The following is a 72089-nucleotide window of genomic DNA, read 5'->3' on the forward strand; positions in this document are numbered from 1 at the left end:
TTGTATGCTCACTATTATTTTTTTTTTGTCATTTGATATATTATTCTTTATTTTTACTATTTTATTTTTCTTAAATCATGTGGGGATTGTTGTAAAAAATTGTGATTTAAGAATTAAATATTGTGTTAAAATATTATCTAAATAAGTTTTAATTATTTGACCAAGTAATAAATTTAAATATTTTGAATGAGTATATAACATCACAATTATGACGTTGTAATCTTGGTCGTTGCTTATTTTCTCTTTAAATGACATGAGTAAGTATGTGCTTTAAGAGCTTGGTTAATATGGTAATTATGATGGATATCAAATGCTTGGTTAGCCGTTTTGGTGGATTCCTAGCAACGGAAATAAGTATGCTTTTTATCTTCAACTAGTCTTGTTACCCGTGAAATTCACGGGACTAGCTATATTGTCATGTTGGTGGTGTTATGCAAGCCCGGATTTGTGATGTACTGGGCCCTAAGGAAAAAAAGGGCTCGTATGAAAAAAATAATAATTTATTAATCAATAAGTATATTGTCATAATATATCGCCAAAATATATATATATATATATATATATATATCATTGAGTCCTCCTCTTTCCGGACAAGACATACAAAGAGACCTGCCAATATTTAAATAATTGGGGAACCTTTGAGAGATATTTAAAATGAATTTATTTTACTTGTATCACCCATCTCTCTATTTTTTTTTAGTTATTTACTAGAGCAATTATGATCTGGAAGTTGATCCAGGGCAAGTGTTCGGATCTATTATGACATAGATGTTTGGCGCCCAACGGACCTTTTTGGGGGTTTAAGATTCTAATTCTAAATCCCTTTTGAATTAAGCTAAAAACTTTTTTGTTGTGCAACTTAGACGATTCCTATCGCAATTCTAAAATATTATATCGAGATCCTAAATATTTTACTATACAATATCCATCCAATATATATATTTATTTATTGTTATATATATATATGACCACAATTTACTAAACTTTTGTCACGGTTTATTAGTATTTTGTCACGATTATTGCTACGTTTGTTTGTGTTTTGCAACGATTATTGTTATTATTGTTTCCTATTTGTTTCTTTTTTTATTATGCTTTGATCCCTCCGTCTCGGTCATTTTTCTACCTTTTATTGTTATTTCATTAAAAACAATTGATCTACGTAATTAATTCAACCTAAAAGAATATTTTCAAAATAGAAATTTCTATATTTTTATTCGCGAACTATAATTCAAGATAGATTTAATGATTAACATTCTTCCACTACAGTGCATTTTTTGTTTAATATATTTTTTTCTCTTTTTTTAATACAATTTTTATTAAATATCCTTTCAATACAATTTTTTTTATTGTACGATAATTTGATATTAGAAAACTTCTTTTTATTACACTATATTTTTCTAACAATTGCATGCGGTCAAATATGGGTACATACTCCAAAAAAACTCTTTGACATATAATATGAAATGTATCTAATTTAATTAAATTGGGAAGTTTATAATAAAAAGTGGGAGTTGAATATATAAACAATTTAAAATTAGGGTGATGTAATTTTTATTTTCGTTTGACTTATTCTAAGAATTAACGTCGTAATTTAATGTTGAGTTTGGATATTGATTTTGAATTTTTTTTATTTATATCAACGATTAAAACACCAAAGTTAGTTGTTTAATTTGCTATTATTAATTTGCATTTAACATTTAGAAAAATTCATTAGTTTCTCATAGCGTAAAATTAAATTAATGTGATTTTTTTCTTTATCTTATTCTAATGATAAACGTAGAAAAATAAAATTTAGTATGTAGCTTAATTTTTGATTGTTGTTTAATTTATTTTAAAATTAAATAGGTCAAAGTTTAATATTTATTATACTATTTATTTGCATTCAATGTTAACAAATTTATTTTTCTTTTCATTTTTCTTTTCAAAATAATAAATGGTGATGTGGCTTGATAAATTGCTCTTAAATTGTTGAATGGTGAAATATGATGGTTTGGATAGTCTTTTTATTATATTTATAGATTATAGATATTTGACATAAATATAAATATAAATATGAGTGAGTTGGCTAAGACTAGTATGAGATTATTCTGTCTTTGGCTCAAATATACGAATACAACTTTTGTTTAGCAATCTACAACGCAAATATTATTGAGTTATACACTATCATATTTTATAATCTTCTAAGCTATTTTTTACTTTAAAGTATTATTGAGCATTGGGCGATCGTCGGTTCGGGGATTCCTCTTGCTGGTACCGAAGGAGTCTAACGGGTTGTCGTATCTTGGGAGAGGAACGCATTATTTTGGTAACCAGTGCAGTGGAGGCGTTATCTCTCTTAGGAAAGCGCCTAGCGTGCTTCGACCCAGGCCACATTCTCTTAACTCTCTCTTTTATATTATATAATTTCTTGTATATCGTTTTATCGTATTCGCTATTTTACCGTTACTATTAAACATTTACCTATAATTCTTGTATTGTTATTATTGTTGTTTTTATAATTGTGATATTAACCCGTATTTTCTAACAACTTGTTTTAGAAGTTTACCAGTATTGAAGAAATCCATTACTGCATTGATAATATCTTGCCCCACCACTTCACAAGAGTCCTTATAAAATTGACTTGAGAATCCATCTGGTCCAGGATATTTAGTGGCAGGAATGGAGAAAATACTATTTTTAATTTAATTACTAGTAACAGGCTTGAGTAAGAGGTGCTGGTGTTGTCTAGTGATCATGGTACCAGTTCTGACTGTTTGAAAATGTACAGGATCAGTATCCTTACAAGTACTGTTGAACCATATAGATATATATGTTTGTGTTTTGATGATGTCAAGAGTGCTTTATTCTATATACTTGTTGCGCGTAATTGTTTGTTTAGTCTTTTAGATTGGACTTACTAATCGCAAGCATTAAGGAATTGTGATGGAAGTAAAATGCGTTTATATCATGATCAAGCCCTCAATCACGGATCAAGGTATTGCAAGATAATGGAAGAATTATTCAAGCATTCATGAGAAGATGAAGCTCATTTAAAGATTGATCAAGCTTGAATGATGAAGTAGCCTACACTCGAAGATCTCCTAAGAAGATTAGAATAGTGTAGGTGATTATCTCGTAATGGTAACGTTAGAGTGCGCTTCTTAAATTGGTAAAGTTATAGCTTCACAGCCATAACATTACTTATATAAGAGCTCGATGTTATAGCTCTTATACTATAACATTGAGATGTGAAGTTTATATTATACACGACAAAATTGTTTTTAAATTATTTTTAGAAAACTGTTTTTGTTCTTTTAAATGTTTTAGTAGAAGTATTTATTTTACGAGGGAGCTTATATTCATATTGAGTGTGGTTTTATTTTAAGCTTATTGTCCCGTGCTTGTAGAATGACGTCTTTGGTTGAATCCTCCTTGCGGTCTCCTGAAACGATGAACAAACTGAGGGCTCGGCTTTGGGCCGAGCGAACTCACTCCGACGCTCAAGTCAGTAACTTAGAGAGGTAAGTTGTTGTTACTTGGCAAAGTATGTATTGTAGAGAGATAAGGAAGATATTACCAGGTGAATAGTGATTCTTAGGTTAACTTGTGGATCCCCTACTCATTGAGAGTAGAGGAGTATTTATAGACTTTCACCTTTTGTCACGTAGTGGCCAAGTGTCCAAGTGGCTAGCAGGTGGAAAGACTGATCTACCCCTCGGCCGAGGGACTCATGGCAGGCCGGCGGCCCCTGTTGACTCACCGCCGAGGGGTCTTGGATATGAGTTCGCGGATATGTGCCCCGGCTGGCTAGTTGCCCCGGCCAGGACCCATCTGTCAGGCCGACAGGCCTCGTCGGTTAGGCTGTCTAAGCCGTTGACTTGCTGTGGATATCTTTGACCTTGCTCAATATGTTGACTGGTCAGCGGGTGCAGAATATGCCCCATCAATTTTCCCCCAGCGTAGTCTATGCCGTGGTATGGGCTCCGATGTATGTTGAGCGTATATTCTGCGCAAGATGAAATTTCTGCCCCGGCTTCTTCTGCCTAGGCGTGGCCCTGCTTAGGCCGTACCATATCCCCCCTCCACATGGTTGTGTAATGGACATCCGATGTGGAAAAGGCAATGACGCTGGCTGAGACCGGGGTGGAGAGTGCCGGTTGTTTCTGATTGCCCCCTGGCCGGTACTTTCTGGCTCGGTTGATCATGTGGCCGGCGGGGAAACGGATACTTAGGAATCTGTTGAGGAAGATGAACAGGCAGAGAGATATGGAGGGGCGTGTTGAAGACGCTTGGTCACTGTTGCATTGATTGACATTCAACTGTTGCAACGATTGACATTCCGTGGTTGCATGCTCGACACGTGTCTGTTTGTTGATTGGCTGACGTTTCATGGGTTGTGCCCTGATTGGTCCCTCTTCATGGGCTTTCCTCTATAAATAGGGCAGTTAATCCCTGAAATTGGGCACCAATTTCATTTCCTCAAAAATTTTCTTCTCTAGACTTTCAAGGGCTTTTCTCTTCTACTTTTCAGTGTAACTACTCCTTTGGTACTTTTCTTCAAGGTAAACCAACAAATTTTTCTTTTTTAACTTGTGAGTTTTGTGTAAACATGTCTTCTCGCGATGCCGGAACTAGCAAACCGACGCCGGGGGGTTCTCCATCGCGTCTTGATGAGGGGGAGATGCTAGACGCCATCCCGCTAAGGTCTGGGGGCCCTAGGTCTCCTTCTCCTGAAGTTGATCCTCAAATTTTGGAGGAATGGGAGGATGATGATGATGTTGATGATGACGGAGACGGAGACGATTTCGGTGATGATGCCGAAAGGGCTCATCCTAATGAGGGGAGGCAGTACGTCATGGATCACGGCGACCCCTGTAAGGTCGGCCCTGACCGTACTTGGACCCATAAGTTTGCCCGTTGTTCCGGCGAGACGTTTTTCGAGGGCCATTTCTACTTTGGCAGGGGATACAAAATTGTTATCCCGGAGGGGGGTCAGGCCATCTGTTGCCCTCCACCGGGTTGCACCGGCATGTATATCCGGCACCTGGAGTACGGGCTCCAGTTTCCGCTGAATGATTACGTTATGGCCATCATTAGGGCCATGAACGTCGCTGTGGGCCAGCTGCACCCTTTGGCTATCAGGACCATAGTCGGCTTTGTCTGGCTCTGTCTCTTTAAGGGGGAAGTCCCAACGGTTAACCTATTCCGTCGGCTTCACCACCTTCGACCGTCATTTTCTGGTCGCGTCGGATGGTACAGCGTGCAAATGGAGCCGGGTTACGTCTCCGTTGACAAGCTGTCTTCTTGCAAAGACTGGAAAGATCGGTGGGTGTATATTGAGGTGCCGGATGACTATCCGCTGCCCCGGTCCTTCCAAAGACCAAGTTAATTTGCGGTGCGAGACTAAAGCGGAGCACGACGGATGGGTCACCGGAAAAAGCTTAAGATGGACGCCTTGACAAGGTCCCTCTTGCGAGGATGAGAAGGCGCGATGAGGCTTTTCGAGGCGGACAAGAGTGGGGTGCCGAAAAGATGGATTCCTCCAACGCAGATCATTCTTCAGGATGAGCTGCTCTGCCATGTCGGCCTCATACCGGCCCTAGCACAGGGTGAGTGGGGTCGGTGTGAGGCCCATCACTGCTCTCAAAGTTTTTGTCCGTTTTGAATTTTGGTTCATTCCTTGCTTAACTCTCACTTTGCTTCTTTTGCAGATCATTTTGGCGCGGACCTGTCCGAGGATATTCTTAAGAGGATGGGGCTGCACAAGGACAAGACCGTTGCTAACTTGCACCCCAAGGCTCTGGCCCGTGATCACAGGACGTCGCCGAACGATCTGATGGATCAGCAGCTAAAAGGCCTGAATGTGGAGGCGGCCCAGGCGAGGGTTGCTAGTAACATGCCGCGCTGAACGCGGAAAACAAAATCTTCGGCGGTGACGGCATCGACATCCGCTCCACCTTCCATCCCTCCAGCCTAGAAGGAGACGGTGGAGATCGTTGACATTACTGATGGGGGGGACTCCGATGCGGAGGGATCTCCCCTTATCCCTAAAAGGAAAGAGCCAACCCCTGCTGCTGATACTTCTGCTGCTACTGCTGCAACTGCTGCCGGCGAGGAGATGCGTCCTCCGAGCAAGAAGGCCAAGCATGGTACGGATACATCCTGTGGGTCAGGCTTAGCCGGTTAATTGGGCGTTCCTGATGACAGACTTTCCGATACGTCCTTGTATACTGACACGGATGTTTTAATTGATTTTTTGTAGATCAACCACCGGCAGCCGCCGTTCTCACTGTGCGGCACTTGGAGAAGCAGCCTGAGAAGGCGGGTGATAGAAACGTCACCGTCGTTCCCACACCTCAGAAGGTTTCCCCCATCGAACTCGTGGCAGAGGGGAGGAGAATAGGCAAGTGGCTGGCGAAATGGACTCAGCTAGCCGGCTCCCACATTATGGAGCAAGAGAGGACAATGGCTGAGGCTGCCCCACAGCTCGATCGGCTAAGGTTGGAACTCGACGCGGCGAACAAGGAGGCTAAGAGGGCCAAGGCTGAGGCTGAAGAGGCAGTCCGTGCAGAGAGAAAACTCAGGGAGGACGCTAAAAAGGAAGTCCTTGCTGAGAGAGCCAAGGCCGAGGTCATGCGGCGATCGAAGGCGCTAAGGCTGCGGGAGATGCGTGACCTCGTTCGAAGCACGCCGACCTTTACCTTACGCAGAGGAACGAATTTAGGGACTGTTCCAGTGCCAGGGGAAGGTGGTCCGGAACAAGGATGCTATCATCGCCCAAAGGGAGGAGGACATTGAGAGACTCCAAACCGTTCTTCTCCCTAACATGTGCGCCCAATACCGGGACCTGGCTGAAGAAGCTGCCAGGGAAGTGATTGAGGAGCTCTTCCCTCTCGATGGCTCCTTTCCATGGGACAAATTCGACGAGCTGTTTGATGACAAGCTCGAAGCTAAGGAGGAAGCCGCGAAGGAAAAGGCCAAGGAGGAGGCAAGGGTGAAGAAGGAGGAAGAGGCTGCCGCGGAGAAGGCGGCCCTTGCTGAGGAGGCTAAAGCGGCCAAGGAGGAAGCCGAGAGGATGAGGGCAGCTGAGGCTGCTGAGGAGGCTGAGACTGCTGAGACAGCTTCTGGGTCGCCTATTAAGGATGATACTGCTAACGCTGCTGATGGTAAGCAGCAACAGGCATAGGGAGGCGGACGGTCGTCGCCAGGCTCACCCGGCGTCTCGGACAGCTATAGTTGTTCGGGGGCCAACTATTAAGCCTTTCCTCCCTGCCGTCTTTTGGCGCTTAAATGATGTGTCTGTAACCTTTTGCCTTTCTTTCCCTTGTATTTTGTACAACTTTGGTAGGTTGTGTTTTGGGCTTATCCTTATGGGGACGGCCGTCGTCTGTATTTCTTGTAATCTGTTGAACATTTTTAATAAGAGGTCGTTTCTTTTGCCTCCGGCTTGGCCGAGGTTTTTACCCCATTTTTCTGAGTTTTCTTGCGCTAGTAGTTGAGCATCTTAACTGTAAACGTTTTCACTTTGCCTCTGGCTTGGCCGAGGTCTTTTCTCGTCTTCGTCTGAGTTGTCTTCTTACGTTATTAATTGAGCGCCTCTTTTTTTTTCGCCTCGGCCTGGCCGAGGCAGTCTAGAGTGCGTATCTCAACTGTGTTTAACGTTCCCAAGATACGTTGACCGTTTTTGCGAGTATCAGCTGTGCTGGTAATGACTGCCGTGGCGTCTACCTCTTGGAGTGACTGCTGCGACGTCTACCTCTTGGGGTGACTGCCGTAGCGTCTACTACTTGGGGTGACTGCGACGGTACCTGCTTCTTGATGATGATTGCCGTGGCGTCTACCACTTGGAGTGACTGCTGCGACGTCTACCTCTTGGGGTGACTGCCGTAGCGTCTACTACTTGGGGTGACTGCGACGGTACCTGCTTCTTGATGATGACTGTCGTGGCGTCTACCACTTTGAGTGAGTGCTGCGACGTCTACCTCTTGGGGTGACTGCCGTAGCGTCTGCTACTTGGGGTGACTGCGACGGTACCTGCTTCTTGGTGATGACTGTCGTGGCGTCTACCACTTGGAGTGACTGCTGCGACGTCTACCTCTTGGGGTGACTGCCGTAGCGTCTACTACTTGGGGTGACTGCGACGGTACCTGCTTCTTGATGATGACTGCCGTGGCGTCTACCACTTGGAGTGACTGCTGCGACGTCTACCTCTTGGGGTGACTGCCGTAGCGTCTACTACTTGGGGTGACTGCGACGGTGCATGCTTCTTGATGATGACTGCCGCTCTTGTCGGTGTGACAGTGTGAGCCGGTGTCTGTTTCTGATAGTGACTATGGGGGGAAATGAACACATTCATGGAAAACTTGGATGATTCTTCATTAGATATAAACATGCGTTGGGGTGCCCACAGCTGTCTTGGGCACCTCCGCCGCTATACAAAATTTTTCCCGAGATTGTGAGTGCCCTAATGGCTCATCAAAAGTGCACCCTCCATGTCTGTCAGCCGGTGTGTCGGCGAGGGATCGTCGGACCTGGGAATGTACTGTATCTGGAAGGACTCCAATTCGGCGGTGTTGGCTTTTACCCTTTCCAGGTATCTTACTATCCCGTCGTCTCGAGCCTCACACTTTCCTCTGATTTGGCTGGCTATCAGCAGTGAGCATGTCTTCACCACGACGTGCTCCGCCCCGGCAGCCCTAGCTAACTCGACTCCATTTATCACCGCCTCGTATTCGGATTCGTTGTTTGAGGTCGAGTGGGTAAGTTTCATGGCGTGCTCAAACACGTCCCCGTTTGGGCTGGTGATAAAAATGGTAGCCCCTGAGCTGTTCGCCATGGGGGACCCGTCAGTGGTTATTTCCCATACGCCGGGACGCGGCTCTTCTTGGCCGGTCGGGGTTCCTTCAACCATGCCGACGTCGGCATTCATCGGGTCACCCTCCTGCTGCAAGGATGGGCTCTTCCCCTTCCCTGACCTCCTTGCCACTTTGAGGGACTGCATGTTGCACCCCCTGGCGGATATCTGGGTGTTAACCACCTCGTCCTTCTCGTCTTTGGAGACGAGCTTATGCGCTTCCCCCCGGTCCGAGACATACATCAGTGTCAGGGCCCTGATTGACATTACTGCATCAGCCTCGCTCAGAGTGACGCGGCCTATGAGGACGTTGTAGGCGGACGAGCCGTCAATGACTACGAACTCAGATAGGACATTCTTCGCCACATTCCCCTCGCCGAACATCACTGGCAGTCTGATCGATCCCAGGGGTACTAGGCCGGCCCCGGAAAAGCTGTACAACGGATTGGTGCAGGGGCTCAAGTCTTCAACCTTCAGTCCAAGGTTGAGAAAGCACTCCCTGAACATGATGTTCGTGTAGGCGCCTGTGTCAATCAGGCACCTCTTGACCAGGTGGTTGGATATGTCCAAGTGGACTACAAGTGGGTCGCTGTGAGGGGCGATGACTCCCTCGTAGTCCTTCTTCCCAATTGTCATGTCGGGGATGTTGGAAGCGGGGACCGCTGTTTTGGGCACAAAGTTGATGGCCTGATACAGCTCGTTCAGGTGCCGTTTGTGCCCATGAGCGGACCCACCATTCTCGTTGCCCCCGATGACAACATGGATCACTCCTATCCGTTCAAAGACGGATTTCTTATTTGAACCGCCGGCCTCAGTCTTTTGGCCTTTGGCAACATACTTGCCGAGGCTCCTCTTCCGGATTAGCTCTTCAATTGCATTCTTCAGATGCCGGCAGTTGTCTGTAAGGTGACCGGTGTGGCCGTGGTATTCACAGTACTGGCTCGTGTCACCGTCTCCCTTCGGCTTGGGGGGCCTTTCCCATTTCTGGCCCTCGCCCTTGCTCGGGCGAAGACCTCGGCGGCGGATACAACCGGGGTGTGATCACCATGTACCGCCTCGGTGGTACGTTCCCGAACTCCCCGGCGCCCGCCGAGCTCGCGCTACGGCGGATCTATCAGACCGTGACCTATTATTGTCACGACGTCTTTCATCCGGGTTGTCCTCCCGGTGGCGCTTCTTCTCTGAGTGCCCAGCCTCGCTGTGGCCCACCCAGGTCTTGTGATAGTCCTCTACCTTGATGGCTTAGTCGGCCATCCTCCTGGCGGCGTCTAAGCCCAGGCCTCCGGATTTGATGAGCTCGTTTTTCAAGTCTCCCCTTGGGAGGCCTTTCATCAGCGCGAAGGCCGCCAGCTCGGGATTAATCTCTCGAATCTGCTGAACCTTGGCATCGAACCTCTTCACATAGCTTCGTAGAGACTCGCCCCCCTCCTGCCTGATGGTTAGGAGGTCCGATGTCTCCACGGCCCTCCTCTTATTGCAAGAGTACTGGGCTAGGAAGGCGTCCCTTAGGTCGGCGTAACAGTATACCGAGCCGTCGGGCAGCCCTTTGTACCAACTCTGAGCCATCCCATGCAAGGTCGTTGGGAAGACTCGGCACCAGACTTCATCGGGTTGTTCCCACACCGACATGTACGACTCAAAGGCCTCGGCATGGTCGGTGGGGTCGCTATCCCCTTTGTATGTGAACGCCGGCAATTTTAGTTTGGTTGGCATGACGGTGTCAAGGACATAGGCGCTGAGGGGCTGTCTGACCACGTGTCGAGTGATACGCGGCGATCGGCTCCTCGCATTCCTAGTCCGGCTCCTCTCTTCGTACTGGGTGGGGCTTCTCCTCCGACTATGGTAAGTCGGGCTTCTTCTCCGACTCTGGCGAGTCGGACTTCTTTCACTCCTCTGAGGCAGGCCTCGTCGGTGTCGCGGCGACGCTGTCCTCCCGCGGGTGCGGGAAGGACTTAGGTCTACCACTGGCACTCTGGGCTCCTCCGGCATCTTGACGGGGCCAGCTTCTTCCAGTGCTCCATTCAAGTCTCTTGGAGTCACATTCTGGGCCCTGGTCTCCTGGACGGTTTCCGCCGCTCTTGTCGGTGTGACAGTGTGAGCCGACGTACTACCAATTAGGTCCACGAGTAGCTTCAGTTTCGCTGCATCGACCACATGCCCCATGATGGTGACCTGGTTGGCGGGCAGCGGCGTATCTAGTATTATTGGCATCCCGTACTCCGGTTGAATTACCCGGCCGGTGGAGGGCTGCGCAACTCCAGAACTGTGGACGGTATTATCTTGGCAGAACTCGGTTTCGTCAGTTACGAATACCTCTTGTTGTTTTGACATCTTCTTAGCTTTTTGGGTGGGTTTTTGTTTTTTTTTTTTTTGTTTTTTTTGTTTGGGAATGAATGTGACTAGCTTCTAGTATCTATCCCCACAGACGGCGCCAATTGTTCCGGGTGTAATTCCAGAGCAGTTATAAGTTACCACCCGTGCTTGTAGAATGACGTCTTTGGTTGAATCCTCCTTGCGGTCTCCTGAAACGATGAACAAACTGAGGGCTCGGCTTTGGGCCGAGCGAACTCACTCCGACGCTCAAGTCAGTAACTTAGAGAGGTAAGTTGTTGTTACTTGGCAAAGTATGTATTGTAGAGAGATAAAGAAGATATTACCAGGTGAATAGTGATTCTTAGGTTAACTTGTGGATCCCCTACTCAATGAGAGTAGAGGAGTATTTATAGACTTTCACCTTTTGTCACGTAGTGGCCAAGTGGCCAAGTGGCTAGCAGGTGGAAAGACTGATCTACCCCTCGGCCGAGGGACTCATGGCAGGCCGGCGGCCCCTGTTGACTCACCGCCGAGGGGTCTTGGATATGAGTTCGCGGATATGCGCCCCGGCTGGCTAGTTGCCCCGGCCAGGACCCATCTGTCAGGCCGACAGGCCTCGTCGGTTAGGCTGTCTAAGCCGTTGACTTGCTGTGGATATCTTTGACCTTGCTCAATATGTTGACTGGTCAGCGGGTGCAGAATATGCCCCATCACTTATAATTAGTAATTTTGTTGAATCAACTTATGAGTTGAGTCATATTACTAATTAGGGTTTCTAATGCTATCCACTCTAAAACCCTAAATCTAACCTAGTGCCATGCTAGGGTTTTCACGAAAACCAAGGCATATGAGCCGTGTGGTTCTCGTGTAAGCCCAGTAATATAATTTGATTATTGTAAAGATTTTATTCTCTAGAATTATCTTAACATATCTTTTATATTTGGTATGTTATGGTTATATATGATAAGATACTTTTGTTATGGAAAAATCTTATCATATCTTAAGATTTAAGGAAAAGATAATAGGAGAATAATTTATAAATTATCTTTTGGTTATTCTCTATTATTTCCTAAAGATTTTAAGGAAAGAAATAATAAGATATGATTTGTTTACATATCTTATATTTCGGCTATATAGGGTTTAAGGAAAATATATTAAGTATATATTTGATTAGATTATCTTATATTTATCTATATCTTTTCTAAGAGATTGCTTAAATAAAATAAGGAAAGTTGTTATGATTTTTCCTTATTGTTTCGGCATATCTAGGGAATTAAGGCAAGAATATTAGGTGAATATATGATAATATAATCTATTAACAACTTATATCTTTTCCTAAGATTTTATGGATAAAAATAATAAGATATGATTCTATTTCCATATCTTATTATTTTCGGCCAAATTAGGGTTTCAAGGAGACCGAACCCTTGCTCCTCTTCTACTATAAATACTTTACACTTTGCAACATTGAAAGTAAGACCCTTGAGCATAACTTTCATATATTTTCAAAAAACAAAAACCGTGTTTTAGAGCAAAAACCGTGTTTTAGAGCAAAAACCGTTTTGATATTTTTTGAAAAAGGTCGTGTGATTTATAAACTTGTGCATTCGTTCTTATTGTTATCGTTACAAGATAATAGTGCTTTAATTGAATTCTTACTCATTCATTAACGTGAACAAATTAGTAGAATCATTAAGTGCTTTCTTATAAACGTAAGTTAGTCACTCGAGTACTTAATGGTACTCATTGAGTTACAACTAGAGTTAATTGTACGAGTTGGGTTAGTAAATTTGTAATCCGTAGAAAGGTACTAAATTTATTAATTGAGAATAGTGGACGTAGTTTTCGATTTGTGAAACTGAACCACTTCAAAAACCGTGTGTGTCACTCTCTTTTGTTCGTTTGTTTACTTTGTTCTTACTTGATCATTAGTTAATTAGTTAAAGTTTAATCAATAAACTTGAAGTAATTAATTATATTCACACAATCGAAAAAGTTTAAAAAATTTTAAATCCTCAATTCACCCCGCCCCCCCCCCCCCCCCCCTCCCCTTTTGAGTATTTTGGATCGATAGACTCTTCAATTGGTATCAGAGCCTCGTGCTCTTGATTGCCTAACCACAAAGAGGCTGATCTATCTTTTTCTTATTTATTTTATCGTTTTATATTCCGCTGCCTATCACGTGATAAATGGATTCAAAATACCTCAAGTGTCTCGTCTTTGATGGGAAGAATTATGGGTTATGGAAAAACATGATGACTCACTATGTGAAAGGTCATGATTGGGAGTGTTGGAGGATTATCCAAAACGGACCAAACAAAATTCTAGTTGCATCCGCTGAAGGCACTACCTATGAGAAGAAGGAAGGCGACTATGTCGAGGCCGACTACAAGAAAGTCGAAAAGAACTCTAAAGCAATAAGTCTATTGCAAAACACCATGACCTCTACAGAGTTTGATCGGTTTTCTTCGTGTTCAACGGCCAAGGAGATATGGGATGGGCTTGAACTAGCTTATGAAGGTACTTCCATTGTTCGGAAGCACCGAATAGATCTGCTAATGCAGAAATATGAGCTATTCAATATGGAGCCTAATGATGTTGGAGTTAGTGTCCTCCACAATAGTGCGTTAACATAATAAATCTCATTAATGGAATATCATCAGATATTTAATTATTTGATCCTCGTCAGTTGATTAACGTAAATCGATAACGGTTGGCTGACTAGAGTTTGACGTTATTGTCGTGAGACGGCGGTGATCAACTGACCCCTTTCGGTCACACCTAAAGGAACGAACCCCAATTGATAACTAATTAACTGTATGAGATACAATTTGTTTAGTCCCTTGATTTATAGACTAAGAGGTTAGTCGATTATTTTTAGAGAGATTTCGAGTTGCGAACTCGAGGAGCGGCAGTTATTATTTAATTATGCGATAATTAAATAATAAGTTTTGGGAAACGGGTTTTAGTTAATTAACTGTTAATTTACTAAAATTGTACTAATTGATTAATGTGATTAATATTAGTACGTAAATAATATGTGTAGTGGTACACGTATATTTACGGAGTGAATTGGACGAATTAATTATGGAAGTATTTAAACATGATACGATGTTTAAAATAAAAATTACACGGATTTGTGCGACAAATATAAAAACCAACATGGACCCGTATATGGTCAAGTGGACCATGTAAAATAAGTGTAGTGGATGATTACTCACATAATCATTTTACCTTATTTTGTATACTACCATAATATATATCTTATACTAGATTTTGCATGTGATGTAAGATAAAATTATAAGACAAAAATTATCCACTTGAGCACTCCACTCACCCGCCACTTTTGCCCTATATACTCCATCATTTGTTCACATTTTTACACTACCTCACTTCTTTACTCTACCATTTTGCATGTGAACTATTCTCCTCCATCTCTCTAAAATAATAATCATCTCTACTAAGTTGTTAGTATACAAAATAATATTACTAAGATTAGTTAGTAATATTTCTAATAATAATCAAGGGTACAATATTAATAAGTTCTAGTTCTATACTTATTAATATTTTTGGGTTAGTTCTTGGGTGCAACTTGAAGGAGACTTTCTAGTTGAAGGTTTTTCAAGGAGGATCATCCATATCATTTTAGCTCAAGAACAAACTAGTAAGGAGAACTAGTTTGTGCCCTTTTTTTACCACAAATACAATGTAAGGAAATTGTTTTCCTTATACTTTATTTTTATGCTTTCATATTAGCATGCATATTACATAGATCACCTAAATAACAATTTATGAGATAAATTTATTTTATTATAGAGTTTAATATGGATCTATGATCTTTCAAGTGGTATCAGAGCTTAGACTTGTAATTTGCATGTTGATTTTAAGCATTTTAATGAATTATGAGATAATTAGTAAAAACTCAAAAATTGTGTTAGAAGAGGTTTTAGCACGAATTTTTTGGGACATGCATATCTACTGATCTCAAAAGGTTTGTGGAATTATTTGGTGATTTTTGAAGTTATTTTGCTATTTTTAATGATTTTTGGTAGATTTTAGTGAAAAATTGACTAAAATTAGTTAAATATTGATTCGGTGTATAGATTTTTTATGGTAGTTAATGCATGTTTTCTACTGTTTGTATACAAAAAGTTGAAGGTTGGTTCCGATTTTTGCATGTTTATTGATTTTTTGAGTAAAAAGTCGATAAAAGTCAAATTAATTAATCATAATTTCGAAATTTTTGATTCTAACCATGATAAATTTATGTACACTTAAGAATATTATTTAAATGTCAAAAGTGATTTTGCATGTGTATTTTCACTTTGTTTTGATGTTTATTGGTTTTTGTGGTTAAAAACCGATAAATATCGATCTTTTTCTTCACAAAATTTATCCGGACTTTTTTGGGCATTTTTCTGACCTTTTGGTGTTCTTGGGAGTGTTCCAGAATACTAAAAATTTTTGTTTCAATTTTTGGGTAATGTTTCAATTATTTTGGATTTTTACTTAAATATTATGATTTTACCGATTAAATTAGCAAAATATCACCAAATCAAACTAATTATTTATCATAAAATTAGTGAGGACTAATTTTGAGGTTAAAAACAGTTTGGACAATTAGTTTGGACTTAAATGAGATTTAAGAGTTAATTATTGATTTTTACATGTTAAAAATCGATTAAATCCACAAAAACCGAGATGGATACCAACGATTGATAGATAGGGCGATTTTGGCATCATATTTACAGCATTTTAAGCATATTTATTTAAGTTGAATGAATGATTGTCATTTATTTAAAGTATTTATCTTTTTGTACCTAGTATGGCCTAGTTAATTTTAATCGTTATTACCCGAAATGAATGGGAATATCGATTTGTTTGTAATTAAATACGATCTCGTATCGTCGGTTTGTAATTAATTAATAGTTTTATTTATTTTATTAATTAATGTATAATAGGAATAGCTATGTAATTCATTTGTAATAGTTATTTTACCGGCGTTTCCAAAAGACGGATTACAACGAGACGGAGTCTATTTTTGGAAGGTGTTCCAAATCCCACAAGGAAGAGCCACTTATGGAATGAAGAGGCAAGGGACCAAGGAGTTGGTTTCCGAAATGTAATAGACTAGTTTTTATTAACTAGGTGGCCATACTAGGATTTATTCATATGCTTACATGTTTGCTTGTTTTATTTCGCGCATGCCAAAATCGTCATTCACATCCATTTTCTTTTCGCGATTGTCAATTCACGTCATTTACATTCACCGAATTAATTCACTTATAAGGAATTTATGACTAAATTGACAAGATCTCTCACATAACTAAAATTGAGATTAGCCTTACCAATTAGTAACACCTATGAATCTCTTGTTCATTAGAGCCACGCTCGCCCAAGCGGGGTGTTCTCTTTTTACCTTGGGTAAGTAGGGTGGTAAGCGGTTATCACACGCCAAAATTGGTTGGACTCAACGGGATATAAGACGGTCTTGTGTTCCGGGGCTAGTAGATGAATTTGAGGAAATTCGTCGACCAAAAGTTCTAGAGGTAGAATTAGTCAACGTGACTTACCAAATTTACGCAATTATGGGATGTTTCGCCCAAGCGATGGTCATTTTTGTTTAATATTTGGGTCTTGAAATCATTTATATAATTTAGTGGGAGGTCATTATATAAATGCTAAAACTTGCTAAACATGTTTTTACAAGTAATTTTTTTAAAACAATGAATGTTAATTTTTCCTTTTTGTTGTAGCATTTTTAATTCGCAATGGCAACTTCATCAACTCCATCGACTACTTCACTAGGCAAAAAATTCATGGCTAAGGTCCGTAATGGACAAATGTATTTTAAAAGATGACGGTAGTAACTTTCTTGAATGGGAATCCAACATCAAAAGTGCCGCGTTGTCCGACAATGTGCTCACTTACTTGACCGATGCTCCTCCAATCTAGCCCGGTGCAAGAGCTTCATCGGCGGTGCGGACCGCCTATGATGACTATGTGAGGATGTTGAATGATATCAATAATGTGTTGATATGGTCAATATCGCCAAAGCTCAAGCTATCATGCATTTCTTTAAATGCTTACGAGATATTCACTCGTATGATCACTATGTTTTCACAAACACAAAAAGTCCATCAATACGATGCGGCGGCACGCTTCTTTGAAGCTAAGCTTGAGAAGGGCCAAAAGGTTGGTCCCCATGTACTTAAAATGGTCGAATATGTTGACATCCTAGAGCGTCTAGGATGTAAGATTCCTAAAACTCTTGTGGTGGATCGAATCCTTCACTCACTCCCCACCAAGTTTTCCCACTTTAGGGTAAACTACAACATGAATGACATGGATAAGAGTTACCATGAAATTCATGCACTCCTCTCCCAAGCGGAGAGGGATATGGAGGCTAGTGGGAGTGAAAAGGGAGATGTTTTAACCATGAAGTTAAAGAACATGTCTCTTGGAGTCAAGAAAGGAAAAGGGAAAGAAAAGTCCCAATTCAAGAAATCGTCAAAGAAAAATTACAAGGGAAAGGAGAAGGCCGTTGAGAATGGCAATCCCAAGGCAAAAAGTGTCAAGCTCTCCGAGGCCGAATGTTTCCATTGTAATGGGAAGGGGCATTATAGGAGGAATTGTCCCAAATACTTGGAGGATCTCAAGGAAGGGCGTGTGACGCCTATTGGTATGATTTCCTCTCTCTATGTGATGGACGTTAATTATGCTTGTACTTCCACTTGGGTACTTGATACCGGATGTGGCTCTCACCTTTGTAACCATTTGCAGGGTATAAGGGACGTGCAAGCACTAGCAAAAGGTTATGTGGATCTCCGCATGGGCAATGGAGCTAGAGTAGCCGCTGTTGCCGTAGGGACCTATGTGCTCACTTTAGCTAGTGGTTTAGAGTTGTATTTAAATAAGTGTTATTTTGTACCAACTTTAACTAAGAACATCATCTCCATTTCCGCGTTAGACGCGGAAGGCTTTTATTTTATGATTAAGGACATGTGGTTTATGGCAAGGCCATTTCAATTGGAGGCATTTATGTTTTAAATGATGTTAATGACGTTTATCATATGGAAACGAAAAAGCTCAAAAAGGGTGATCCCAACGAATCTTACCTTTGGCATTGTCGTTTAGGCCACATAAACGAAAGACGCATTAAGAGACTTGCTTCATCAAAAGTGATCAAACCATTTGATTTCGAATCTTATGGTACATGCGAGTCTTGCCTTCTTGGCAAGATGACTCATGCACCTTTTGCGGGAAAAGGGACACGAGCTAGTGAGGTTTCGGCTCTCATACACACGGATGTGTGTGGACCATTAACCATCACCGCTAGAGCAGGTTTTCACTACTTCATTACTTTACTGATGACTTAAGTAGATATGGGTATATCTACTTAATGAAGAACAAGAGTGAAGCCTTTGACAAGTTCAAAGAGTTTCAAAAAGAAGTAGAGAACCAATTGGATAAAAAGATAAAGACTCTACGGTCCGACCGTGGTGGTGAGTATCTAAATATTGAATTTGATTCACACCTAAAAGATTGTGGTATAGTATCACAATGGACTCCTCCTGGCACACCGCAATTAAATGGTGTGGCCGAAAGGAGAAACCGAACTTTACTTGATATGGTTCGGTCCATGATGAGTCTAACTGAGCTTCCTAGTTCATTTTGGGGATTTACCCTCTTGTCTGCAGTATTTTCACTAAATCGAAGCCTGACTAAAGCGGCCGATAAGACTCCATATGAGATATGGACAGGGAAAGTCCCTCATTTGTCATTCATGCGTATTTGGGGTTGCGAAGCATACGTTAAGATCAAGTCTGACAATAAGCTTGCATCGAGGTCTGACAAATGTCTTTTTGTAGGATATCCAAGGGAAACACGTGGCTATTACTTCTACAATAAAAACGAGAACAAAGTGTTTGTGGCTCGTGATGCTGTCTTTCTAGAAAAGGAGTTTATTTCTAGGAGACAGAGTGGGAGAAAATTTGAACTTGAAGAAGTTCGAGAGCCACAAACCGAGAATGAGGTAGAGGAGAACGTGGAGGAAAGCATTCCCTCTTCCTCTAAAACGGTAATTGTTCCTAGAAAGTCAAGTAGGATTTCTAATCCACCTGACCGTTACCTTGGTAACATCGAAGAGGATGGTGTTTTGTTACTTTTTGAAAGTGATGAACCCACTACCTACACATCGGCTATGTCTAGTCCCGACTCCTCGCTTTGGCTAGAAGCCATGCGGTCCGAAATGGATTCCATGTACGAGAACCAAGTATGGGACTTGGTGGATTTACCTGAGGGAGTGCGACCTCTTCAGTGTAAATGGATATATAAAATTAAACTCGGCGTGGATAAACATGTGGATGTTTACAAAGCTAGATTGGTGGCCAAAGGTTTCACCCAAGTTCATGGTTTACACTATGACGAAACCTTCGCTCCAGTCGCTATGCTTAGGACCATTAGGATAATCTTAGCGGTTGCCGCATTTCATGATTATGAGATTTGGCAAATGGATGTCAAAACCGCCTTCTTGAATGGGATTCAAGAAGAAGAGGTGTACATGATACAACCCGAAGGTTTTGTGGATACATCTAACCCTAAGAAGGTGTGTAAGCTCAAGAAGTCCATTTATGGTCTTAAGCAAGCATCTAGGAGTTGGAATCATCGCTTTGATCATGTTATTAAACAATACGGTTTCACTAGAAGTGTGGAAGAACCGTGTTTATACATGAAGTTTAGTGGGAGTAAAGTTGCATTCCTTAGCTTGTCCTATATGTGGATGACATATTGCTCATTGGGAATGACATTTCATCGCTCACTTCCGTTAAGGAGTGGCTAGGGAAACACTTCCAAATGAAGGACTTGGGAGAGGCACAACGAATCTTAGGTATCGGGATCTTTAGGGATAGGTCCAAAAGGATACTAGCATTGAGTCAAGAAGCTTATATTGACAAAGTTCTTGACCGGTTCAATATGAAAGACTCCAAGAGAGGATTTCTGCCTATGGGCCAAGGGATTACTTTGAGCAAGTCACAGTCTCCCTCTACCCCTAAGGAAATTGAACACATGAAGACCGTCCCTTATGCTTCCGCTGTTGGGTCTATCATGTATGCTATGATTTGCACTCGCCCCGATGTTGCGTATGCCTTGAGCATGACAAGTCGGTATCAAGCCAAGCCTGGTGAGAGTCGCTGGATAGCCGTAAAGAACATCCTTAAGTACTTGAGAAGGACTAAGGATTTGTTCTCAGTGTTTGGAGGAGAAACTGAGTTGTGTGTAAGAGGTTACACGGACGCAAGTTTCCAAACCGATCGGGATGACATGAAATCCCAATCCGGCTATGTGTTTATGCTAAATGGAGGAGTTGTTTGCTGGAAGATCTTCAAGTAAAGTATTACTGCGGATTCTACAACAGAGGCTGAGTACCTTGCAGCGTCTGAGGCTGCGAAGGAAGCTGTTTGGATTAGGCAATTCATGGAGGGGCTAGGACTAGTCCATTCCGCCGAAGATCCTATCACTCTATATTGTGATAACAGTGGAGCTATTTTTTAAGCCAAAGAGCCTAAGTCTAGTAACAAATCTAGACACATTGAAAGGAAATACCATGTAATTAGAGATTATGTGGAAAGGAAGGAAATTGACATTTGTAAGGTTGGGACAGATGACAATATTGCTGATCCTTTAACCAAGCCTTTATCAAAGACTAAGCATGATGGTCATGTCGTCGCTATGGGATTGAGATGAGTACCACATTTTCTTTAGATTATGGATATGTAATAATTGGATAGTGTATCTTTTATTATATATATGATAATCACATTCATTATTTTCGTATTCATTCTTTTGTGAATTTTTATTTAGTGTGACTAAATTTTAATACCTTGTTTATCTGAATAAGTTGTGGAGACAATGTTGAACACTATTCAAGTGAATAAGATGAACATTGTATTTTGTCCCTAGTCACTTAATGAGGTGACGTCTCGGAGTGACTAGATTGTAAGTCGATTGATGATTGTTCAACACCATAAGGTCATATGTGATGACTGGTCGATTACATAGGCAGAGTGTGTAACACTTTGCCGGACAGTGACCATTTAGAGAGTCCCTAAGTTCTATTACAGATGCCTGGTCGTGGCGGGGATCTCTAAGATGTTCTAATGAGTCGATTCTTTTGACTGGAGACTATTATCTGAGCAGGTGCAGTTTCCGAGTGACTTTGGTTTTTGTCCTAGGTCGTGCCATGAAAGGAGGCCAAAAGGGCATTTACTAGGTCATGGTGAGCTGTATTGTGCAAAAGGATAGATAGGGCATACAGGAATTGTCCACCCACGTTTGGTAACTATATCTCAAGGCCACTCGACGAGTTAATGACTACAAATACGTGGCCACGCTCGGAAGTAATCTCTGAGAGATTTTTCTGGTAAGGTAGTCACACTCCCGATCGAGAAAACCACTCGCGATGTGTTCATGTGCAACTGCGACCTGAAAGACACCTTGCATTGAGTGGCAGATTAAAACGGACAAGAGAATTGGTAGCGCACACCTTGTGTCGGACAAGTGGGAGATTGTTGGAGTTAGTGTCCTCCACAATAGTGCGTTAACATAATAAATCTCATTAATGGAATATCATCAGATATTTAATTATTTGATCGTCGTCAGTTGATTAACGTAAATCGATAACGGTTGGCTGACTAGAGTTTGACGTTATTGTCGTGAGACGGCAGTGATCAACTGACCCCTTTCGGTCACACCTAAAGGAACGAACCCCAATTGATAACTAATTAATTGTATGAGATACAATTTGTTTAGTCCCTTGATTTATAGACTAAGAGGTTAGTCGATTATTTTTAGAGAGATTTCAAGTTGCGAACTCGAGGAGCGGCAGTTATTATTTAATTATGCGATAATTAAATAATAAGTTTTGGGAAACGAGTTTTAGTTAATTAACTGTTAATTTACTAAAATTGTACTAATTGATTAATGTGATTAATATTAGTACGTAAATAATATATGTAGTGGTACACGTATATTTACGCAGTGAATTGGACGAATTAATTATGGAAGTATTTAAACATGATACGATGTTTGAAATGAAAATTACACGGATTTGTGCGACAAATATAAAAACCAACATGGACCCGTATATGGTCAAGTGGACCGTGTAAAATAAGTGTAGTGGATGATTACTCACATAATCATTTTACCTTATTTTGTATACTACCATAATATATATCTTATACTAGGTTTTGCATGTGATGTAAGATAAAATTATAAGACAAAAATTGTCCACTTGAGCACTCCACCCACCCGCCACTTTTGCCCTATATACTCCATCATTTGTTCACATTTTTACACTACCTCACTTCTTTACTCTACCATTTTGCATGTGAACTATTCTCCTCCATCTCTCTAAAATAATAATCATCTCTACTAAGTTGTTAGTATACAAAATAATATTACTAAGATTAGTTAGTAATATTTCTAATAATAATCAACTAATCAAGGGTACAATATTAATAAGTTCTAGTTTTATACTTATTAATATTTTTGGGTTAGTTCTTGGGTGCAACTTGAAGGAAACTTTCTAGTTGAAGGTTTTTCAAGGAGGATCATGAAGGAAATGTAGATCCATATACATTAAAACATAGTCTTATATATGTCTAATTAATTTGTCATAAATTAAAACGGATCTTATGCATGCAAACAATAAAATGAATAGAGGAGAAATCATGTCCTTACATATTGAATTTGGGTTATTTGGGCACAAAAGAGATCACCTTTCTCTTTTGTTCTTGAGCTTATTCCAATGGAAGAACAAAGATCTAAGAGTAAGATCTCTCCCTAAATATAATACCCAAGGCTCCTCTTAATTAAATTAATATTACAAATACTAGTTATAATATTAATCTATGAGAAAATTGAACCAAAAATATTGTTAACACTTTGAATATTTTCGGTTTTGATGAGAGATAAAGAGAGGATTTTATTTCTCTAGAAAACTTATATTTTGGATGATGGATTAGAATGAATAATAATCTACAATCTTTTGTATATTATGGGTAAAATAATTAGAAAAACAATGATGAATTGTTCTTCTCTAAACCGTGTAAAAGGGAGAAGAAAAGGGGAGCCAATGCATGGATTTATTTGTCTTCACAATGCTCCATAGGCTTGCATGGCTAAAAAGCAAAACAATCATTATGTTTAGCTACCAATTAAACAATTAATTAGCTTAAACCTCTCCTAAATTTCGGTCCATTTGGTAATATGGAATCCATATTATTTTTGTCAATTGTCAACTTGTCTTATGTCACATGTCATATGTGACATAAATTGTTATGTATTTTTAACATATTAAAAATCAACGTATTAATAAAAATACGTCACATACAAAATCGACTTAGTAATCTCATAATTACTTGTACCAAAATATTTTACCATTTATAAATCACAACGGATTGTATTTATAATAATTCATTCAAATTTAATTGTTACATTAAACAATTTATTTCATCCGAGTAATGACACAATTCAATTACTCAGACCGTATCTCATTTAATCACATTTCAATATGATACGTAAATTTCACTTCCAAAATCGTCCGTCAATTTTCAAGTAATTTAATTAACTCGTAACATTATACGATTAATTAAATAATCAATTAAGAGGGTTGCCCTTTAGGTATGACCTAGGGGGTCAACTGATCACCACCGTCACACGACAGTAATGTCAAACTCTAGTAAGCCAATCATTACCGATATATGTTGACCAGTTGACAATAAAATTACTTCCCAATTGTATTCATTTTAATGAGACTTAAACATGTGATCATCATGATCAACAGTCGTGATCGCATTATTGTCGGAGGACACATATTCCAACAATCTCCCACTTGTCCTCGACAAGTGTGCGTCACCAATTCTCTTGTCCTATTACTATCTCCCACTCAATGCAAGGTGTCTTTCAGGTCGTACTTGCAGGTGATCATATCGAGAGTGGTTTCCTCGATCTGGAGAATAACTGATTGACCGGATTTATCCACACTGGATACCTTCCGAGCGTGGCCACGCATTTCCAGTTCATTACTCCTCGAGTGGCCCTGAGATATTGTTATAACCCTGACTAGGGGTGGACAATTCCTATTGCACTCATTCCCTTCGACTAGCCACAGCCATCATAACCCAAAATATGCCCATTTGACCCCATTTACGAAGGTCGTAGTAACACAAATCAAAGTTAATCTGAAACTGTGCCATCTTAGGCGAATAGTCTTTAGTCAAAAGAATCGACTCATTTGAATACTATAGTAGCTCTCGCCACGACCAGGCTATATAAATTTGCCAGAACTCTATAAGCGGTCATTAGGCCCGACAAAAAGTTCCTAACAGTCTGCCTATGTGATCGACTAGTCATCTCACATGACTGTATGGCACTTGAACTTGCCATCAATCGCCTCACACTCTAGTCACTTCGAGACGTCACCTCATATAAGTAACTATGGGCAAAACAATGTTAATCCATGTTCACTTTAACGGGGTTCAATTGTCTCTACAACCCGTTTGGATATAACAATGTACCAAGTGAGTTAATTATAACTCATACGACAAATGTCGACATCACACTTGGGTAGTCAATATCATATTACAACCTTGTGATGTTTATCATAAGTGTAAACACTTATTGATTGCAATGGAAGTTTAACATCCCATGTGTCCATGTGTTCAAACTTCTTGCACTTGCAATTTCCTTCACATTCATGTTCTCTCTCATAGCATGAATCTTACCAAGTACACATTAAGGTTCTTGACCTTGGTTTTGGTTCTTTAACTTGAAAGAACTTTCTTATCGATCATCTCATAATGAACGAATTTGTGATGAATAATACAACTTGTACTGATCAAGTATTCCATCCACACACAATGCACTAGGTATATGTTTTGTAGGATCTTGTAACAATTGACAAGATTATTAGCTTAGTACTTCTCACAAGTGCTAGCTTTATTAGGAAAGATTGTTTTGAATAACCTCTTATTTAACCAAGTATCTTTCCAAAACTTCTCATTTCTCTTTCTGGGCTTGAAAGATTTGGGATTCTCATAAATCCTCATATGTGCTCGGATTTTCTACAATATGTGCAAACTCTTGACACACAATAGAACATCCGTCAATTACTGAAATCGCTCATCAGATTCTACTCGAGAATTCATGACGTTTCTATTATGGCTCACCAAGTCAATCATCATGCTCTTATGCATATGATTCATAATTGGACATGTACATGATTATTCTAATGGCGGAAACATTAGTTACTAATAATCATGAGATCAACCGTTCATAGGTTCAATGAACTACCATGACTGCTAATGGTAATCCCATTTTCATTCATACGAATAACCTACGCGTATGTTGATGTGATGTGTATTTCTTAATACTAATCCAACATCCCATGATGTAATTGGATTCATCATTGTCCATTTTCATCCAGAATTGAAAACTCAAAAGCTTCTTTATGAAAGAAGATATTAGCTCGTCATTCTTTAATGAGTAATGAGTTTTATACATTCAAGGATGATAGCTCCCACTAAATTCTATGTCTTCACATGAGAATTTCCTAACTCCCACTCAATTCTACATATTTCGAGATGACTTCTTAATCGAATTTTGTCAAGAATATAAATATAAATTGCTTTGCCAAGTTACTAGGATAAAACCATATATGTTCCCATCATATCCTTTCAAAAATGCCTATTTTGAAGTGGTCTCATCTCAACCTTACGGAAAGAGATTTTAAATCTCTAACACACTCATGTCATAATGATGTGTAGCAATGTCATTATTCAAATACAAATAATATTTAGAATAGGTCCTTCGGAATACCCTTTCGGAAGGAGGTTTAACCATTTCATAGCGAGGTTAAACAATGACATTTGCGTGGTTAAAACGTTGGCTATTGAAGATATCGGAATATCAATCTTTGCAACTTGATCATAACTAGTATGTTTCTATGATTCATTTAGACTCTTAAGTAAAACTCATGATTGAAACTATTGGTCAAATGATTCATAACCTTAGTCAAAAGCTTGTTAAGACTTTACATTAGTCATTATTCTTCCAAAACTTCTTTTGGTCTCCTCGTGTAGTTATCTTGAGAATAAACTCTTATGATTATTCCACTTGGTCTCTTAAGTCATTTAGAACTATCTTGAGACTATAGATCTCATCTATTTGGTATACTATGTAAATAGATATACCTTCATTCAAATCATTCTTTCTTGCGTAGATCTTCATTTACACAAGTACACAATTATATCTTGCCTTGTGTGTTGTGTCCTCATTTCTCTCCCACTCTATCTTTAGAATGAAAACACTAATCATTCAAAGATAGCATATGAGACACAAATTAATGATGTTGAAGTATAAGGAGGATTACCTCATAGGTTGACTAATTGTTATTGATTTCAAATGTGTACTTGGTGGTTGACATACCTTTAAGAGAGTTCATAGACTCAAAATCACTTCATTAATGATCATACACAAGCCTTAAGCATGTGGACATATAATGAAACCCGTCATTATAATTGTCTATTAGATCACTTTTAGTGAATGATCTTATGTTTCAAAACGCAAGCATTTAAAGATGAAATTTTAGAACATAAAGGATAAATGATAAAACGGGTGACTTGGGTTGCAAACCAAGTCACTATCATCCAAAATACAAACCATTATCCAAAATACCTTTCCATGTCGAACACGGAAACTTAAAGTTCTAAAATTCAAAACATAACTTAAAATAAGACAATGAAAAACAAAGCTCCATAAAAGCTATCCTTAGCTTCTTCATGGTTTCTTATGCTTGCTTTTCTTTTCCTTTGTCTTTGCTTGGTGGAGGCCCTATTTACAATAAAAAGGGAGATACATTATCACAACTTTGCATCACATTACCATAGTTGTATTAGAAACATAAAAGAAGGTTAGTCATTTACCTACTGGAGTGATCTTTCCAGCTTTGATATCACCAAGGTATTTGGAACAATTCCTCTTCCAATGTCCCATGCCATTACAATAATGGCATTTGTCAAGAGGACCCTTCTTGACTTTGGAGGTGCTAGCTTCACAAGACTTAGCTTTGGTGAATGTGGGAGCTTGCTTTTTACCCTTTCTCCCATTCTTCTTGAACTTCCCCTTACTCTTTGTGCTTATGTTAAGCACATCCTTGGGAGGGTTCACATTTAACCCCATGTCCCTCTCGGCTTGCACAAGTAACTTGTGCAACTCCTCAAGAGACACATCCTTGTCTTGCATATTGAAATTCACCCGGAATTGCACATATGCCTTAACCTTAGACAAGGAGTGTAGAATCCTATCTACGATGAGTTCTTTGGGGATTTCAACCTTTTGAATCTTCAAGGTCTCGACAAGCTCCATGAGTTTGAGCACATGAGGGCTAACCTTTTGGCCCTCTTTGAAGTCGAGATCAAAGAATGCCGCGGCCGCCTCATATTGGACGATCCGCGGGGTTTGTGAAAACATGGTCACAAGTTTGGAGTAAATCTCATTAGCATTGCCCATTTTGAAGGCTCTCCTTTGGAGCTCCGCCTCCATCGCAAATATTAATACATTTTTCATTGCGGCGGACTCCTTTTGGTAAGCCTCATAGGCTTCCCTAGTGGCCGCGGTGGACCTAGTGGTGGGCTCGGGTGGAGAGGCCTCGGTAAGGTAACGAAGCTTGTCGTCACCTTCGGCGGCTAATTTGAGTTGGGCATCCCACTCGGAGAAATTTGACCCATTCTTTTCAAGTTTACATCGATCCATAAAGGATCGGAGCCATGATGAAGTAGCGAGTGGTGTAGCATTAGGAGTTGGTGTTGCCATTTGTTATGAATAAGAAGTGGTCTACAAAACAAAATAAGGAGTAAAACAAATGTCGTTTTAATTATACTCGTAAAAATGTATGATTTAAACAAGTTATAAGCATTTTTCTAGTGACCTCTACCCAACTAGATAAATGATTCCAAGACCCAAATTCATATCGATTTAGGCACGGTGGGGCCGATACATCCTTCATCAATATAACTCGGTGGATTAACGTTTAATCGATTCTACTTTTAGAACTCTTGGTCGATAATATTACATTAACATTTATCTATAGCCCAAAACACATCAACAAGGGCACGGTGGGGCCGATACATCCCTTATCAAATACTTTTGTTGAGTTCAATCCAAATTTCGAATAAATGTGTCCATGATCCAAACCCACATTAACTTGGGCACGGTGGGGCCGATACATCCCTCATCAACATGAATTCGGTGGATTAACATTCATCACCCACTTCCCCTACGTAACAAGGTTTGTACCCCGGTGTGGCCGAGTGCACTCCCTCACGAAATAGGTTTTCATGGTTTCTACTATTTGGTAAGGCTATGTCTCAATTGATAGTTTTAGCGAGAGGTCATGTCAATTTATTATCTATCACGTTTTAAGTGAACTAAAGCGGTGAACTACGATAATTCTAATTGACACGGTCGATAAACTCGATAAAAGACAATGCATGTTTAGTTATGGCGATTTAGCGATGCATGTGACATAAAATAAAATGCAAGCATAAATATAAATAAATCCTAGTATGGCCTTTCCTAAAATAGAAAAACTATTAATCTATTACATATTCGGAAACCAACTCCATTGGTCCCTTGAACTTCGGTTGTGTCACACATCTCGAGGTAACACCGTCTTTATGTATCGCCATTCTTGAAGAAATCCGTCTTTAGGAACTCCGGAATGAATAAAATTACATAATAAATTACATAATTTCCTATTATACATTTGTAACTAAAATAAAATAAATCTATTAAATATTACAAAACGGTGATACGAGATCACAATAAAAATTACAACCGAATCGATATTCCCATACATTTCGGGAAATACCAATTAAAATCTAAGGCCATACTAAGTAAAATTACATAATTCAAAATTACATAAATTAAAATTATGACAATCATAAATAAAATGCAGCATTATAATATGTATGAACATGCTCAATTTTTATGCTAAATCGCCTTTAAATTTGCCAATATCGTATATTACTCGGTTTTTACGGATTTGCGTGATTTCAACATTTTATAATCACAAATATGCATAAACTCATATTTATGCACTAGTTAATTACCCTAACCACTTAGGACTCAAAATATAGTCTTCACTAGTAATTTGACCATAATTAACTTTTATTTATAAAATTGTTCATAAGTGGACCAAAAATTACAAAAATTAGCCATTAAACTTCAAATAAATCACAAAATTTCAAATAAATTCAAAATTTGAAATTTAAAATTCATGAACATTCTGGAAAAATCCATGACACTCATAATGTTCAAAATCTTAGGTTAAAAAAAAAAAATTCGAAAATTTTCCGGAAAAACAATGTTGCGGTTTATCGATATATAATAAAATAATCATAAAAACATGGAAAAATTATTTTCATTAACTTTTCAATTTTAGATCTGAAAAATATAATAAAATGCAACATTAGACGTTTTTCCTTAGTCATAGATTATGTTATATTAATTTTCAACTAATAATGTCACTATTTATGCCATTTTTCTTCAAAAATTCATAAATCATGCTAAAAGACTTCTTTATAGCCAATTATTTTACACACATCTTGTAAAATTGCATGTGACAACATATAAATTTTCTATGACCAGATTCGAAATTTAACTCATATTAACCTATTTTTCTCTTAAATCCGAATTTAATAATGAAAAATTCATTTTTCGAGCATAACAAGTGCAAAAATTATGAAAATTTACAGGTTATCTCAAAATAATATATGTAACAACATATCCAAAAACCAAGTGAAAATTCGAAGTATAGCTAATTTTCGACCAAAAATGACATTTTTACTCATAAAATCACATTTAAATGTCATTATTATTGAATATGAACAATAAAAATCCGAAAAATTAACCAAAAAATCCTAAAACACTTTAGGACCAGAAATATTAACATGCATGTAATTATTTCGTGATATCTCATAATAACACAAATTTTACAAGTTTTATTTTGTTATTCATATAACTCGGAAAAACTTTTAACCAATTTGCATGCAAACAACCGTGGCTCATGATACCGATTGAAGGAAATGTAGATCCATATACATTAAAACATAGTCTTATATATGTCTAATTAATTTGTCATAAATTAAAACGGATCTTATGCATGCAAACAATAAAATGAATAGAGGAGAAATCATGTCCTTACATATTGAATTTGGGTTATTTGGGCACAAAAGAGATCACCTTTCTCTTTTGTTCTTGAGCTTATTCCAATGGAAGAACAAAGATCTAAGAGTAAGATCTCTCCCTAAATATAATACCCAAGGCTCCTCTTAATTAAATTAATATTACAAATACTAGTTATAATATTAATCTATGAGAAAATTGAACCAAAAATATTGTTAACACTTTGAATATTTTCGGTTTTGATGAGAGATAAAGAGAGGATTTTATTTCTCTAGAAAACTTATATTTTGGATGATGGATTAGAATGAATAATAATCTACAATCTTTTGTATATTATGGGTAAAATAATTAGAAAAACAATGATGAATTGTTCTTCTCTAAACCGTGTAAAAGGGAGAAGAAAAGGGGAGCCAATGCATGGATTTATTTGTCTTCACAATGCTCCATAGGCTTGCATGGCTAAAAAGCAAAACAATCATTATGTTTAGCTACCAATTAAACAATTAATTAGCTTAAACCTCTCCTAAATTTCGGTCCATTTGGTAATATGGAATCCATATTATTTTTGTCAATTGTCAACTTGTCTTATGTCACATGTCATATGTGACATAAATTGTTATGTATTTTTAACATATTAAAAATCAACGTATTAATAAAAATACGTCACATACAAAATCGACTTAGTAATCTCATAATTACTTGTACCAAAATATTTTACCATTTATAAATCACAACGGATTGTATTTATAATAATTCATTCAAATTTAATTGTTACATTAAACAATTTATTTCATCCGAGTAATGACACAATTCAATTACTCAGACCGTATCTCATTTAATCACATTTCAATATGATACGTAAATTTCACTTCCAAAATCGTCCGTCAATTTTCAAGTAATTTAATTAACTCGTAACATTATACGATTAATTAAATAATCAATTAAGAGGGTTGCCCTTTAGGTATGACCTAGGGGGTCAACTGATCACCACCGTCACACGACAGTAATGTCAAACTCTAGTAAGCCAATCATTACCGATATATGTTGACCAGTTGACAGTAACAAAATTACTTCCCAATTGTATTCACTTTAATGAGACTTAAACATGTGATCATCATGATCAACAGTCGTGATCGCATTATTGTCGGAGGACACATATTCCAACAGATCATCCATATCATTTTAGCTCAAGAACAAACTAGTAAGGAGAACTAGTTTGTGCCCTTTTTTTACCACAAATACAATGTAAGGAAATTGTTTTCCTTATACTTTATTTTTATGCTTTCATATTAGCATGCATGTTACATAGATCACCAAAATAACAATTTATGAGATAAATTTATTTTATTAGAGAGTCTAATATGGATCTATGATCTTTCAAATGAGTCCTTGGATAGCATGTCTGCACGGTTTTCAAGTATCATAAACGAATTGAAAAACTTAGGAAGGAAGTTCAGTACTGAGGACATTGCAAGGAATGTTCTTAGAAGCCTGACTAAAAAGTGGCGTGCCAAAGTCACAACAATGGAGGAATCACGAGATCTTGAAAACCTATCCTATCAAGAACTCATTGGTGCTCTCGTGGTCCATGAAATTAATTTAAACGCCGATGACGCTGAACCAAGCAGAGGTAAAAACATGGCCTTGAAAAGCGAGGATGTCAGCTCCGATATAGAGGATGAGACCATATTGTTTGCTCGTCGTATTAAAAATAGGATCTTTCGAAACAAGCAAACAAAGTCTACTTCTAACAACAACAAGTCCTTTAACAAGAAAGCAACAGAAACAAAATCATCATTTACTAACAGAGGTTGCTTCAAGTGTGGAGAATCTAATCACATGATTAAGGATTGTCCCCACCTGGAAGAAAATTAAGGACAAGGCTCAAAGAGAAAAGACCAACAAAGAATTCAAGCAAGTCATGTTGGCGTCATGTTGGGTAGATCTTGACACAGAAGATGATGAGGAGTCAGAAGATGAAGAAGTTGCTCATCTTTGCTTAAGTAGCATCAGTCTTGAACTATTTTCTAACAATGATAATGATAGCTTGGACTCTCGCTCAGATTATTGCTTTCTAGGACAATCAGATGAAGATTACGATGATGAGGTAAGTTATCTTGAACTTAAGAAAGGAGTTAAGAAACTATCTAGAAATGTCTTGATTGAATACTTCGAACATTCCCTTGATAAATGTCATGAACAGGATATGGAACTAAAGGATTTGAAAGAACATATTCTTGATACTGCTGAAGAGAATCAAATTATGAAGGCAAAAGCTAAAAAGCTGAAATCTAAAGTTACAGCTAATGTTGCTACAACTTTAGAAACAGTCAACGCTGAGAAAAAGGATCTTGAGTCTAAAGTTATAGCTAATGAAGCTATAACCTCAGATCTGAAACTCAACGTTAAGCATCTACAAGCCAAAGTTATAGTTAATGAAGCTATAACTTTAGAACTTAGAAAAGCCAAGGAACTTCTTGTAACTAAAATCATATCTGATGAAGCAGTGATTTTAGAACAAAAGAAAGAAAATGATTCTCTCATAAAGCAATTGAAAGAATCTAAAACTGATCTGATCAATGTTAAGAAACAACACTCAGATGTTGTACTCATTCTTAACAAAAGGTTCCAAGACTTTCGTGACAATTATAAGAAGGAGAATGATTTAGATCACACGAAATGTCAAGAAGAAATCAAAACCCTAAAAGATTTACTCTTACATGCTAGGAAAGTCCATGATAAGTGGGAAGGTAGCACAAAAGTCCTAAACTTCCTAACCGAACAATCTGACAATAATATGAAGATGGGGTTAGGACATGAGTGCTACTGCCATAGAGATCACTCTAAATGCAAATCAACACCTTCAGATTTTGATTTCAGAAAAAGGAAATATGCTGATCTTCCTGAATATCTGATTTGCAATTACTGTGGTCATACGGGTCAAATCCAAGACAATTGCGTCAAAAGAGCGCATGATATACGGAAAAATACCGACCATGCTAAAACGGTTGACACAACAGTCGAGGATGATGAATCCCCTATAGATGAACCTAACGAACAAAGAAATAACAACTTTCGTTGGTTCTATAACATGGCGTTTGACTACACCAAAAAAACGTAGCACTTCATAAACTCCTTGTCGACCTAAACAAAGCAAGCCTAATCACAAGGAAAACAGTCATGTTAAACCTAGAGAAATTCCTAGACCAAGAGAAAACCCTAAACCTAGAACTCCTCCTAAACAAAATTACCCAAGGTTTAGAAAAACAACCATTAGACAAGTTTGGGTACGAAAGGATTTGGTATATAGAGTAACTGATCATAAGGAACCCAACCTAGCTTGGGTACCTAAAAACTGTATCTAATCCTTCTGCAGGTAGTAATGAAAGAAAACAATAAATGGTATCTTGACAGTGAATGCTCAAGACACATGACTGGAGATAAGAATCTGTTTCTTTCACTCAAACCTTTCAACGGAGGAAAGGCGGCGTTTGGGGACAACAAGAAGGTAAAAGTGATTGGTGTTGGCAAAGTCGTAATTTCTAAGTCACACGCAATCAGCGATGTCTATTTAGTGGATGGTCTCAAACATAATCTACTTAGCATATCTCAACTATGCGACAAAGGTAACAAAGTTGTTTTTCATACTGATGGTTGTCGCATTATCATTGAAGGAACTAGTAATGTTGTTCTTAAAGGCCATAGGAAAAAGAACGTATATATGGTAGATTTAAATGTTGTGCCTACTAACTCTTTTACGTGCATGAAAGTTACTTTTGATGATCCATGTCTGTGGCACAAATGGTACGGCCACATTAGCTCACTAACCTTGAACAAACTCAAGAAGTGGGACTTGGTTGAAGGGTTACCTAAAATCAAGTTCGACCAAGAAAAGATGTGTGACACGTGTGCTAGGTGATCGTTCAAACCTAAAAGAGTTGTAAGCATGAATCAAGCATTGGAATTGGTGCATATGGACTTATGTGGTCCTATGAAGGTAAGAAGTCGAGAAGGATCCAGGTATGTCTTTGTCCTCGTAGATGACTACTCAAGGTATGTATGGCCTATCTTCCTTCATTCAAAAGATGAGACTTTTGATGAATTTGATTGTCTTATGAAACTTGTTTAAAATAAATATAAGACTAATCTTGTATCTATTCGTACGGATCATGGCACTGAATTTGATAACCAAGCCTTTATAGAATATTGTAGAGTTAATGGTGTAGGACATAACTTTTCTGCAACTCCTCAACAAAACGGTGTCGTGGAACGTATGAATAGAACACTGGAAGATATGGCTCGTACAATGCTTTTGTGTAGTAGTCTACCTCGGAACTTTTGGGCTGAAGCCATTAGCACTTCTTGTTATATCCATAATCGTGCTATGATAAGACCTATCCTTAAGAAAACCCCTTATGAACTTTTAAGAGGTCGTAAACCTAACATCTCCCATCTTCGTTGTTTTTGGAGTAAGTGTTTTGTTCACAATAATGGTAAAAATAGGTTAAGCAAATTCGACCCTAGGAGTGATGAGGCGATTTTCATAGGATACTCGGATCATAACAAGGCTTACAAAGTCTTCAACAAGAGAACTCTCTGTATTGAAGAAAGTGTTTACGTTATTTTTTATGAAGATAACGTGTTTGATAAGCCCTTATAGGATGAGGAAAAAGACTTGGACGAACCTGGCTTTCGTCTTTCTAGAGACAATCCCCTAGAATTATAATTGGAGGACAATGAGATTGAAGGAATAAGTGATGAACTTGATCGTTCCTCAAAAGATAAAAAGGAGAAAATCAAAGTTATAGTTGATGATACTATAACATTGACTCAAAATAAGAACTCCCAACCTAATGTTATAGGTGATGTTACTATAACATTGAATCCAAATCAAGGTACAGAGTCCGAAGTTATAAACGGCTCTACTAAAACACCTGGATTGGATTCAGGGGGAACTTCCTCCAATTCTGAGCCAAATGAAGTTGAGTCAAGCTCAAATAATGATGAAGAACCAAGTACCTCAACCAAATGGAAATACAAGAGCTCACACCCAATGAACAATATTCTTGGAAGTATTAAGAAGGGTGTTCAAACAAGACGATCCCTGAATAACTTCTGCTCATTCTACTCATTCCTATCCATGATCGAACCAACAAATATCAATGAAGCTCTTGCAGAATCAGATTGGATCATAGCTATGCATGAAGAGCTTCAACAGTTCGAACGGAATAGGGTCTGGCACTTATGTCCTAGACCTAAGGATCGATTTGTCATTGGAACAAGATGGGTTTTTAGGAACAAACTAGATGATGCCGGAGTCATTATTAGAAACAAAGCAAGATTGGTGGTCCAAGGCTATAATCAATAAGAAGGGATAGACTATGACGAGACTTTTGCACCTGTTGCTCGTCTTGAAGCTATTAGACTTCTAATAGCATTCGCAGCACATACAGGTATGAAACTTTTTCAAATGGACGTCAAGACAGCATTTCTAAATGGGTATCTACAGGAAGAAGTCTTCGTAGAACAACCCCTGGATTTAAGGATAGCAAATTTGAGGACCATGTCTTTAACTTAGACAAAGCCCTGTATGGATTGAAGCAAGCACCTAGGGCTTGGTATGACAGATTGTCAAAATTTCTACTTGAAAGTGGATTTAAGAGAGGATCTGTCGATAAAACCCTATTCCTAAAATCCGAGGGTACTGACCTTTTAGTTGTTCAAATCTACATAGACGGTATTATTTTTGGATCTACCAACCGCGGTCTATGCAAGTATTTTTCGGAGTTGATGACTTCCGAATTCGAGATGAGTATGATGGGAGAATTGAAATTCTTCCTAGGTCTACAAATTCAACAAACTGAGGAAGGCATCAAGATTCATCAACAGAAATACATTAAGGAGTTAATTAGAAAGTTCGGAATGGAAAATTCCCATGCCATGTCTACTCCAATGGTCGCAGACAAGAAATTAACTTTAGATGAAGACGGTAAGTCAGTTGATGAAACAACTTACCGAGGTATGATTGGGTCATTGTTATATTTGACTGCAAGTAGACCAGATATAATGTTTAGCGTATGTGTTTGTGCGAGATATCAATCATCACCCAAAGAATCGCATATGACGGCCGCAAAAAGAATTTTACGATATCTTATCGGCACGGCTAAACTTTATTTATGGTATCCGATGGAATGCAATTTCGACCTTCTCGGATATTCAGATGCTGCTTACGCAGGATGTTCTCTAGACATAAAAAGTACGTCAAGTGTTGCCACATTCGTTGGACCTTGTATTATAACATGGGGTTCAAAGAAGCAGAATTCAGTTGCCCTTTCAACAGCAGAAGCCGAATACATTACAGCAGAACTGGTATGTACTCAACTATTATAGCTTAAGCAACAGTTATGTGATTATGGTGTTAATGTAGGTTGTATTCCTATTTTATGCGATACGAGTGCTATTATTATTTCTAAAAACCCTGCGCAGCACTCGCGTACAAAGCACATTGAAATTAGACACCATTTTATACGAGACCATGTTGAGAAAGGGAATATAAAACTTGAATTTTGTAGTACTGAGAAACAATGGGCAGACATTCTGACAAAATCATTAGCTAGAGAACGTTTTGAGACTTTACGGTTGGAAATTGGTTTAATCGATGGCACCTAAACTATCATGATTATTTCCTAACCGTATGACTGACTAGATTTGACGAGATTGTATGTCTATGTTCGTATTTTCCGTTGCAAGTACACACTTATATAGTATTTTATTATTTTATGATAATATTCCATTTTCTAGTCTATTATATTTTGTGTTGTATACAAACCATAACTCTTGTTCATCACATATACATTCTAAGGTTTAGAGTTTCATAAACCAATGACATTCATGATTGGTTTCATTTAGGATGTGAGTAGTACTCCTTACATGGCATGTAACATCAAATTGCATAAGCATGAAATTTGTCTCTTATTACCTGTATACACTCGGCTTTGTGGTGGTGACTAGACCTGGCAAAATGGGTCAGACCCGAATGACCCGACCCGAAAAGGCTGACCCGAGACCCGAAAGTGACCCGAACTTGCTTGACCCGAATATGACCCGAAACCCGAATTGACCCGACCCGACCCAGACCTGACCAGAACATTGTCTGACCCAATGTTGACCTGACCCGAGGTGACCCAATCCGAAAAGACCCAACTCATGACTGAACTGATCCCAAATGACTTGAAGTGACCCAAAATGACCCGAAACGACTAGTACTAACTCATATTAATACTATATATATCAAAATATAGTTTCATCGGTTATAATAATCCCTAATTAATAGTTAAATTTACAAAATAGTATTTCTTAATCAAAATATATTAACTTAAGTGCTTAGCCATTAACTCAAAAGCAAGCCGACCTAAAATGACCTATCCCCGAAAATGACCCGACCCGAAATGACCCGACAACAGGTCATCCGAAATTGACCCGAAACCCGAAAGTGACCTGACCCGACCCAACCCGACCCGAAATATGTGACAGACCCGAAATGACCCGACCTAAACTGACCCGATCCGTACCCGACCCGAGTGACCCGTTTTGCCAGGTCTAGACTGGTGACACATGTGGAGAGGCGACCCTTCCTTTACGTTTTACCTACTAACCTCACATTAGCCAAATTTGCCTTGTTTTGACCTATTTATTCTACTACATTCCATATGGCCTACCTTTGTCAAGCTAGTCTTGTTGGTAAGTTTGGAAGTCTTGTTGTGGTCAATTTTGTTGGTGTTGTGATGAATATTGGAAGGAAGAAGAAAAACATGGACTGAAATAAAAAGAAAAAGGAAATGACAAAAATACGGAAACAAAAAGGAGAAAAATGATACTATAAAAGATGGAAAAGTAAGAATCTCTTATTACTCCTATTCTTATCATTTCCATATTACTTGAGGAGAAGTACTTATTGATGTGAGTGAGTTTGTGCCATACTTGGCATGGTGCATCATCTTCCATGTTGGGTTGGAAAGTGAAATATGGTTATTTTTGGTTGTGATCGGTGCTAGCTTGGCTTTTACCTCCACATATCCAAATTATTTTGCCCCTTCTTACCCAATTACCTCACTTCACATTACTTTGTAAGTCTTTGGCATGTGTTTGGACCTCGCTTGGTTGGAGTGTGTATGTACGGTTGCTAGAGATATCTATCATGTTAGATTGCATGCATGCTTTTGTAGGTCGTAGTTAGGTGAGTGACTACTTCCCTTCTCTCCTACAAAATCTGTACTAAACTAGGTTTGTATTACACACTTTATATGTAGTACTTGCTTATGTTGAAGTCGTTCTTATGCTATAATATATGCTTTGGTTTATATATATTTCTTGCCTCGGTTGATATCATTCTAATCGTTTTCTGTCTGTTCTCGTCTTTTCGATGATGTCAAGAGGGGGAAGAAATGACCATGTTTTAGTATTTGCCTAAGCTTACTCCTTGTCAAGACCAATTGTCACTTAAGGTCCTTAGATGCTATACTTTGTATATCATTGTTTGATCTGGCGTTAATCGTTATCTATAAAGATGACGGTATTATATTGAGGAGGAACTATATACTTAGTCACAATTTTAGGAGACTTGTCATCATCAAAAAGGGGGAATTTGTTGAACCATATAGATATATATGTTTGTGTTTTGATGATGTCAACAGTGCTTTATTCTATATACTCATTGCGCGTAATTGTTTGTTTAGTCTTTTAGATTGGACTTACTAATCGCAAGCATTAAGAAATTGTGATGGAAGTATGATGCGTATATATCATGATCAAGCCCTCAATCACGGATCAAGGTATTGCAAGATAATGGAAGAATTATTCAAGCATTCATGAGAAGATGAAGCTCATTTAAAGATTGATCAAGCTTGAATTATGAAGTAGCCTACACTCGAAGATCTCCTAAGAAGATTAGAATAGTGTAGGTGATTATCTCGTAATGGTAACGTTCGAGTGCGCTTCTTAAATTGGTAAAGTTATAGCTTCACAGCCATAACATTACTTATATAAGAGCTCAATGTTATAGCTCTTATACTATAACATTGAGATGTGAAGTTTATATTATACACGACAAAATTGTTTTTAAATTATTTTTAGAAAACTGTTTTGTTCTTTTAAATGTTTTAGTAGAAGTATTTATTTTACAAGGGAGCTTATATTCATATTGAATGTGGTTTTATTTTAAGCTTATAATTAGTAATTTTGTTGAATCAACTTATGAGTTGAGTCATATTACTAATTATAGTTTCTAATGCTATCCACTCTAAAACCCTAAATCTAACCTAGTGCCATGCTAGGGTTTTCACGAAAAACAAGGCCTATGAGCCGTGTGGTTCTCGTGTAAGCCCAGTAATATAATTTTATTATTGTTAATATTTTATTCTCTAGAATTATCTTAACATATCTTTTATATTTGGTATGATATGGTTATATATGATAAGATACTTTTGTTATATCTTATGATTTAAGGAAAAGATAATAGGAGAATAATTTATAAATTATCTTTTGGTTATTCTCTATTATTTCCTAAATATTTTAAGGAAAGAAATAATAAGATATGATTTGTTTACATATCTTATATTTCGGCTATCTATGGTTTAAGGAAAATATATTAAGTATATATTTGATTAGATTATCTTATATTTATCCTATATCTTTTCTAAGAGATTGTTTAAATAAAATAAGGAAAGTTGTTATGATTTTTCCTTATTGTTTCTTCATATCTAGGGAATTAAGGAAAGAATATTAGGTGAATATATGATAAGATAATCTATTAACAACTTATATTATTTCCTAAGATTTTATGGATAAAAATAATAGGGTTTTTTTGATAACTACTACCTTTGTATTACCATGTTTTAAGAATTACTATCAAAATAATTTTCGCTTAAAAACTACTACCAATAAGTTTGAATTTTTTTAAAAACACTACCAAATCTCATCCAAACTCAATAAAACACAATCTCAGCCATTTATTTTTGAATTTCCATCCTAAGTTGTTAGTTTTATCCCTTAAACTAGTTAATTTGATGAAGTTTAAGCAACTTTTTTACCTTAATTATGTTAGATAGGTGAATTAGATGAAACTAATTTAAAGTGATTTTCCCCCAAAATAATTGGCAAACAATAGTATTGGTAATGCTAAAGGGATAAAGTTTACACCTTAAGATGGAAATTCAAAAATAAATGGTTAAAATTGTGTTTTATTGGGTTTAGATGAGATTTGGTAGTGTTTTTAAAAAAAATCAAACTTACAGGTGGTAGTTTTTAAATGAAAATTATTTTGGTAGTAGTTCTTAAAACCGTGTAGTATAAAGGTAGTAGTTATCAAAAAACCCAAAATAATAAGATATGATTCTATTTCCATATCTTATTATTTTCGGCCAAATTTGGGTTACAAGGAGATCGAACCCTTGCTCCTCTTCTACTATAAATACTTTACACTTTGCAACATGTGAAAGTAAGACCCTTGAGCATAACTTTCATATATTTTCAAAAAGCAAAAACCGTGTTTTAGAGCAAAAACTGTTTTGATATTTTTCGAAAAAGGTTGTGTGATTTATAAACTTGTGCATTCGTTCTTATTGTTATCGTTACAAGATAATAGTGCTTTAATTGAATTCTTACTCGTTCATTAACGTGAACAAATTAGTAGAATCATTAAGTGCTTTCTTATTAACGTAAGTTAGTCACTCGAGTATTTAACGGTACTCATTGAGTTACAACTAGAGTTAGTTGTACGAGTTGGGTTAGTAAATTTGTAATTCCTAGAAAGGTACTAAATTTATTAATCGAGAATAGTGGACGTAGGTTTCAATTTGTGAAACTGAACCACTTCAAAAACCGTGTGTGTCTCTCTCTTTCGTTTGTTTGTTTACTTTGTTCTTACTTGATTATTAGTTAATTAGTTAAAGTTTAATCAATAAAATTTAAATAATTAATTATATTCATACAATCGAAAAAGTTTAAAAAGTTTTAATCCTCAATTCACCCCCCCCCCCCCCCTCTTGAGTATTTTGGATCGATAGACTCTTCAAGTACCTAACAGCTCTTCACAATACCCTAGGAATGCTTGCTCAATGTCCCGAGGATTTGAATGAATGACACCATCTTTATCTTTGATTTGTAAGACTTTATTGAGCATCTGTCTAGTCTTGATTTGTGAGTGAAAAAATTGTGTATTCTCATCACCCTCTTGTAGCCAATTAATTTTAGCTTTTTAGCTCAAAAAAATATGGTGGGCTTTACTGAGAGCTCTGTAGGCATCAACAGCTTCACTTTCTTGAGCAAGGATAGTAATATTAGTGGGATCACTATACATAATCTTTTGGACAGCAACTAGTCTTAATTTTTCAACACCAACTGCTATGCCTATATCAGAGTATCCCTTCCTATTCAATTCTCTCAAAGGTTTTTTTAAGCTTTGCAGTTTTTTAACTACCTTAAACATTGCAGTACCTTCCAAGTTTGTACTCCAGTTAGACTGAATCAAATCTTTGAAATTAGGGTCCTATCCCCACATGCTAAAATATCTGAATTGATGCTTCCCCTGTCTCATTATTCTCATGTAGCAAAGACATGGGTTATGGTCATACAGGCCCTCTGGTAAAAAATATGCATAGCATTCATAGTACAGATTTATCCACTTAGCATTTACCAAGAATCTATCAAGTCTTGAGAAGACCCTAGCTTGAGGCTCATGTTTGTTATTCCAAGTGAAGAATGCTCCCTATCCTTTGCATCCACCACTTCACAATACTCCACACAATCCCGAAAATCAGGAATGTCCCTCCACTGGACATGCCTTCCTACTCTCTCATTAAAGTTTAAGAGACTGTTATAACAGCCCGACCCACCACTGTTATAACACAACCCCAATAAGATGGGATGTGTACTTTTGGGCCCATATTTGTCCTCACTTAAGCCCAAAAGCACAATGCCTTGTTACTAAGTGGTGGGTGGAAGCCCTTATAAACATATCACAATCCTCATATTTTCCTAATGTGGGACAACTTTCCTTCTCTCAATCACTTGGGGTGTTACAAACTCCCCCACTTAAAGAACACAACGTCCTCTTTGTGCCTTAACGCTGAACGCAGCCAAGTCCAGAATCCTCCCCCGCTAGGTGGGTGACCCGAGTACTCCTGACCACAGGCTCACCACAAGGTCGCAGGGTTGGTCTGATACCATTTATAACAACCCGACCCACCATTGTTATAACACAACCTCAATAAGATGGGATGTGTACTTTTGGGCCCATATTTGTCCTCACTTAAGCCCAAAAGCACAAGGCCTTGTTACTAAGTGGTGGGTGGAAGCCCTTATAAACATATCACAATCCTCATATTTTTCCAATGTGGGACAACTTTCCATCTCTCAATCACTTGGGGTGTTACAACTGTTAAAGTCACCACAAATACTTCAAGGTTCATTGCACTCATCCTTAATATCCTTCAATTCCCTCCATAACTCCCTCCTTTCAACATCATCATTAGACCCATATACCACAGTGAACAAAAAATTATCCCCAGAAGACTGTTCAGACACTCTGATAGTAATTTGCTGAGCAGACATGTGGATTAAGTTAACAGAAAAAGATTGATTTACCTAGATGATCCATATCCTTCCACCTTGATGATGATTGTAATTATGAATACCACTCCATCTTTGCCCCAATATTGCAAGAGCTCTAGCATAATCAGGTCCCTTTATTTTATGATCCACTAAACCATATAAACCTACATTATTCTGATGTAAAAATCTTTTAATATCTAATTGTTTAGGAAGCTTATTCATACCTCTCACATTCCAGCTACCTATATTATCCATTATGATAATTATCAGGTGGTTTGTCCTGTCTCCCATTCATGTTTTTTGTTGGACTAGTTAGCACTACAGCATAAGATGGTCCTGGTGGCCTAAAAGGTAATCCTATGGATAATCCCCTTGTATTGTGTTCCTGTCTCACAATTCTGGTGACAGGCACTGTTTGTGGCATCTTATCAGGTGCAGGGATAGACACAGGGCCAGGTTCAAGGTTACCTCCTTCAATTGCTACATTCACAGGTTTCACAATTGGTCTCGATACTTGGTTGGGCTTAGGAATAGCTTTTGGACGATTCATAGGAGCAGATTGAAGGAGTAATAGCTTTCTACATTCTGCATTGCCATGACATACTCCATTACAGACAGAGCAAGTGATAGGCTTCCACTCATATTCACCATCACACTCACCTCTACTCCCTTTTCATCCACAAAATAAATCCTTTCAGAGAACTCTGGTCAACCTCCACTTCAACCATTATCCTTGCATAACCTATTCTGGTTTTGTTCATAGTGGCTTCATCGCATCTCATATATCTCCATATCAAGGAAGCAATTTTCTCCGCAGGAAGTTCCCCAGAGCTTTAGGGCAAGGCCACATAGACGAATCCAGATAGGAACTTTCTTCACTCTCTCTTTTGCCAAACTTCCATTCTCAGTCCAAGGTTTAACAACAAGGGGTTTGTTATCAAACATTGAAAATCTTTGTTGCAGCACTAAAGATTGACACTCCATTGTAGGGAATCTTACTAAAAAAGCACCATTTGGTAAGGACGATATCTTATCAAACTTATATTTCCCTCACAATCGATTGACAAATCTAGTAATTAATTCCCATGGAGGATTCCCCCCTAAGACGTAACAGATTACTGCAGATTTCCAATACTCAATCTCAGGTAGGACATCCTCATTTATGAGATGCAACAAATTACTCCTAGGGGAACCAACAGATGATAAAGAATGAGACTTTGATTTTTGCTTACCTCTAACTTCTGTCCATCCTTCATTATTATCCTCTTCCGCCTCAGAATCAGTGACTGCATCCTCAACAATAGAATCCATATTCAGAACTGGAATCCCAACAATCTCGCTAATATTCCTCGATGTTCTAGCATCCGCAGATTGTGAACCTTCTCCCAATTTCTCAGATGATTCCGGTAAATCCATATCTAGGTTTAGAGCAGAACAGTTACTAAAAGAAAGTCGAAATTTAGCTCGCGATTTTGTTTTATACTTTTTCTGGGATTTTTTTGGGACGTTCTTCCTTGCCATCGTGCAAGCTAGAACCTAGGAAACCCTAGAGAGAAGGGGGAGCTTTCTCTCTCTAACCCCATTTTTTAAATTTATCTAATTAATTTCAAGAATTTATTTGAGAGAAGAATGTTTTGTGAACTAAGGGAGATAAAAAAAATTTATGGTAAAATAATTGAGGAAAAACGAAAAGACCATCTACTAAATAAAAGAAATAAAAGTTAAATGAGTAGGTAGATTGATACCAAATTTATGAGAGGAAAATAAAAGGTTTGTATTAATTCGTTTTTTGTGTTTGTAACTAATATTTTTTTATTTTGTTAGTATTTATAAGCATGTAACACATGGTATTTAGAGATTACTTCTAGTTAGATAATCAAGTAATTAATATAAGTGAATTATTATTAACCAATAGAAAAATTACACATGGATTAAAAATTAAATGCTTTAAGTAGCCTTTTAATTATATTGTATAGATTTGCATGTAGTAGAAATTTCAATAAAATACACATTCACATTATTTCATTCTCTACAAATAGAGGCTCATCTTGACATATTTTTAACCATAATTTTTTTTCATTTTCATTCGCTTAAGTAAAAAAACACTTAAACGGTTTTGTAAAACAAAAGCCAAACACCTACAATTTTTGTAAAAAAATAGCTTACTAAAAAAAATCATTTTCAAAGACATAAATAGTTTCTTGTACATTAGGCCAAAGAGACTCTAAAGTAGTGGTTATAGTTGGGTAGATATAATACAAAATGCAACCATCTTTTATTAATCACTGTGGGACATTGACAATAAAATTTGATGACATATACGTACGCCCATCATTTATTAGAACTCTGCCTACACCCACCCACTTTAGTTGAAGCCGCTAATCATGAAGTACCTATTTATACTTGTTTGACGACATCCCTATATTACTAACTCAAAAAAACAATCAATATTGCATATGAAGAAAAAAATACACGTCATATACTCACACCATACGAACACATGACTTTCAAACTATTTCTTTCTTCACTACTAATTGATTAATAAAATTATACCTAGAATTTTTCAATATAAGACGTTTATATGATGAAATATTTCACGATGAGGTAAAAGTGTAGTTAGCTACAAGTTTTTATTAGGTGGACATTGAGTATTTCTTATGAAGTGTTGGCAAGTCTTTGATAAGTCTTTAATCAACTGATGGGTTATTTGGCTACCTCCTAATTAAAATCATATGAATTGTAATTAACGGGAGTAGAATTTTCTATAAATTCAGTTGCTTTAAAATGGAGAAAGTTGCTTACTTAGCCTCCTAAGGTAGGTGATAATTTGTGGAAATCGATTTCCTGTATGAAACCAAACAAGTTTTACTGATTTATGTAAAATCATGATAAAAGCTAGTTGTATGCATTATAAATTTCTATGAAAAACCAATCAACTCCTAAGTCAATGTACATACACTGTTTGGCGTAACTTAGGGCGAATTACTTTTAGGTTCTGAATGAAAAAAATGGAGATCAAACCATTCCATTTGGAGTGAAATCAGATCAAATTTCTTTAGTTCGATTGGCGGTCGTATTGCTTTTAAGTTCCGTTCTTCGGTCTCAACCGGTCAAAGGCGTATTAATTAGGTATGTATCGTATGTGCCAAAATGTACATTTTCGCGACTAGTTTTTGTAATATTATAAAGTTATACAACCTTTTATCTTTAAACTCAATATTAATTTTTGCAGTTCAAACGACTACTTTATTTGATTTAATAAAATTGAAAGTTTAGGGATTTTCACAATGGTAGCACTCAACAATTTCATTTTCTCAATGGTACTCCTCTTTTCTGAAAATAGAACTTTAACCAGTCATAACTCATAGTCAAGTGTTATGGTTAGTTAAATATTTGTTCCAAAAAAAAAGGGGTACCGTTGAGAAAATGGATGAAATAATTGAGGGGTATAATTGAGAAAATCCCAAAATTTAATTATTGTATCCTTTTTTTTTACAACAAACAAGAATAACCTACTGTATTACTCCGTATTTCTGAGTTAGGGTATTCGGTCGAGTGGAGGGGGAACTCGACCGAGTAGGTGTTGTTTAGGCGAGTGAGACTGGCCGAGTATGTGTTTGAAATTGGGGGTAGTTCCTGTTTTGCGTCACTCTGTCGAGTATGCTGGGCACTCGACCAAGTAGGTGCCTGTAACACCCTCATAAGTCGGGATCCTTTCTCAAAATAATCCCAACCCATGAGAGTGCCACAAGACTTGGTTTCCCAAGTTTGTAGTGCGAACAAACGAGTAAAGCGTAATTTAAGACAACTAATTAAATAGATAATTTGTAGTTAGATAAGTAAGTTACAAGTTGTGGGATTCAAATAACAATCCCCATTATTACAACCAACTTGAAATAAAAGGTGGAGTCTAATAAAGAGTCAAAAACTAGACAACAAGAGTGGTGACAACAAAGGTGAAGACCTCTCCCAAGCCTACGAGTATATACAAAGCTAACCTGTCAAACCATTGCTCCCCATATGAGCGGAAATCATTATATGGTTCACCATAGACATTTTGAAAACACTTTGGTTAGCTCCAATAATACAAATGTTCATCTATGTCATGCTATTATGAGAAATTCTATGACTATGCAAATGAATGTCAACAACAGCAATACACAATACCTCATGACTCCGCCTCCAACACACCGGTGTTAAAGACACGCCCACGACACCGTACCATACAATTAGGTACTCGAAACACGTCCGTGGTACCAGACCTGAGAGCGACTCGGATCCCATGCTAGACGTCGTGTCTCAGCCACACGAGTCCCTCCAAACTCAAGTCCTTAATGTACACATCCCTCTTGGAGTGGGAAGCTCCAAAAGGCGAGTCAAGCGTAAGACGGTCTCCCAACCGTCGTACATATCCACAATAACCATGTATCACAACCAAAGCCAAACACCAACATATCCTCTACCAAACAACACAACATGGATTGGCAATCACAAACAAGTATTATGCTTCTCAAACAACACAATTTATGACATGGTAATAATGCTCAATTCATCATTTACTTACCCTTTTACACAAATGCCTCATATACATGTTATAATGCATTTTATGCAATAATATGAAACCGACCATACTTACCAAATTCCCACATGTATGCATATTACCAAACAATAACATGCCATCAAACCCTAATTACTATTACTCATGTTATAATGCATCTATTATGATACTAATGCCAAACAATGCACAAATAAACATTCATATCACCAAAGCTAAGTAGGGAAGTCCTATCTCTTGCTAGTCTTCCACCGACTTCAAGCTAAGGGGCTAGAAGTGCTCCTCCTACACAATTCATAGCTAACTATTACTATTACATACTACAACAATAACAATACTAATTAACCTCTAATTACTTATGTGACCATACTTGGCGCATTTTTAGTCCCCGAATTAGCCTTGTTCTCATGCTTTTTAGTGCATATTTGGGTCATTTATTGTCTTTAGTTCTTTGTTTTGCATATTCTTTGAGGTTTTGTGTCCTTGGTAGGAAAGGAGTGCAAACCTTGCATTTTCATGGCAAAATGAGACTAAATTGATTGAATTCAATGACCAAGCATCAAGGAGAGACAAGATTAGAAGGCCTTTGTACATATTTTAGTAGATGAGCAATGTTGAGGAAAGATCCTTGCATCCCCAAGGAAATCCCCAAGGATTTTACGAAGAAAAGGGAAGAAACGAAGAAGAAACAAGACTGAGGAGCAATCCGTGCGGATTGTCCTGAATCCGCCCGTCCCCAGCACCACAATCCGTGCGTCTTCCTTCAAAGACGCCCGGGCAGCAGCTACCAGAAGACGTGCGTCTTCTCCCAAAGATGCCCGGGCAGAGACTCACGAATCTGGCCGTCCCGTGCCTAAGACGCACGGATTCCAGTCCAGCACAAATCCGTTTCTTCAAGCTTCAAAGAAAGAAGCCCTTTCTTCGAAAAATACCGGCGTCTCCCTGCTCAAATCTAAAAAGTGTAATTATTAGTTTAGCCCTTAGTTAAACCTAATGCATCCACCTAATTTCCACTATAAATACCCCATTAGTCTAATTAGAAGAGCATGTTCTTCTTATCAATTATTAGAGTAGTTAATATCAATCAAATCTCTCTTTAGTTTTGTAATCAACAATTAATCAAGTTTTAATACAAGTTTTATTTCCTTAATCTCTCTTTTGTTCATCCTTTATTTTGGGTAATTGAAGATTATTTGGGTTATTATTGGGAGATTGACAACTTCTAAATCAAGCATCAAGTACTTCTTTTATTCTTTGCTTTATTATTGGAATCATTAGTAGGTATAATTCTCTTAATCCCTTTTTAATTATTGTTAATTACTTTCATTTGTTCATCATGTTTCATTTTGTTGGTATGATTGACAACCTTGCTAGCATGATCAACATGATAATGAGTGAGTAGTGACCTAGCTAGGGTTAATGGCTAATTAAGGGAAACCAACATGGGGAATGATTCATGCTTAAATTAATATGCTTTCATGGTTTATTTCCTTGCTTGTTTTGATCTCAACTCATGCACATGTTATGTTTGATGAAATGCGAGCCTATGAATCCTTGCATTTTTTACCCATCACCTATCTTTTCAATGAGACTTGTAAGACATAAACCAACTCGAGTCTCGTTAGACCATGCATGTTGTTGAGTAGGGAAGACCAAGTCGACTTGTAGGTGTTGTACAATATAATCGATTCGGCTCCGGGACCCAAACTTTCCTAGGATTGTAAGATATAACCCAACTCAATCCATCACAACAATAATTGCTTGCTTATAATTTGAGAACATGTTTGTATGATCAATTCCCATGATTCCCCTATGACCCCATGATACCCTAGTGCTTTTTATCAATTGTTTACAACCCTTTCAATTCATCTTCCTTATTTACTTTCATTGCTATTTAGTTTAGTGACCTTCTACATCAACCCAAATTGTGACTCCTCTAAGACACCACTAGTTTCAATAGAAATCTCATCTCAATTCCCGTCCCTTGGGATCCGACCTTTACTTGCCTCTTTACTAATTGTAGAGTTGTTTGTGAAGCTATAAATTGTGTTTTGGTCTAGGTGCTCCTAACGACAAGTTACCGAAAAGATTTAGTTTCCGACCAAAAAATGGCGCCGTTGCCGGGGACGGTGTTATCTTGATTTAGATTTTCTTATATTGTTATTAGTTGTGTCTTTCTTTGCCTTGGGGAAGTAAAACTCCTGAAGGTTTGTTCTAATTATTTTCAAGTTGTTCGATATTTTGCAAGATGGACCTTATAGATTGTTTTGTGGAGGACCACTTAAGTATACCTTTCTTCAAAGATCCCATGCAAGCATTGGAAGCCTTGTAAGCAAGTGAGGCTAAAAATATGTATTGGGAATTGGAGGTGGATCTTTTTGAGGCCGCTCTAGCTAACAAAGAACTTACTCATGCACAATCCGTATTGGTGCATAACATCCTTGTGGAAGCATGTCAACCCATAGAAGATGAGCAATCCATCCTAGAAGATATTCTACAAGCTCAAGAGCAACAGGAACCCATCATGGAATTTGAATATGATGAGGTTGTTGAGAATGAAGATCAAGTTGAATATGCTATGAGAATGGAATGTCTAATGGAGATGGAGCAAATTCTCAATGAAACTCCAAAGGAGGAAAGTGAGGTACAAACTCCTACTTTAAAACCCCTTCCCTTAAATTTGAAATATGCTTACCTTGATGAATCAAAGACAAAACCCGTGATTGTTAATGATAGACTTGATAAGAACCAATTGGGAAAATTGCTTGATGTGTTAAAACAACATGAGAAGGCTATAGGTTATAGTCTAGATGACCTTAAGGGGATACGTCCCAACTTTTGCATGCCTAGAATTCATCTAGAGGAAGACCATAGACCTACCATTCAACCTCAAAGAAGATTGAACCCCCACATGCAAGAAGTTGTCAAAGGAGAAGTTATGAAATTACTTGATGCGGGAATCATATATCCCATATCGGACTCTTTGTGGGTTAGCCCCGTCCAAGTGGTACCTAAGAAAGGAGGTACCACGGTAGTGACAAATGAAAAGAATGAACTAATACCCACAAGAATGATCACCGGTTGGCGTATGTGTATTGACTATCGAAAATTAAACTCCGCAACAAGAAAAGATCATTTCCCCCTACCATTCATTGACCAAATGCTTGAGAGGTTAGCCTCCAACAAATTCTTTTGTTACCTTGACGGGTATTCGGGATTCTTCCAAATCCCTATACACCCGGATGACCAACATAAGACCACCTTCACATGCCCTTATGGTACCTTTGCATATAGGAGGATGCCTTTTGGTTTATGTAATGCCCCCGCCACTTTCCAAAGATGCATGATGAGTGTCTTCTCCGATTACTTAGAGACCATAATAGAAGTTTTTATGGATGATTTTAGTGTTTATGGAAAGGACTTTGACTCATGTTTGCATAATATTTCTCTTGTATTGCAAAAATGTGAAGATGTTAGTCTTGTTTTAAATTGGGAAAAGTGTCACTTCATGGTCAATGAAGGAATTGTTTTGGGTCATTTGATTTCGGAAAAGGGCATCGAGGTCGATAAAGCTAAAGTTGAGGTGATAGAGAAACTCCCACCTCCCGTGAATGTTAGAGGGGTGAGAAGTTTTCTCGGTCATGCGGGTTTCTATCGCCGTTTCATAAAGGATTTTTCAAAAATAGCGAAACCCCTCACTCAACTTTTGCTTAAATATGCCCAATTCCAATTCACTGATGAGTGTGTTGAAGCCTTTAATAGAATCAAGGAAGCACTAATCTCGGCACCGATCATCCAACCTCCAAATTGGGAACTACCATTCGAGATTATGTGTGATGCTAGCAACTACGCCGTTGGAGCGGTTCTTGGCCAACGGGTAGGAAGAGCTCTTCATGCCATCTATTATATAAGCAAGACTCTTGACCCCTCCCAAGTGAATTATGATACCACCGAGAAGGAGCTTCTTGCCATTGTCTATGCTTTGGACAAATTCCGTTCCTACTTGCTTGGGTCCAAAGTGATTGTATTTTCGGATCACCGTGCTCTCCGACACCTCTTGATAAAGAAGGAGGCAAAACCAAGATTGTTGAGATGGATTTTGCTTCTTCAAGAATTTGACTTAGAAATAAGAGACAAGAAAGGAGCCGAGAATGTAGTGGCGGATCATTTGTCAAGGATCCGGTTTCATGATGAAAATGGAGAAACCCCGATCAATGACTCATTTCCCGACGATATTTTGATGGCCATTCAAACACAACATGAAAGGCACATCACCCCATGGTTTGCCGATTATGCTAACTATATTGTTGGAAAAGTACTCCCTCCAAATTTGAATCACAACCAAAGGAAGAGATTCCTATTCGAAGTGAAGAGGTACTTTTGGGATGACCCAAACCTCTACAAGGAGTGTAGTGATGGGCTCTACCGGAGATGCATCCCTCAATGGGAAGTCCAAGGAATCTTGGAAGGATGTCACTCATCATGTAATACTCCGTATTTATGAGTCTTGGGGTACTCTATCGAGTAGGCCTTACTCTGTCGAGTAAGGGAGTTTTGCGAAATAAAATAGTTTCTGACCTGTTGGGTACTCGATCGAGTAACTAGGGTACTCGATCGGGTAAGGGGGTACTCGATCAAGTAGCCTTGGGTACTCGATCGAGTAGCCGGTTTACGGGGAGTTTTTCTCGGGTTTTGTTAATTATGCGATTAAGATATATAACCTTCCGTCATTGTTTCTAAATCACTTTTGCAAAACCTAATTTACTGTTTAAGAGAGAAGGCAAGTACGTTCTTAATCCTAATCGCATTGTTGACAAATCCCGGAGCTTGAGAGGTCGGATTCCATCGTTTTTTATACCTTTGTGATCCTTGCGTCGAGGGTAAGATCTGCATACCAATTTTATAGTATTTCGTCAAGTTTCGTCAAACCCTAATTTTGGGATTGGGGGTTTTTATGATTTGTTAAGGTTAGATTGTGATTATGTGATTATGTGATAGGAGAAGGATTTGTAAAGGAGAGGTTTTGAGACAGCTATAGAGACCGTCTGATAGTTGTGCTTTCCAGGTAGGATTTCTTACTCAGTATTAGTCCCATAATGGGATATTGGTGATGTGCTGTATTTGGTTGTTTGATATAATGATTGTACTGTGTTTGTGGTTGTGATTGCTGTTGATGGTTCTCGAGATGCGTTCTCGGCTGAGTGGGGTCACTTGCGGGAGTGACTTCACGCCCTAGTTTCGCCCTTCGTGGAACCCGCCACGGAAGGGGATGTGCACATTAATGGACAGGGTTATCGCTCACTATGTGGAGCGGGAATTTGGTGGGTACGGCTGCGGTCCCCCATCGGCGGCGGTCGGTCCAAAGGGACGATCGATGATTGAGATGATTGGAATTGGTGTGGTTGTGTGTGTATGTGACAAATGCTAAGTCTGTATGTCTTATTGTGGATATATACATTGGAATTGTGTGATTAGTACTGACCCCGTTTAAATGTTTTAAAAACTGTGGTGATCCATTCGGGGGTGGTGAGCAGTGCTTGCCAGGTATATCTTGGATACGCGTGGGATCTAGTCAGGGGATGGAGTCATCACATATCGAGTCTTTAGTCTTCCGCCGTGTTTGTTAAGGCGCTTCCATTCGATTGGTTATAGTTTGAGAACAGTTGTATTTTGCTTACAGTTGGTTTGTTATGTAATCACTTAAAGTTATTTAATAAAGTACGTTTCCTTATTGTCTTATGATTATCATTGCCTCGGGGAACCGAGATGGTAGTATCCTTATACCTGAGTGGTCCTGGTAAGGCACTTGGAGTATGGGGGTGTTACAAATGGTATCAGAGCGACGATCCTGAAACCTGTAACCAATGAATCTAATGAACCTAGAGAGTCTAATTAAAATGAACCCGGGGTAGAAGTTGTAGGAGCTAATGCAAAGACTTGGGAGACGTCCTAAAGTCGCGAACTCGCCCTACAATTTTGAACCGGTCACCATGGGATATAAGTCGGGATCGCTATATGTTTACTAATGCTCTATTGTGTGTGTTGGATGGATGAGTGTTATATAGTTGAATGGATGTGTGCTGGAAAAGATGAAGGTAATATTTTTTTTTTATGATAACATGAATTGTGATGGGAATTACTACGGGTTACTATTGTGTATATGCATATGATTGCGTGCATATGATTGGATGAATAAGTTGTAGGAATACGGGTATGAACGTGATCTATGATTTGGTTGAAAAGATGAGTTAAGGAATTGCATGAGAATATGAAATTCATGTGGAGAACATGTTTATGTGATGGAAGTGGATTTTCTACTTTTGCTATGTTAGTAACATGTGACTAGGGAGATTTTATGCCGTATATTATGTTATTGTTGTACGTAAAGGTATAGAATAAAAGGATGTGGGTAAATCATGATTGACAAGTTAAATAATCTATGTGCATGATGTATGTTGTTGCTTGGCTTTTGGGAGATAGTAACATGTGATTAGGAATATTGGTTTTGTGAGTGTTGAGTTGTTTTGGTTACCATTGTTGTCGTTTAAGTTGTTTGAAAGAGAAAATCGAATAGTTATGTCGTCTGATTACAGCAAAGTTGTCTTTAAACTATTATAACTTGAGATGCATAAATGATTTTAATGTGATTCCAATTGGAGGTGATAGCTTGTTCTTTTACGATTCTAACGATAGGTCACACGCCCAAATCGACCAAGAAATGAGTGAGTTATGACTTTTTACTAAAAACTGGTCGATCTTGAGAATTGGGGTACTCGATCGAGTATCCTTGGTACTCGATCGAGTAAGGTGGCACTCGATCGAGTACGTTAGTTACTCGATCGAGTAGCCCTGGTGATTTGTTTTACGTGCTTCTGATCTTCACCTACTCGATCGAGTAAGTCACTTACTCGATCGAGTGGCTCAGACTCGATCTAGTGACCCCTATTTTGGGTCATATGCTTATCTTTTGAATTCGTTGCATATTTTGTTTAATTCAAAGTTGTTATATTGCTTCTTTATGCATTGTTTTACATGTATGTTGGTCTTGATACGTAAGTTACCCAATCTTATGGTGAATTGAGTGACGCCTGTGGTGAGTAGGAATTTGGTGGGAGGACATGGGATATATGTGTTGTGATAGATAGTGGAAAAAGAAAAGGAAGATTGTTATGGCTTAATTGAAACATAGAGCATGTTTTCTGAGATGAAATGAGATGAGTGATATGAGTGTGTGTTGGGTAACGTAAAAGTAAGTGAATGTGGGCAGGGGATGATGTGAGTTTATGGAACGTGAGAATGAAAAGATTGAAAGAAAGGATGTGGATAGTAACAATCTGAGATGTATAACGAATTATGGAGGGAGATGGTTAGGAATAGTGTTGAGTAAGAATATATGTAATGAAAGGTCATTTTAGAGGAATTGAGAAGAGTGGTATATAGTGAACTTAATGGAGACATGTCGCGAGGTGGATTTGCAGATAGTGACTGAGTTTGGAAATTTGTGTTATCGAGAGACGAAACTAATGTGTGATTTCATTGGACGATTAACGATATAAAAAGAATTTTGATTTCTAGAGATGTAAAAAGGGAGATGTAATTGTTTGAACATTAAACGTTGATTTTTATGGACAAATTAGTGACAAGTGTGAGTGAGTGGAGTGATGAGAAAGGATCCAAGGTAAGAAAGAATGAGATGATATAGACATGAAATAGTGAGATTTGAGTTTTGGAGCGATGAGAAGGTAATTGGAGCACTAAAGGGGTTAGGTAGAAGTAATAGGAGTTGAGATATTAAATGGAATTGTTGAGTATGAAGAGAAAAGAAGGATAAAAGTAAGCTGAGAAAAAAATATTCACCGGAGTTATGTGATATAAAAGTAAGGAATCATCGGGATGTATGATACTATAAAGAATAAGTAAGTTAACAATTGTACAGAAATTTCAGGACAACGTGATTAATCATGAGTTTCGAGGAATTAAGGGAGTAAGAAGTTGGTGGAGAATTTGCACGATAATCGAGATATTTGGTGGAGAGTTGGATGACAATACAAATAAGATAGTATTGGGAATAATGTTGAGGTAATTTTGTTGATGGGTTTGATGTTCGTTGTTTGGGATGTTAACCAAAGATAGGAAAGAAATCGTGATGTTTAGAGATGAGTGAAGAGGTTTGATGTCCGGACAGTGGTAGTGTTATGGTTTATGACTAGTGGTTAAGGGTGACGGTATGTTAGAGAGATGGTAATTCTAAAGAGGCTGATTTTTGTAGAGACTGCATTGATAAGTATGGTTGTGAGGAAGTATAAGACATAGTATTGGGAGGTCAAGTTTCTCATAATGAGTGTTAGTTTTGTATGGTTATGTATGGCAGAAGGTGTTGGGTATGCGAATGGAAGAATGTGATGAGGGGCATGCGAGTTAAGCTCGGGTGACAGGTAACCTTTGTTGAGTGGTAACTTACGTGATCATGATTGATTGGTTGGATGTGATTATGGGTCTATATTATATATAAATGTTTGTGTGAGGTTCTGACCTCACAAGAAGTGGTATGGTGTGATAGTTATAATGTTGTTATCTGAATGTTCTGCAATATATGTTGAACACGGTAATTTAATTGAATGATATTCAAAAGGGTAATAATTTGATTGATCTGGCATGACTGGTTATACTTGTATGTATTCATGATATATGTTGATTCCGTGATGCGGTAAGGGGATGATATTCATGAGGTTATTATCTGTTTAATTCATATAATATGTTGCTTTGTGATTTAGCAAAGTGGATTTGAGTAAGTTTTTCTTGTCTGAGAAATTATTCCGAGTCAGTATTTATGGGAGTTGTATGCAGTTGTGATGACTATCGATGTGGTTGTTGTGCCTCGGTGGTGATCCGGGCACGGTACATAGTGCTGTGATGCGGGTATTTTCGCACTGCGGTGTGGCTGTTGGTGGCGGTGTTGTGATGCCGTCACCGGTTGTGGTGGAGTAGGTGGGATGATTATGATTCGAGTTTCGAAAGTACATACCAGTCATACATAGATTGTTGTTTTGTTTGATGTTGTTCCCTGCGAGTTTCAGTTTGTGCAGATAGACAGTTGCCTTGTTTATTGATGTTTTCTTTACCTGGTTAAGTTGAGAATGAGGGTAGAGTATGATATGGAATAGAGTTGTATATGTCTTCGTTGTTGTCATGGTATAGTGATATTCTGTTAATGGAACACGGTTGTGAGAGGTTGTTCTGATAATTTTGATCTTGTTCTAAATAAGGCTTTAGTGGACATGATAATGGCAAGTGATTCGTAGAACATGTGTGGTAATGATCTGATATATGCAGGTGGTTCATAATCCTTTGTTGAGACAGTGAGTGTAGGGTGTTGAATAATAAGTGTCGTGTTAAGTTATGTATGAGTCTTGCGGTAATGAATGAAAGAACTTGAGGATCTAGTGTGAGTGTACGTAACGAGTGGGGATCGTGAGTTATGCGTTTGGGAGGTAGGTGCTTTACATAGAGAGGTATGTTGTTTTGCAGTAATAATGGAGAGTTAGTATGGTGATTTTGCTACGAGTTTATGGTATAGGTTAGGTGCTATGCCGAATGAGTTGAGGAATGAGAAATGTTTATGTATGGGAGCCTTGAATATAAGAATGGTGAGTGTTTGGTTTATAAACGGTTATCTTGCACATGTGGTGGTAAAGAGGGTAATGAGATGTATCTAGGATTTAGTATTAGTGAGTTACGAGGACGTAACATTTATCTTAAGAGGAGTAGGATGTGATAAAAGAGATTTTGATGGGTGTGCATATGGTAATATATTTGGAAGTTTGAGTCTTGATGTCGAATAAAAGGTTGATTCGTGTTGTGGTTAATTTTGTTAAAGGTCATGACCGTACTGGTAGTAGTTCGATGTTTAGGAGTGTGAGAATATTTGGATAGTGTTGACAGTTGGATGATGATGGTTATGAGTTCGATAGTCTTGGCAGTTGGATGAGGATGTTTATGAGTGTGAGTAAACTTCGAGGACGAAGTTCCTTTTAAGGGTGGTAGAATGTAACATTCTGTTTGATGTTATGAGTATTTTGGTAGGGTATGGAGTTAGTGTTGAGAGAGATATAATGGAGTTGATACGATATCGTGAGCCATGTTGTGGAGGTAGGAATAGTTAGTGGAGTTGGTGTTACGAGTTCTTGTTTGGGTTGGAGTTTTGTTTTGAGTTCTTAGTCACGTTGTTGTGTCTTGATCGAGTTAGTATGTTTGTTTTTATGTATGGGTTGAACTTCGGGGACGAAGTTCTTTTTAAGGAGGGAAGACTGTAATACTCCGTATTTATGAGTCTTGGGGTACTCTATCGAGTAGGCCTTACTCTGTCGAGTAAGGGAGTTTTGCGAAATAAAATATTTTCTGACCTGTTGGGTACTCGATCGAGTAGCCTTGGGTACTCGATCGAGTAGCCGGTTTACGGGGAGTTTTTCTCGGGTTTTGTTAATTATGCGATTAAGATATATAACCTTCCGTCATTGTTTCTAAATCACTTTTGCAAAACCTAATTTACTGTTTAAGAGAGAAGGCAAGTACGTTCTTAATCCTAATCGCATTGTTGACAAATCCCGGAGCTTGAGAGGTCGGATTCCATCGTTCTTTATACCTTTGTGATCCTTGCGTCGAGGGTAAGATCTGCATACCAATTTTATAGTATTTCGTCAAGTTTCATTAAACCCTAATTTTGGGATTGGGGGTTTTTATGATTTGTTAAGGTTAGATTGTGATTATGTGATTATGTGATTATGTGATAGGAGAAGGATTTGTAAAGGAGAGGTTTTGAGACAGCTGTAGAGACCGTCTGATAGTTGTGCTTTCCAGGTAGGATTTCCTACTCAGTATTAGTCCCATAATGGGATATTGGTGATGTGCTGTATTTGGTTGTTTGATATAATGATTGTACTGTGTTTGTGGTTGTGATTGTTGTTGATGGTTCTCGAGATGCGTTCTCGGCTGAGTGGGGTCACTTGCGGGAGTGACTTCACGCCCTAGTTTCGCCCTTCGTGGAACCCGCCACGGAAGGGGATGTGCACATTAATGGACAGGGTTATCGCTCACTATGTGGAGCGGGGATTTGGTGGGTACGGCTGCGGTCCCCCACTGGCAGGGCTGGTCCAGTGGACAGTCAGTGATTGAGATGATTGGAATTGGTGTGGTTGTGTGTGTATGTGACAGCTAAGGTGTCTGTATGTCTTATTGTGGATATATACATTGGAATTGTGTGATTAGTACTGACCCCGTTTAAATGTTTTAAAAACTGTGGTGATCCATTCGGGGGTGGTGAGCAGTGCTTGGCAGGTATATCTTGGATACGCGTGGGATCTAGCTGGGGATGGAGTCATCACATATCAGAGTCTTTAGTCTTCCGCTGTGTTTGTTAAGGCAGTTCCATTCAGTTGGTTATAGTTTGAGAACAGTTGTATTTTGCTTACAATTGGTTTGTTATGTAATCACTTAAAGTTATTTAATAAAGTACGTTTCCTTATTGTCTTATGATTATCATTGCCTCGGGGAACCGAGATGGTAGTATCCTTATACCTGAGTGGTCCTGGTAAGGCACTTGGAGTATGGGGGTGTTACACATCACCCTACGGTGGACACCATGGAGCAAGGAGGACCGTTGCAAAAATTCTTCAATCGGGTTTCTATTGGCCTACAATGTTTCAAGATACAAGAGAATTTATCATCCATTGCGATGCTTGTCAAAGAACGGGGAACATCTCTTGGAGGAACGAAATGCCGCAAAGGGGCATTCTAGAGGTGGAGATCTTCGATGTTTGGGGAATCGACTACCAAGGTCCCTTTGTGACATCCAATGGGAATAAGTACATCCTTGTGGCCGTAGACTACGTCTCAAAGTGGGTGGAGGCAATTGGCACTCCGAATGATGATGCAAAAACAGTCACCAAGCTCTTCAAGAAGATAATCATCCCAAGATTTGGAGTTCTTAGGGCAATCATAAGTGATGGAGGAACGCATTTCCATGAGAAGAAACTTGCATCTCTTTTGACCAAATATGGTGTTCAACATAGAACCGGCTTGGGATATCATCCTCAAACAAGCGGTCAAGTTGAAGTTTCAAATACAGAGATCAAACAAATCCTTGAGAAAGTTGTGAACAAGACCCGGAAAGATTGGAGCACAAAGCTTGATGATGCTCCTTGGGCTTATAGGACGGCCTATAAGACTCCCATAGGAGCCTCCCCTTACAAGCTTGTCTATGGAAAAGCATGTCATTTGCCAATCGAATTGGAGTACAAAGCTTTTTGGGCAATCCGAGCACTTAATCTTGATCTCAAATTGAGTGGTCAAAAGAGGATGATTCAAATTCAAGAGTTGGAGGAATTCCGACTACAATCCTATGAGAACGCAAAGATTTACCAAGAAAGAACGAAATTACTCCATGACAAGAGAATTAGACAAAAGGCCTTGCACAAAGGGGACAAAGTCCTTCTATTCAATTCCCGCTACTGACTTTTTCCGGGAAAGTTGAACTCTAGATGGATGGGCCCCTATGTGATAACCGAAGTTGGAAGATATAGAGATTTTGAACTTAAGGCGGAAGATGGAAGCAAGTTCAAAGTCAATGGTCAAAGATTGAAGCCATACTATGAAGGAGCGTTTATTGGAGAGGTCGAAGTCACCTACCTCGGGCCTTCTCATCCTTGAAAGAACCATCAAAGGGAGAGTTTGGTGGAGTCCTCCCTAAACCACCACTTGTAAATATACTAACCCTCTAACTTGTATTTATAATTTTATTGAATTTCTTTTAATAATAAGCATAAGCTCTTTTCATGAGAGTAAGTGAGGGAGGGTCACTAACGAATTTTTATGAAGGAAGGAACCAATTTTTAAGTGTGGGGAAGCATCTAAGAGAGGAAAGAAAGTCAAAGGAAGAATTCACAGCTTGAACACGTGCGTGTTCCCTGGAATCCGGCCGTCTTGCCAGAATCCGGGCGTGCTGAGGAGAATCCGTCCATCCTGCTAAGCTGAGAATTTGAAGATTTTGGGACTGAAGGAGAATCCGAGCGTCTCAGAAGGGAAGACGCTCGTCCTGAAGAATCCGGCCGGATTTGCAGAAAGACGCCCGTCTTTCTACCTGTGCATTTCAAGAAAAATCCCTGGAAAGGAATCCGCCCGTCTTCAGCAGAAGACGCCCGTCCCGATAAGAAAGAATCCGAGCGTCTCATGCTCGGGACGCCCGTCTTTGTGGCGTAATATTTTTGGAAACTTAGTCGTGATGAATCCGGCGTCTTACCCAGAATCCGCCCGTCCCGAGAAGCCTGAATCCGAGCGTCTTCTGCTCGAAGCCGCCCGTCTTCCCACGGTGATTTGACCCGTCTTTTCTTAATTAAATTACACCCCACCACACATCTAGTGACACATCACCCTTCCTTCCACTTGCATTATAAAACCCACCTCCTTATGACTCCCAAGCATATCCAAATCACTCTTAAACCCCACAAAATCAAAAAGCCCCAATTTTCTAGGGTTTCCAAAGGCAACACTCAATCAACAAGGAGCATCTTTATTCCTTCAGAAATCAAAAGAATCCAGCTCTATAATCAAGGAATGGCACCAAGGAGATCCTCTTTTAGGAATAGGAGGAGACCAAGGATGAGGGGAAGTTCTTCTACCTCCCATGTCAACACATTAAGAAGGGAGCATGAAGATATTGTAGATCTTACAAGGCTTGATGACTTCTCAAATGTGGAATTTGTCAATGATGTGCAAAGATTAGTCTTCCACCGGCTTCTAAGTAAGAACATTCTTCCCACTAAGTTTTTATGTCATGATACCTTGAGGAAACTTGGGATTTATCACCAAGTGGAAGCTCTCTTTGAAGTATTTGGTCTCTCCACCCTTTTCCATATGTATGAGCAAACTTATCGATCTCTTGTGCTTGAGTTTTTGAGCTTTTTGAAGATTACAACCTTGAACAAAACAATATGCATAGAGTTTAGGTTGGTTAATGTCCCAAGAATGATGACCCTTGTAGAATTCGCAAATGTGCTTGGACTCGATGTTACGCCTACCCGAACATCGAAGCCAAAGAAATACAGTGTTGAACCTTTGTGGAGGGCCATGACCGGCCGGGACTTCATACACAACAAGGAATGTCTTGCTTTTCATATTCAAAATACAATCTTAAGGGTCACTTACCGGTTCCTCTCGGGCACCCTCTTTGCTCGCCGAGATCCGGCGATCGTGAACCAATTAGACCTTGTGTTTATGGAATCCTACCTCAATATTCAAGGAAAAAGTGCGTACCACTTCAATGCACCTCTAGTGTTACTCGAGAAATGGGCAAAGTTTAGGAATGGTGATGATGACGGAATGAAACACATTGTGAATGGAGGACTCATTACTAGGCTTGCGAAGCATTTCAATCCGAGATTCAACGAGAATAATGAGTATGCTCCACTTTCGGGAAACACGAGGATAAATGAAGATCTTCTTCTCATTCATCATCATTGGATAACCCTTGAGGGGGTTGATAAGCGGATCAAGTGGTTAACGAAAGGAAGTGATCCGATATATCTACCGATGACCGGCCTACCACAAATTTCCCCGAGAAGAGGACCTTTGTCTCCAATCCCATCCTACCTCATCCCTCCAAACCCAACCCAAGCAAGACAAGCACCACCACCTCCAAATCCCCAACAACAACAACAAGAGCAACAATCCCAAGATGAGAAGATCAAAGTGCCTCCCTACCCATTTCCTTATCAACCGTATAACCATCCCAACTCCTTCATCCTTCCCCGTGATGACTTTGCCACGGGAATTCTACAAGATTTGCACTTCCGCCAATACGAAACCAACGTGGACATTTACTATGCACTCTATCCTCAATACCACGATATGGCTCAAAAGGGAAAGATTAGTGAGGAAGGAGCATTTCCCTCATGGGCTCAAATGGACCTACTCTTCCCCAATTCGGAGAGGGCGAATGAAGGAGCAAACGGGAGACAAGAGGAGGGAAGCAACAATTCTTGCGGAGGGGACACGGTGGAGCTTGAAAGTGAAGAGGACGAGTTCATGGACCCAAGTATGAGTGATGCATCAAAGGAGATATGGGATAGCGATCTAGAAGAAGATGATGCCGATCTCTAGAGGATTACTTCATAGCTAGGTGGAGCGGGCGAGAGGCACCCACCTAAGTTTAAGTGAAGTTCCCTCATCTCCTCTCTTTAATTTTCAAGTTTCATGAAAAGAAGTTTGTGTTTTGTTAACTTGTAATTTATTAATCTTGATCATTGTTGGAGTAGTCCTAGCACCATAGAGGACTAACACCTCGGCCCCATTGAGGTGTTCTCATTTTATTGTTCCCACTTTTCAAAATCCAAAATGACAAAATTTGTTTCATGCATTGCATAGTGTGTGCATAAACTACGCCCAACCTTAGGACACTAGCAATAATGTCTAGATCGGTTTGGGGAAGTACATGCATACACAACGGGAGGTAATCTAAATTATCCTCTCCGTCATAAACAAAAACCATGCATCATGTAGTATAGATTAGTGTAGCTTGCATTTAGTATAGAAATCATGCATCATGTTTGCATAATTTCCCATCATTTTGGCCATTGAGGACAATGCCCATATTAGTATGGGGATGGGGAATTCTAACTTAACTTTTATTCAAAAATCCAAAAAAATTGAAAAATTTCGAAAAACCATAAAAATTTGAAAATTTGAAAAGCCGAAAACAAGTTTATTTCTTTTGTAATGTAGTCATGTATATATTGTTGTATATATTGTGTTTGTTCTATCCTTGTTCACATTGATTGACTATGCCACATCCGAGACATGAGGATCATGAAGACCGCATGGTATGATCTTTCCAATCTCCTTTTTCCTCTTTATGTTAATGACTATGTGGCTTTATTTTGATTGATGCGGTACAACAATGTGAACTTAGGACTTGCATTTAGTTTATATGTCATATTAGTTGGTAGAATCACTTGCATTAGGATGTATATAATAGTTGCATCATGGCATATAGTTGCATTTAGATGAAATATTTTGAAAAGTGCCTAATTGAGAACTTTGACAAGAGCAACTAAGCCATTACAAATACTTTTTCAACTTAAGACTTTGCCTACTAAAATGGTTGTAAAACACCCTAGGTTGTGTCATACTAGTGTCTTTTGACCCATGACCCAAAGCCTAGTCAAGGGTTTGCATGTGAGTCACCTATTCCTACCCCGTGATGCGATGTGGACTTGGTTAACTTGTCTAGGTGACCTTGATTGACCTTGTGGTAAGGCAACCCAAAAATACTTCATATCAATAAGTTTGAAGTGCTCATTTCGAAAATTTTGTTATGTGGAAGTAATTTATTGCCAAAGAAACCTCAAATGTTATGAAATGTTGAAATGTTGAGAATTTTAGTTGTTTTGATGGAGGCGTACCACTTCGATGTGCTTTGGAGAGGGATCCATTTAATTGGGCCCCCACACGGTTGTGAATTCAACCGCCCAGAGACAGAGTGACTATCACCCCGAAAAGTTATTGTCTAGAGGTTAACCGGTTGCCTAATAAGCGATTGGCGAAAGCAAAGGACATTAGCACGGAAGGGACAAACCCCATCTCTAATTTTTGAAATGTGAAAGTTGAATGAAGTTAATTTTTGAATACTAGTCATATCCACCCTTGTTTATAACGATTTGAGCATTTCATTCTCAAAAAGCCTTTTGTCAAGCCACTTTGTCGAGCTTGGGACGATCCATGACCTTTACTTTTGTAGAGAATTCGAGACTTGTCATTTCATATGCTACTAGCATCATAGGGATCATCATTCCATACCATCCGATCGCTCTTGACGAAAGCATTTGGAAATTGAGGACGAATGTAGTCTAGTTTAACACCATTTGGAGGTGATTTAGTGCCATCCTCTTAGCCTTAGTAATTTATTGAACTAGTATTTGTGGAGGATTATATGCTCTTAAATTTGTTCTCTTTTAGTTGCCTCCGCCACTTGATGAGGAAGTGGCTATTCCTTTTGTAGATGCATCCATTATTTGATTTTGTGTGCTTAATGTTTGGATGTGTCGCCATTTTGGCAAGACCCACCTTGCCTTGCAAGAAGGCATCCTACCTCATGGTTGTCTTGTTGTGAGTTGAAGGGGCAGAGTGAGACCCGCTAATTGTCTCATATCGGCTATGTTATTAGGTTAGTTTAAATAATGGTCCTAGTCTTTGTCACCTCTTTACTCGGGACGAGCAAAGGTTCGGTTTGGGGATATTTGATGTGACCATAATTAGCGCATTTTTAGTACCCGAATTAGCCTTGTTCCCATGCTTTTTAGTGCATATTTGGGTCATTTATTGTCTTTAGTTCTTTGTTTTGCATATTCTTTGAGGTTTTGTGTCCTTGGTAGGAAAGGAGTACAAACCTTGCATTTTCATGGCAAAATGAGACTAAATTGATTGAATTCAATGACCAAGCATCAAGGAGAGACAAGATTAGAAGGCCTTTGTACATATTTTAGTAGATGAGAAATGTTGAGGAAAGATCCTTGCATCCCCAAGGAAATCCCCAAGGATTTTACGAAGAAAAGGGAAGAAAAGAAGAAGAAACAAGACTGAGGAGCAATCCGTGCGGATTGTCCTGAATCCGCCCGTCCCCAGCACCACAATCCGTGCGTCTTCCTTCAAAGACACCCGGGCAGCAGCTACCAGAAGACGTGCGTCCTCTCCCAAATACGCCCGGGCAGAGACTCACGAATCCGGCCGTCCCGTGCCTAAGACGCACGGATTCCAGTCCAGCACAAATCCGTTTCTTCAAGCTTCAAAGAAAGAAGCCCTTCCTTCGAAAAATACCGGCGTCTCCCTGCTCAAATCTAAAAGGTGTAATTACTAGTTTAGCCCTTAGTTAACCCTAATGCATCCACCTAATTTCCACTATAAATACCCCATTAGTCTAATTAGAAGAGCATGTTCTTCTTATCAATTATTAGAGTAGTTAATATCAATCAAATCTCTCTTTAGTTTTGTAATCAACAATTAATCAAGTTTTAATACAAGTTTTATTTCCTTAATCTCTCTTTTGTTCATCCTTTATTTTGGGTAATTGAAGATTATTTGGGTTATTATTGGGAGATTGACAACCTCTCAATCAAGCATCAAGTACTTCTTTTATTCTTTGCTTTATTATTGGAATCATTAGTAGGTATAATTCTCTTAATCGCTTTTTAATTATTGTTAATTACTTTCATTTGTTCATCATGTTTTATTTTGTTGGTATGATTGACAACCTTGCTAGCATGATCAACATGATAATGAGTGAGTAGTGACCTAGCTAGGGTTAATGGTTAATTAGGGGAAACCAACATGGGGAATGATTCATGCTTAAATTAATATGCTTTCATGGTTTATTTGCTTGCTTGTTTTGATCTCAACTCATGCACATGTTATGTTTGATGAAATGCGAGCCTATGAATCCTTGCATTTTTTACCCATCACCTATCTTTTCAATGAGACTTGTAAGACATAAACCAACTCGAGTCTCATTAGACCATGCATGTTGTTGAGTAGGGAAGACCAAGTCGACTTATAGGTGTTGTACAATCTAATCGATTCGGCTCCGGGACCCAAACTTTCCTAGGATTGTAAGATATAACCCAACTCAATCCATCACAACAATAATTGCTTGCTTATAATTTGAGAACATGTTTGTATGATCAATTCCCATGATTCCCCTATGACCCCATGATACCCTAGTGCTTTTTATCAATTGTTTACAACCCTTTCAATTCATCTTGCTTATTTACTTTCATTGCTATTTTGTTTAGTGACCTTCTACATCAACCCAAATTGTGACACCCTTATGACACCACTAGTTTCAATAGAAATCTCATCTCAATTCCCGTCCCTTGGGATCCGACCTTTACTTGCCTCTTTACTAATTGTAGAGTTGTTTGTGAAGCTATAAATTGTGTTTTGGTCTAGGTGCTCCTAACGACAAGTTACCGAAAAGATTTAGTTTCCGACCAATTACCCCATGTAATTAGTCATAACCCTAATTAATTTCTTAAGACCACATACTAATCAAATTAGGATTTACTAATTAAAGACAAAGGGAAAAGGAGTGAGTATAATCTTACCAAAGTATGAACAAGTGGCAAGAACAAGGATTTGGAAAGTAAATATTCAAAGGTGTGCGTTGAATCTTTCTTAAATTGCAGTATATGTGTATATTATCTAAAATCTTATTGTAAGCAGTACATATAAGGAGAAGAGAAGAAAGAGGAAAGGAAGTGAGAAAATGAGGGGGTTAGAGGAGAGGAATATTGAGAGGGGAATTTTTCTTAAGTGTACTGAAATGTGTGAAAAGCGTATTAAGAAAGTCACCAGTTAGACCTCGCAAACGGGTCAATATGATCGGGTAATTTTGGGTTGGTTCCGTTCCGGATTCACAAGACATTGGTCGGGTCGCGTCGAGCCAAGTTGTTTCAGGTTATAGTCATTTTCATGTCAAATATTATCAAATTATTTATTAACAATAATAAGTTTGTAACGATAAACATTTGAGTCCGGTCAATTCGGGTATGGGTCAAGCTCAAATCTTGAGTTTGGGTACGAGTTGGGTTATTCGGGTCACGTCAATTTTGCCAGGTCTAATCAACACCCACAATAAAATGACAATTACTTGTGTAAGGCGTGTTAATACAAATACATCATAAAAGAAATATTTTGTAAGGCGTGTTAATACAAATATATTATAAAAGAAATATTTTAGTAAGCACTTTCACCCACTAAATAAAGTTGTGTTGAATCCATTATACAACTATATTGGTCCTGTTTGGTAATTAGCGGATTAATTTAAACAAAAGCATATTGCAAAAATAGATTATAGATGGCAAATTTTGTTAGAAGGTTTGACTTACATATTAGAATTAGCAACAGTGTTTGATAATTAGCATATTAAGATTATAACTTAACGATTTTTGTTTTAAAATAGTGCAAATTTTCGTATTTTAAAATATGTTAACCAATATGTTGGGGGTAAGCAACATATTGACCCCAAATATGTTGTTTACTAAACATTAGATTTTTAGCATATTGAAGACTTCTAGCATGTTTGGTAAACAGTAGAGTGGTGAATTTTCAGCATGTTCAAGGCTTTTAGCATGTTTGACTTATCAATCTAATAATTTACGTGTTTGGTAAATGTCATATTGAAACAGTAGATTGAGCTACAATCTATTGTTTTCCGATATGCTGGTCCTCCCAGCATATTCACTTTAGTAGATTGTGAAAAATGAATCTATCCATCATTTGCACATAAATACAACAATCTATTAACTTAAAACCGCTAATTAACAAACACTTATATTAAATCTACTAATTGAAATATACTAGTCAAACATGTCATTTAAATCTGTCATTTATAATCTGCTAGATCAATCTGCTTCTACTAATAGTAATCTGCTAAGTACCAAACATGGCCTAAGGGAGTGTTTGGTAAATGGTAGATTGGTAAATTTTTAGCATATTCAAGGCTTTTAGTATATTTGACTCATTAATCTACAAATGTACGGCTTTGTTTGGTAAACAGCGGATTAGTTTCAGTATAAGTAGATTTCAACGACAGATTATAAATGGCTGGGGGTGTTTGGTATATATGGTAGATTGGTAAATTTTTAGCATATTAAAGGCTTTTAGCATGTTTGACTCACTAATCTACTAATTTACGGCCCTGTTTGGTAAACAGCGGATTAGTTTCAGCATAAATAGATTTCAACGGCAGATTATAAATGGCAGATTTTAACAGAAGGTTTGACTAGCATATTATAATTAGCATAATTAATTTGAGTGTTTGGTAACTGGCAGATTACGGTTAGTAGATTGTTAGTTTTCTTTGTAAAATGTAGTAAAATTTCCTAGTTTAGAATATGCTAACCAATATGTTGGGGTAAGCAGCATATTGTGAAACAGCATATTGACCCCAAATATGTTGTTTACCAAATACTAAAATTAGCATATTGACTGGTCAAACATGCTAAAACCTTTGAATATGCTAAAAATTGGCCAATATGCCGTTTACCAAATACTCTCTACGTGTTTGGTAAATGGCATATTTAAACAGTAGAATGAGCTCCAATCTACTATTTTCCAATATGCTGCTCACCCCAACATATTCACTTTAGTAGATTGTAAAAAGTGAATCTGTCAACCATTTTTACACCGGATACAACAATCTATTAACCTTAACCCGTTAATTACCAAACACTTCTACTAAATCTGCTAACTGAAATATACTAGTCAAACATGTCAGTCTAATCTGTCATTTATAATTTGTTTGACTAATCTGCTTCTGCTAATAATAATATGCTGAGTACCAAACATGGCCTAAAATTAGCATATTAATTGGTAAAAAATGCTCAAACCCTTAAATATGCTAAAAATCGACCAATATACTATTTACGAAACAACTCCATTGTAAAGACAACTTGTAATAAAATACTCCGTATTCAATCGAAAAGGGAAGAGTTACACCAGGTGTATGAGCGCTCTCATACACCACCAATAAAAACATGCCACAAGTCAAACTCAAAGAATCTGATTTAATCTATTAATTCCCTTGATTCCTTCATTAATTACCTCCTAATTATTGTTCTAGGTATTCGCATATACTTTATTAATTAAAAAACTTCTCTCCTAATTTTTATTTAACTATTATTTATTAATAATATTTTTGTTAATTTCAATATTTATGTATACATTTTTATACCGTATATTTATCTCGAGGCGGATACATTAATGAATACGGTATATTTGTACCTCAGCTTATACGATATTAATTGTATACATTTTTTTATACCGTATATTTATACTGAGGCGAATATATTTCGTATTTCGTATATTTATATCTCAATTTATACGATATTAATTACATATTTAGTCTATTTATCTTTGCAATTTTTTTTGTATCATTACTTTCGCTGATTATTTTTTATATGTATTTTACTTTTTAATTTGTTATTGAATATATTTGCGTTATGTATTTCTTTGAATAATTATTTATGGTAATAATTTTTTTCTTATTCAAGGTTTTGATTTTTATTTTTGATAAATTGTTTTCCATTTTATAAGGCACTTTATTTACATTATATATTTTTTTTGTATAATAAAATAATATGAAGTATAAAGTTAGTGAGCTAAATAAAAAAAATGTTAGTTGTACAACTATTTTTTTTAAAATACGTAATTTTTTTTTTTACAAAACGTAATTTACTGCACGAAGATATAAGATACTTTAATTTAACATTAGATAATGAACACTAGTGGGTCAATAGTTAAAACATTACCATGTTATATTGGAGGTCTAAGGGTCAACTCTTGTTGGAAAAAAGTTTTTGACTAAGACCCAAAAACTACACACATAAAGCTTATAATTAAAAATTACTGCAGCAATGTTCGAACCTTAGATGCCTGGTAAGATATCTATGTCTCCTACCAACTATGCTACAACTACTATATGCTTATAATCTATACTCTAAATAAATATTTCTGGAACTTGTTATTATTATGTTGTAGTTAACAAGATGAAAGGTCGTTAGGGCTTTCCCCACCTAACTTGCATTTGGCGGGAAATCATCCATTGATTGTTTACTTTTGGAGGGAAATATTGTATTATAAATATAGTCATTCCCTCCAATTTTTAATTCATACAAAGTACATCTTCTCTATTAAATCCCTACTAAATCAATCTAACTATCCCCAATTCAAATAGCAAAAATGTCGGAAGTGAGGAAAGGCCATGTAAGAGACATTGTTTGCACGAGGTTGTTTATGAGAGAAATAATTAAGGAAGTTGGTCCTATCAACGTCCAAAATGCTTTAACGCGAGCTAGTCCCGGTTACCATGGAAATACTTTCCTTGTCGATATATTTGAGGAGGATTTTAACATGCTTAATTGGGGTAAATTTGAACTCGACAAAATGTATTAGAAGAAAATTGACGATGGGATAGAGATGTTAGCTACTCCTAAAGTTGATTCCACCATTGTTAGGGTGGAGGAGGAAGATGAGGACGAAGTGGAGGTGATTGAGGTTGTAGCAACCCCACTTAAGCCCAAGAACTCCGGAAAAGTTACTGGGAAATCGTCATGCACAAACACCCCCGACATCCCCTCTCCAAAGATGTCCAAGAAGAGGTCGGGGAGAACTCATCCAAGAAGGCTCAATTCTAAGAAACTTAGATTTGATTCTTGTGTTGGTTGTAGTCATTAGGTTTAGTTTTAAAATTGGAATATGAGATAGCGCCACCGGGTGTTACTCAAATCCAGTAACACCCGGGATAAAATTGTAATTTAATTAACTATTTTAAATTTCAGACAAAATACTAGTGAAGGGTAATTTAGGGACTTTAACTAATATTATTAATTACACAATAATCAAAGATTTTGTCCAACAAATAATTAAAAAAATCTATGTTGTTATCACCCAAATTACAAGTCATTATACTCCATTATCGTTTAGCTGGGCACTTGATTTTTTCATAATCGATTTTGCGATGATACCCTTACCCCATTATTCAATGAACATCGTCAAAATCCGGGGTATCTAGGCCAAATTGTAAGCAATTACACACCAAATTATAAGCAATTGAACCCTTACTCATTATTTAATGAAGTTCATCAAAACCAAAATTCATGATATATGATTGGGGAAAAGTTATGATGTGAAGATTGTGAACAATTCAATATTAGAACATAATCATGGCGTTTACTTGCAGTTTTTATAATACGAGTATATGCGTAATAACAGTAATTGTCTACATCAATGGATTTCTTCTTCATGTGTCTTAGTGACGATGGAAATCAAACTGGGTACGGAAGAGATAGATTAGTTTTCACATACTTAGAAATATTAGATATAATTTAATTTTAATTAATATCATTTATATTTTATTTTATTCATATAATAGATTGTGAATTACGATTTTATCCCTACAATATTGGCGCAAAACAAAACTACTTTTTAATTTTTTAATTTTTTCTATTTTTTTATTAGGGTGTTACTGAATCTCGGTAACACCCGGTGTCGCCATAGCACTTCCCTTTAAAATTTGGTTTGTTGTTTTTTTTATTTTCTTTGTATCGTCCTTCTTAATATTAATTAAACTTAATTTTCTTCTCATGTTACCTTTATTTTAATTGTCATTATAAATTAAAATAAATAAATAAACAAACAAAAGGGTGACTGATAGACTATCGCACACCTATGCAAAAATAAATACCCTAGATACAAACTAATGTAGTACGTAGGGGTCGAATCCACAAAGAGACGGGAGTTATAAATTAGTTGTTATGGGGTGAATTTTATCAAGATCGATTTACGTTTGATGATTAGCAAATATTAAGAGATAAACTATATGATAAAAGGAGTCTAGGGAAGTCGGGTCACACATGCAAATTATATAAATGCTTAAATTGAACATAGGAGTTGATGAATCATTGTTTAGGCTTAAAGACACCCACC

This window comes from Silene latifolia, chromosome 9 (assembly GCF_048544455.1).
Source record: "Silene latifolia isolate original U9 population chromosome 9, ASM4854445v1, whole genome shotgun sequence".
In the NCBI taxonomy this organism is placed as follows: Eukaryota; Viridiplantae; Streptophyta; class Magnoliopsida; order Caryophyllales; family Caryophyllaceae; genus Silene; species Silene latifolia.